The sequence below is a fragment of the Chenopodium album genome, chromosome 15 (genome assembly GCF_948465745.1).
Source record: "Chenopodium album chromosome 15, dcCheAlbu1.1, whole genome shotgun sequence".
In the NCBI taxonomy this organism is placed as follows: Eukaryota; Viridiplantae; Streptophyta; class Magnoliopsida; order Caryophyllales; family Amaranthaceae; genus Chenopodium; species Chenopodium album.
The window spans coordinates 52,383,013-52,453,480 of record NC_137848.1 but is presented as its reverse complement, the minus strand read 5'-3'; the positions used below and the strand labels follow the sequence as shown (position 1 = coordinate 52,453,480).

General features: G+C 36.0%; 7 protein-coding genes across 9 annotated transcripts in view; 3 read left to right on the top strand and 4 right to left on the bottom strand.

Annotated features, from left to right (window-relative positions):
* The window catches only part of LOC145582573 (DNA topoisomerase 3-beta-like), a 14,349-nt gene extending 11,547 nt beyond the window's left edge, over positions 1-2,802 (top strand). For both annotated transcript variants that reach the window (XM_081639555.1, XM_081639556.1), the window contains 4 exons: positions 279-407; positions 503-715; positions 1,271-1,450; positions 1,963-2,802. In XM_081639555.1, the coding sequence (XP_081495681.1) occupies positions 279-407; positions 503-715; positions 1,271-1,450; positions 1,963-2,601 (1,161 nt within the window). In that variant the 3' untranslated portion in view covers positions 2,602-2,802. The remainder of the gene's footprint in view (positions 1-278; positions 408-502; positions 716-1,270; positions 1,451-1,962) is intronic.
* A 1,741-nt stretch (positions 2,803-4,543) lies between these two features.
* Positions 4,544-7,509, bottom strand: LOC145582572 (ras-related protein RABA5d-like). Its single transcript, XM_081639554.1, has 2 exons — positions 6,962-7,509; positions 4,544-5,073 (listed from the first exon to the last, which is right to left on the bottom strand). Exons 1-2 carry the CDS (start codon positions 7,290-7,292, stop codon positions 4,760-4,762), a joined length of 645 nt encoding a protein of 214 aa, XP_081495680.1. The 5' UTR covers positions 7,293-7,509; the 3' UTR covers positions 4,544-4,759.
* A 3,741-nt stretch (positions 7,510-11,250) lies between these two features.
* Positions 11,251-16,122, top strand: LOC145583367 (uncharacterized). The gene is made up of 10 exons (XM_081640605.1): positions 11,251-11,678; positions 12,364-12,523; positions 13,048-13,109; positions 13,407-13,566; positions 13,668-13,788; positions 14,270-14,351; positions 14,455-14,555; positions 15,328-15,406; positions 15,501-15,551; positions 15,787-16,122. Exons 1-10 carry the CDS (start codon positions 11,385-11,387, stop codon positions 15,868-15,870), a joined length of 1,194 nt encoding a protein of 397 aa, XP_081496731.1. The 5' UTR covers positions 11,251-11,384; the 3' UTR covers positions 15,871-16,122.
* A 2,110-nt stretch (positions 16,123-18,232) lies between these two features.
* LOC145582571 (uncharacterized) lies at positions 18,233-20,087 on the bottom strand. Its single transcript, XM_081639553.1, has 2 exons — positions 19,903-20,087; positions 18,233-18,794 (listed from the first exon to the last, which is right to left on the bottom strand). Exons 1-2 carry the CDS (start codon positions 20,023-20,025, stop codon positions 18,489-18,491), a joined length of 429 nt encoding a protein of 142 aa, XP_081495679.1. The 5' UTR covers positions 20,026-20,087; the 3' UTR covers positions 18,233-18,488.
* A 6,394-nt stretch (positions 20,088-26,481) lies between these two features.
* Positions 26,482-28,461, bottom strand: LOC145582570 (oil body-associated protein 1A-like). Its single transcript, XM_081639552.1, has 3 exons — positions 28,281-28,461; positions 27,300-27,703; positions 26,482-26,681 (listed from the first exon to the last, which is right to left on the bottom strand). The coding sequence occupies exons 1-3, from the start codon at positions 28,400-28,402 to the stop codon at positions 26,497-26,499; spliced, it is 711 nt and encodes a 236-aa protein (XP_081495678.1). The 5' UTR covers positions 28,403-28,461; the 3' UTR covers positions 26,482-26,496.
* A 2,202-nt stretch (positions 28,462-30,663) lies between these two features.
* On the top strand, positions 30,664-49,437 carry LOC145583366 (protein PHOTOPERIOD-INDEPENDENT EARLY FLOWERING 1-like). Of its 2 annotated transcripts, XM_081640603.1 has the most exons (22): positions 30,664-30,831; positions 31,433-31,520; positions 32,549-32,629; positions 32,750-32,857; positions 33,104-33,184; positions 33,287-33,375; positions 33,501-33,649; positions 33,734-33,813; positions 34,577-34,712; positions 34,856-34,885; positions 35,042-35,107; positions 35,240-35,313; positions 35,393-35,506; positions 36,476-36,514; positions 40,021-40,089; positions 40,195-40,257; positions 40,348-43,426; positions 44,244-44,308; positions 44,416-44,483; positions 44,616-45,408; positions 47,548-48,083; positions 48,446-49,437. In XM_081640603.1, exons 2-22 carry the CDS (start codon positions 31,461-31,463, stop codon positions 48,879-48,881), a joined length of 6,216 nt encoding a protein of 2,071 aa, XP_081496729.1. In that variant the 5' UTR covers positions 30,664-30,831; positions 31,433-31,460; the 3' UTR covers positions 48,882-49,437. The 2 variants fall into 2 exon arrangements, with proteins under 2 accessions (XP_081496729.1, XP_081496730.1); XM_081640604.1 differs by lacking the exons at positions 30,664-30,831; positions 31,433-31,520; positions 32,549-32,629; positions 32,750-32,857 and having other exon boundaries at positions 33,139-33,184; positions 33,453-33,649.
* A 777-nt stretch (positions 49,438-50,214) lies between these two features.
* LOC145583365 (omega-6 fatty acid desaturase, chloroplastic) lies at positions 50,215-55,275 on the bottom strand. The gene is made up of 9 exons (XM_081640602.1): positions 55,057-55,275; positions 53,151-53,413; positions 52,926-53,069; positions 52,657-52,808; positions 52,211-52,333; positions 51,937-52,114; positions 51,648-51,766; positions 51,435-51,549; positions 50,215-50,695 (listed from the first exon to the last, which is right to left on the bottom strand). The coding sequence occupies exons 1-9, from the start codon at positions 55,142-55,144 to the stop codon at positions 50,534-50,536; spliced, it is 1,344 nt and encodes a 447-aa protein (XP_081496728.1). The 5' UTR covers positions 55,145-55,275; the 3' UTR covers positions 50,215-50,533.
* Positions 55,276-70,468: the final 15,193 nt, after the last annotated feature.

Sequence of the window (70,468 nt, the reverse complement as noted above, 5' to 3'; positions counted from 1 at the left end):
AGTGCTTCTCGGTGCTATAGTTAATAAGTGATATTAAAAGGTGAATAAGACTTGTAAGAGACAAGGTAATTGGAAAAGCAGCTTTGGAAGCTCAACTGGGGACTTAGCCCCATGATGTAAAGGTTGCACAAAGAATCTCCTCTTCTGTATTGCTTTATGATAAGGTCTTTGGGACTGTTTGCTTCTATAATTAGGTTGATCTGGACTTTGTGCTAGGAAAAGCTTCAAAGCTTGGATAAAAGTTTAGTACATTGATTTGTAGGCTTTTGTAAATGTAGGGGAACACTACGCCTCCTGATTACCTTACTGAAAGTGAGGTCATTTCCCTCATGGAAAAGCATGGGATTGGTACAGATGCATCTATTCCTGTACACATCAATAACATATGTGAGCGAAATTATGTACAGGTCAATATCACTCCCTGTGAATCTCTTTGATAATTATTATGCACTGTAATTGATACATTAATCATTTCTATTCCGTTACATGTTTCAAAATCTAGGTGCAAAGTGGACGGAGGTTGGTGCCTACTGCGTTAGGTGTCACTCTTATTAGAGGTTACCAGTGCACTGATCCAGATCTTTGTCTGCCAGACATTCGGAGCTTTATCGAACATCAGATTACTCTAATAGCGAAGGGGCAAGCAGATCATTCACTTGTTGTGAAGCATGTTATTGAACAATTTACGCAGAAGTTTGTCTATTTTGTCAAGCAGGTGAGTGTTCTTTTCTTTCCATCCTATTACCTTTGATTTTGGAGAGATGGAACCAAGAATAGAGAATCTTCATCTAGACTGGGAAAATTTGCTTAAGATTTAGGCACATATTAAATTGTATGTAATAAAGCTGGATGGGTAATAACTCATATAAACAGAATAGCCACATACACACTAGCTAGTGGTCATGGTGCCTATCTTTGTTCCCCTGCCAAGCTTTAGAAAAAGGGAGAAAGGCAACCGCCATTCTACTTTTTTCTATGAAGGTGGTGAACCTGATCTCTATAAAATAAGATTCCTATAGAGCACTTGAGTGGGTACTCTTAAAGCAATTTCTGCATCCTTGCTGCTTCATGTAGGGACCATGTGCAAAAGTGTAATCAGGTAGTTCTAATCTGGTTTGTGTTTGGTCATATTTGGGCGATGAATCATTTGGTTTGAACTTCTGTTCAAGCCAGTTCTGTTTTTACTCTTTTGTTTCTTTTTTTTTTTTTTTTTTGAAATCAGCTTAGTGACTTTGTGATAAATATCTTAGCTTTTTGTAACCTGATGCAGATTGAACATATGGATGCACTATTTGAAGCCCAATTCTCTCCGCTTTCAGAATCAGGGCGTGCGTTGAGTAAATGTGGGAAATGTGCAAGGTATATGAAGTACATTTCTCCACAACCACAACGTCTATATTGCAATACTTGTGAGGACGTGTACTATCTTCCTCAAAAAGGCGCAATTAAGGTTTTATTTCTAATTCCCTTCTGCAGTGTACTAAGTTTGTTGTAAATTCTCTTATCTTTCTCTGCTCTCTTTTTCTTAGGGTAGTTAGTGAGATCCCTAACCCTTTCAAATTAGATTTGTGCAAGGTTTGGTGTCAACAGAGGTTTAAAAAGAAAGGGAGAAGGGAGGGGGGGGGGGGGGGGGGGGGGAGTTCAACCTACACAAAATATGGTATTCCCAAGGGTGTGTTAGGGGTAGTCAAAGTGTCCAACCAATTTTACAAACGATCGATATGAAGTGTCAAAGGTCACAAACTCCACACTTCCCTCTAGAAAGCTAGGGTGGACGAGTTAGTCTATAAAGCTTTCCTCTTTTCTGCTATTGTTTTGTTTGTGCATCATGGATGGATTTATTGTTAAGTAATCATATCTTAAGTCAAATTCTTTTTTCTCATTACTTGTTTGAGCTTGTAAATATTCATTTCCTTTGTTACTTCGTATCTTATTTCTATTTCTGTGCTGTTTGCTTTGTAGCTGTACAAGGAAATTGTTTGCCCTTTGGACAATTTTGAGCTCTTGCTCTTTTCCATGCCTGGTCCAGAAGGCAAATCATTTCCCCTATGCCCTTACTGCTACAACAACCCTCCATTCGAAGGTGTAGACAAACTCTTTGGTGCACCCAAGACTGGTCCTGGCAAGTTGGGAAAAGGTTCTGGGATGCCTTGCTTCCTCTGTCCCCATCCTACATGTCCGCATTCTTTGATAGCTCAAGGTGTTTGTGCATGCCCAGAGTGCAGTGGTACGCTTGTCCTAGATCCTGTCAGTGCTCCTAAGTGGCGACTTTACTGTAATATGTGCAACTGTCTTGTCTTTCTACCCCAAGGTGCTCACCGTATCTCAACAACCAAAGAGCGGTGCCATGACTGCGAGTCTACTATCATAGAAGTTGACTTTAATAAGAATAACACACCTTTGGCAGATGGAGCTACCTTGCATGCAGGATGCATTCTTTGTGATGAGCTCCTTCATTCACTGATCGAAATGAAGCATGGGAAATCTTCTTTCAGGCGTTTTGGAGGAAGAGGAAGGGGAAGGGGAAGGGGTAGGGGAAGAGGAAGAGGAAGAGGTGGAAGGAAGGATATTGATCCCAAAATGAGTTTCCGGGATTTCTGAGACAATCTCTTGTGATTTACATTAAAACTTCTTTTCCCTATCGCTAGTCTGTTTTAACTTGCAGAATATAATTTCCTTAATCAGGAAGAAGGTTATTTGTAATTTGTAATGCATGTACTCTTTTTGATCAAATTTTGTTAATCTTTTTCGGACTGTTCATGAATCGGAATTGAAACGAATCTGTCCTTTCAGGAGGCTAATACCAAGAAATGTGCATTCTAATGTCAAACTACAAATTGAAGCGTAGCTTACTGTTTAATTGTGTATTTAATGCTTGTGTGTTGAGCTATTGCTGACTTAGTGACTTAGAATGTGGAGCATGAAGAACAGAAAATATCAAGGCCGACACTTCTCTTGTAAACTCTAAGGGAGAGTGTAAATGTAGGCTACACCGCCCACGCTAGTACAGAGTGAAATAGAAATAAACTTGGAAAACTTCTGTGACACTAAAAGGTGAAAGATCATAAAGGAAACTATGCATTATAAAGTGAAAATTAAAGAACGAAAATGCTACCATAATTGATTAATATTATTTAATTCAGATGTTTAAATGGCTTGATTTGGTGTTTGATTAGGATAGCAAGTGAAGTGATGTTTAGACAATGTTGATTACACACGTTCACAAGGCATGCGGCCTGTGTCTGGAGCAATTAATCTTTGATATGTACCATCACTAATATAACTGATGCCGATTAGATGACCAACGGCGCATATACCGTGCACCTAAGAATATAGGGAATGCTGGTGAAAGTGGATGCGCGTGTTCCCTACAGCTACATGTGCTACATGTGCTTGGAGTCTCCTAATAAAGCACCATTCTTAGTGCTCCCGGATGCATATAATTAATTGTGGATATCTTATGAAAATTGGAAGTGTTCTTGTGTCGGTGATGCGAGTGCTCCTCTAGTTCATGCACTACACGTACCTAGAATGCGCTAGCGATGCAAATGTTCCTCCACCTTTGTGTACTACGCATGCTTGGAATGCTTTGGCAGAGTACCATTATCAGTATTCAGTACTCCCGAGTGCATAAAATAATTTGTGAATTACCCTATAAAAACGTTGACATAATATATATACATTTTGATGTAACAATGTTCTTCTAGCCCCGCAATGGACCTACGAGCATGAATTAGTACTTTCTAAACATGCTTAGACGAAATGATTTCAAGTTATGAGGACCAAACTATTCTAGAGGGAGTCAGAAACTTATTTTGATTTTCCATTAAAAGTTAATAATTGTTAACAAGTTGATAATGTTATTAAAAAAAAAAAAAATGCAAAGCACACCTTTGAGAATTAGCAAATTAGTGTACAACGCATGCGGTTAACAAAGATTCTAATTAGCTTTGCAAAAGCAGTTCATGATGTAGTGTTGCGGTTAACAAAGACATATTTGCACGCCTGATATTTGGGGTGATTAAGTATATATCAGGTAAACTATGTCTTAATAAAGTGATTTTCGAGATTTGAAAAAATAATAGGGATACTATATACATCTCAAAAACGAGCCAAACAGTCCAATCTCAGCAGCCTATTTTTGTGTTCTCGGTGTATATAAGGGTGCTTAAGAATTTTAATGCTTGAAAACGATGTATTTTAGAACGCAAATCCAAGTAGCCAATATGTATCGTGACATTGCCTTGATCATGCTCTTGATTTCAATAATGCACGAAGGCACATAAATGACAGCTTTAATACAAACTATATACTACTAAAAAACTAACATTTAGCCATTAAAAAAGAAAAAGAAGAGGCTAACAGGCTGCACAAACATTCAACATGCAAGTCAGGACAATGAATGAGATCAACCTGACAATAATTTCCAACAAAGACGTGGTTACCTCGCATTTCTTAGCTGTTTGTAATATGAAAAAATAGATAAGAATTAAAAATTGATCATATACAATAATATGATCCCTCAAATGGGGCAAGAACAAAGTTAAGAATCAGCACCTTAATTTTGGGCTGACGGATGTCATGCATCTTTTACTATACCACTCAAATATGATTTGGAAATTATAATGTTTCAAGTACAAAACTTTGATATTGATATAGATTTTTAAAAAAATAATAATTAAGGATAAAAAAGCACTGACTGTAGGAAAAAACAATTCAGTGTATTTCCGAGTGCAGACAATTTTGTGCCCGCGAAAATTCACCTAGAACAACAGGAATTAAAGCCTTGGTTCTGCGTCTTTTCATCATTAACAATGCTTACCCTATTAAGAGATAACTGAGCTTTATAAGAGTCTGAATTGAGAACTCTCCTGCTCACACTGTTGTATATCTCCTTGATCACCATCTCAAAAGCCATCCTCACATTAGTAGAGTCTTTTGCAGATGTCTCCATAAAGAAAAGTCCGTGCTCTTCCGCAAGGTTCTTGCCTTCTTCGATGCTTACTGACCTTATGTTGTCCAAATCGCTTTTATTTCCCACAAGCATTCGTGCTACTGTTGTATCAGAATGAGCTGCACAGGAATCCACAATGGTCAAGTCTTGAGACAAAAATTAGAATGGTTCTGTAGATAGGAACGACAGTCAAGCTAAGCTAAAACACACATCTAGGAAGAAATTGTATCGGTGGCATAAACTTCTAAACTAATGTCAGTATAATTGAAAGTAGTCGTTTGGTTAGATGTAGGATGTACTCTGTATCACTATTCAGGTTCTAATTCCCATGAATTTACATTGCCAGAAGTTGTTTGATTGAATGAACACAGGAAATCTTCTACTACTACTAAACTTACATAGGAGACTAAGTATGCAACAACCACCGATGGGAAGAAGAATTACCCATGTGTTTGTCAACCAACATCAGACAATTTTATTTTTATCTAGAAGATCAAGTACGCAACACCCTCCCATGTCAGCTAGCATCAACTATAGAGTGAGATCAGAAGACTAGAGTTCAAGATACTAGTGTTAACGGAATCTTTATCTAAGAGTTGAGTGAGCCCCGTCCATGAGATAGTTCAAAGTCTTAAGTGAAATATGCTCTATCAGCTGTTTATTGTTTCCCTTTTTGGATGGTGAGTGGCTGGGGTATAGAGGTTGTGCAAGAGAAGGCAGAAAGACCAATGTATGCTCACAAGTCCACAGTGTTTCGCAAAATCCTACGGTCTCTAAAGACAATAGCTAAGCTACTTGAGATCAACCAAGAATGTTGATGAATACCAGATCTATTAAAGTTTTGATCTGGAGTAGACAATCAGTCATAAAATGCCAATAAACTGCACAAACAGCAGAACCTAGGAAATGCAAAATGCTTTAAGAGCGACTACATTGATCCTTACCGCTCTAGCTGTTCCTCGATACTAGGTAAAGGTCACTTGAAGTGGAGGATGATGGAACACATAACGGCGGTAACCCCAATCTAAGGAGAAAGTAGAACTAAATTGATGTCAAGTTTGGTGGATTTAGATTTAGTTATCACACATTTACCAACAATCAAGCTCCTCATCTTGAAGAATTAGAGAACTCTAAAGCAAAATCTGTTACTACTCATCTGTAAGTCCCAAATTGCCACAGACGATTTCTCTAAGCAGTTCATAAAAATTTCCTAAAATTATGTCCAAGGACATTTACAAATTAAGTGATTGCTTATCATAATCCATAAAGGTAGTGTCGGTACAAAAAATGATGGCTTTTCAATATTCATGTTGTTCAATTAGTTTCTCCCATTGAAACACAATGAGATCATCAATCCTAATCATCACACATAAAGTAAAAGCCGAATCTTCAAATGATATTCCAATATAAACTCAGCAAATTCATATTCTAACAACCATTACAAGAAAACAAAAGCAATACATCAATTAAAAGCAGCAAAAGCCAGCTACCCCAACTACTTACATTTTGCTAATTAATATCCTTTACAAAAATCCCAAATTTAATATTCAGGTACTTTTTTTTTATTTCTCCAATCCCTAATTAATGCTTAACAATGTCTTCAACAAAATATAAAAAATAGAACTTTCTTAAAATCCCAGATCAATTAGCCAAACAAATGAGCAAACCCAGGAAATATTCAAGCAAATCTCCAAAATAACACAACTTTTTTAAAAACAACAACGAAATTCAGATCATTTAACAAAAAGATGTCAACTTTGAACTAAATTCAGCAACATAAAATCCAATGCTGACCCAAAAATCTAAAAAACACTACAATCACCGAAATTTCACCAAATCTGATGCAACAACAACATAAAAACCCACAAAAAATCAACCCAAAACACACAAAAATTATCAACAAACCAGATCAATAAACACATCAAAAAAGCAACCCATCAACCAAAAAAACCCAAAAAAAATATTCAGAAAAATTGAAAAAAAAAATATTAAAATTCAACAACTTACTGGTAAGTTCATCAAGCCAGCGACCAATACTATCAAAAGTAGTTCTGCGAGAAATATCATAAACAAGAAGAGCACCAACAGCACCTCTATAATAAGCAGAAGTAACAGCTCTAAATCTTTCTTGACCAGCAGTATCCCAAATCTGAGCTTTTACTTCTTTTCCTTCAATTTCCATACTTTGTGTTTGAAATTCCACACCAATTGTTGCTTTTGAATGCATATTAAACTCATTTCTTGCATATCTAGATAACAAATTAGATTTACCAACAGCTGAATCACCAATTATTACAATCTTGAAGAGGTATTCTTCTGCTTCATCATCTGAAGACATTGTGGCTTAAAAACAGGGGAAATTAGGGATTTAGTGGGGTTAGATTTGATTTATGGAGGAAATGTGGAGATTTTGGGGAATTGGGTATTGGAAAAGGAGAGATTTTGGGAAGTGGGTTTGTGTTAGATTTTGGAAAGAAGGAGAAATGAAGGAGGAAAGAGGAGAGAAAACAGGGGAGTGGACCTTTTTTAAGAGGGTTGTCTATGTAAGAAAGAGGTGCTTTTGAGGGGGAGTTTAACTGTTGAAATTGATTGTGTTTATATTACATGCGCAAAATTTTGGTTGTGTGGAGGGGTGGATTAAAGATACGGCGCATTATGGAAAATTTTATGTGGTGAACTTAAATTTAGGTTCCATTCATTTCAGCTTAATTTTAGTTCAGTTCAATTCATCTCCGATCAGTTCACTTTAATTCACTTCAGCTCTTAATTTCCTTCTCTCATAAAATATTTATTTTAGTTCACTTTAGTTCAACTCAGCTCAGTTCGGTAAATGTGAACAGATTGTTAATCAGCTTAATGTGTTTATGCGAAATAACTATAAATTATGGGAAAATTTTTAAATAATGTTAAACTACTAAATTCTTTTTTGATAGTCTTAACTTATACCTTTGTTAGTGTCCTTAGTATTAGCATATTAATTTTAGGAAAAACTGTAAGAAACCACCTTTTATAACACTCTTTTAATAAAAAAAACACCCTATAAAAAATTTCTTGTAAAAACACACCTAAAACCTAATTCTTTTTGCAAGATAACACCTTAGGCCGGTTTCAGGGCATTGACCCTGTTTTCCGACATTGACCCTCACGTGAGGGTCACGTGCTCCAACCCTCCACCCACAAAACCACCAAAATTAGAGCATAGCCAACCCTAACCACCGATACCACCACCTAGCCACCACTAGAACACCTCTCTGCCGCCAACGTCACCACCCATCAACCTAGCTGCCATCCCACCCACCCAAATCACTATAAACCCAGCCGCAAAAATCCTTACCCACCTCCACAACCACCTACGTCCCACCCAAAACCACCCAAATTCACTCGGAATAGTGTACCGTCTTTCCCCAAAAACCAATAGAGAAAAGGGTAGATAGTAGTTTCCCCCCCCCCCAATTGGAAACGCTAGATCTAAGGGATTTTTTTTTTCCGGTGGCTTTAGAGTGATTTGGGAGGCGGTGATGGCAGCTATGATGATGGGTGGTGGTGTTGGCGGCTGAGTGGTGGTTCTAGTGGTGGCTAGGTGGTGGTGTTGACTGTTGGGGTTGGTTAGGGCGGTGGTTTTGAGGAGGGAGGGGTGGAGCACGTGACCCTCACGTGAGGGTCAACGCCGGAAAACAGGATCAATGCCCTGAAACCGGCCCAAGGTGTTATTTTGCAAAAAAAATCTGGTTTTAGGTGTGTTTTAACAAGAAATTTTCTATAAGGTGTTTTTTTTACAAAAAAAGGTGTTATAAAAAGGTGGTTTATCACAATTTTTCCTTAATTTTATGATGATATCGCATAGAAATATTTTGGTGTAAAGAGAGCCACAAAAGATAGTAATGTAAATTCTTGATTTTGGATACCATCACAAGATGTTAACCAAGTTATAGTTAACATCTACTAATAAAAAAGGTGTGTCGAAAAAAACCTAAGAATCATGTACAAAACTCGACAATTAAGTAAAATGTTGGCTAAGCATATCAACCTAAATGATGCAATGGATGTGTGGTTTCGGGCCATGCTTGGACCATCCTTTTGAAAATCGAGGCATAATACTTAGCTCTAAGTCTCTAACGCCTTGATTGTGGCTCAAGCCTATCCCATACCAAATTACCAATACTTCGTAAAATTCTCATATGTTTATCTGAAATATATTCCTAATATTGTTTAGAAAAACATTGTGAATTATATATTGTTTTAATTGTTTATAATCTTATAGATTAACCTATATGAATATTGGGAAGAAAAAAAAAAAAAAAAAAAAAAAAAAAAAAAAAAAAAAAAACCAAATTATTTGATCTGACTAACCGAAATACATTATTAACACTGGTCGAAAAATAAGAATAATGTTATAATCTGAAAAATGGAGTAAATGATAAGGCGCGTGAGACATTAGCAAGTGATTAGAGTACATGTACTATGTTATTAATGGAGTCACACTTGAGTTTCTTCTATTCTTTTAAGAGATTAGAGTATATGTAACTGTTATAAATGGTGTCACACTTGACTGTCTTTAATTCTTCTTCTACTGCAATATATGTATTTAAATTGAATGGGGTTGCAAAATAAAATATGAAAAGAGGGGATTTTAATGTTTGAGTTTGACCCATGTCTAGTCTGGTTGTTGATGAGTGATGACCTGTACGACCATCCTCGTCAACATACTACTTTAGTAGTTATTTGTAAAAAAAACTCATACTCTCGTATAAGGTGTATGATGTGCCGATTAACTAGTTTAGTTGATTAAAGTTTTAACAAGTGGTATTCAAGAATCGAAATCAAATCTCATCTAAATTATTTGTTTTCATGACTCACTCTATGCCAAAAAAAATATATAAGATGTGTGATGTGAACGTGATTAATGTATGTTAAATTATACTTAAGAGTAGTCATCAACCTTTTGAGATTTATTGAGCAACTACATTCAATCAATGTCTTTTGGCATTGTACAATAATCAAAATTCTTAAAGGGTCTTCTATCTAATTCAATATAATATATATTCATTAAGTTTTGATTTTCTATTTTAAACGTTCTATAACTTTGAGTTGATGGATTAAGTTTTTTTAAAAAAGGAAAAAATGAACTAAATGTCCAATCTTATCAGTAGTGCTATTAGAAACTAACACCTCATTTCATTCGCGATCTCTACTTAAGGCTTGTTCTCTTCAGCTTATTTTCAGTTCAGTTCAGTTTCAATAAATTCAGTTCAGTTCAGTTCTTAATTTTCTTCTCTCATAAAATATTCAGTTCACTTGAGTTCAGTTCAACTCTAATAAGTTCGGTTAATCAGAACAGACCCTTATAGGCTTCTAAATGAGTCACTTGACAATTAGGGGTGAGCATGGGACGGGTACCCGTACCGTTAGTACTAACGATTCGAGTACCCGATAACCAAAATCCCTAAAAGTGATATCCATAACCCGAACCAAAAAGTTCGGGTACCCGTATTTTTCGGATCGGTTATCGGGTACCCAATAAGATATCCAATAATGATAATTAAACTTAATTATGTAGTTATTATGATATAATTTACCACTAATTAACAACAATATCATATGATTTTGACCAAATTATTAATAATATTACTAATCATTGATATTATAAAGTAATTATAATGTAAAGTAAGAGTTTAGATTTAAAAAAAAATAGATTTAAGTAGGGAAAAAAACCAAAAAAATACTTATCGGATCGGATCGGATCGGGTAACCGTTAATTTTAAAATGATACTCCATAACCATACTAGATAACAAATTAACGGAACGGGTACCTGAACCGTTATAATTATCGGATCGGGTATCCTACTTCTTGAAATGGTTATGGATCGATTTTTCGGGTTTTCGGTTTTCCGGGTAGTTTTGCTCACCCCTATTGACAATAGACGCTCAAAGTGTTTATCATTTCAATTAAGTAAACATTTTCAATTCAAATACTCCATCAAAAAGTTGTCCGATTGACCAAACATGTACCCACTCGGCCAGTCTAGGAATCTAGGATATGTTCATATGTATAACCATATGTCTATATTGAAGTACTTTGAATATAGATCATGAAGTAGAGAAGTCTTGTATTGGCTTTACATCCAAGAAATTTGGGTAACCCAATATTAATCTTAATATCCACTTAAAACATAAAAGGAATGACACAGAAATAATGGGTCCATATCTCAAATACCACCATTTTTTGTGGGCACAAAAAAGACACATAGCTTTATAACATTAAGCTTTTTATTCATCACCACCCAAAAAAAAAAAAAAAAAAAGAAAAGAAAAGAAAAGGCAAAATAGACCCTATTCAAGCTCACTCTAATGGCACAAACCCAATAAACCCAGAAAATCTATAATTTTCACAACCCAAAAAAAAAAAAAAGAAAACACTGTAATTCAAGAAATGCCAATTTTAAATGTATCATCTTTAGGAGTAGGCTCATTAACAAACCTTTGCTTTCATTCACAAAATATAGCCAATGATTCAATTACAAGTTCTTGTTCCTTATCTTATGTTTCAAATAATTTCACACCATATATTAATAACAATAATATTAATCTCTTGAATTTGTACCGTAAATCTGGAATTAATAGATACCCAATTCAAGCTGCTCCAACTAATGCTTCTTCTGAAGCTCAAATTGATGAAAATTTGGATGATTCTACTTTGTCTCTTGAACCCCCTCGTCCAATTCGGGTGAGTTTTATTTCAGCTTTTCTCATTTTATGTTCTACTTTTTGCTTTTGTTGTGGATATTTGATAGAAAAGATTGCAACTTTTTATATTTGAATTTGTGGGGTTGTTGAATTTTACAATGAATTTGCAAATTAAGGTTACAATTTTTGTACCCACTTTCAGTTTTGTTTAACTCAGCTAATTGGCATTCGCTTATTGAATAATTATTAGTCTGATTGGATGCCCAAGATATATTATAGATGATATGTAGAATCATGGTATGTTGAAGTTGGTGCAATGGTTTGATTATTGAGAGCTAAACAAAATTAATTGAAAGAGTTTTACAATATAGATTGCTGTACTTGAGTTGTGTGAATTGATGAACTTTACATGGCATTTTGAAGTTAACCATGTTAGTTGATTTCTTGTTTTGACTGTTCATGCCCAATGAAGTTCAAATATTCAATATTCTTTGGCTTTTGGATTGTGATGGACTGATGGTATGTATTTAGAAGAGTTATGGAGTAATAAAAACTTTGCGCTTTTCGGTTAAGGGTAAAGTAGCAACATCACTACCCTTGGAGTCTATTTTGAGGAATGTTAATGTTAAAGCTTCTTCTAACCCCTCTTGAGTGACTAATTAATCTGGAGTTGGATGCTTGTTTTGTTTCTATATGCTAATGCATCTATTGCTATGAAGAAATAGAGGCCTGCTGACTGGGAAGCAGCTAAGAAGTATAAAGAAACTGGATCTATCTACGAGGGAAGAGTTGAAGGCTTCAATAATGGTGGCTTGCTAGTTCGTTTCTATTCACTTGTCGGATTTCTTCCTTTTCCACAGTTGAGTCCATCATATTCTAGTGAAGGTGCTTCACTTTCTTTGAATCTTTGTTCTGTATGACTTTGTCCTTTGTTCTGTACATGGGGTGTTGAAAGTTGACACATTCATTAATCAATTTCGCTTTGAATCATGAAGTGATTGATTTTTCTTTGATTTATCATAGTTTAAATAACTTCCAGTCTGGTATCTCTCTTTTGTTGGCTACTCATAGTGTACAATTTTATCAGCCTTTCACTGTTATATTGTGCTTGTTATCAATTTTAATATGTATCTGGTTAAATTTTCTCCCTAGTTCATAACAACAATATCTGTTACATCAGAATTAATAAAATGGTCTATAGTTAATCCGTGCTACCAATGTTGCAAGGAAGCCATGAATGAAGTAATAAAATGGTCTACAGTAACTTATTGTTGTCAGTTTGTCACTCTGTTGTTTACTCAAACACTTTCACATTGTTGAAAAGCATGAATATTTGGTTGCCATGATGGATTTGTGACATGTATGGTTACTTCAGTAATTACATTGCTGACAGCTGACATTTGATGCAGAGCCAAATAAGACAATACAACAGATTGCAAGAGGACTTATTGGGTCTGTCATCTACATGAAGGTAACTAATATAAGCATTTCATACGGGAAACCCTTGTATTTTCTGATCTTGTCCTTTTAAGCCGTGAGTAAAGTTTGGGTGCATCTCTGGTCACATAATATACTGGAGTAAAGATTGATTCTCAAAACTTGAATCTTGTAGAGGCTCAAGTTGAGCCTTCTCAATGTCTGCCTACCAAACTTATGGATTGTTTCTATCATAATGTTTTGAACTGGCTTATTTTGCCATATAAGAATAGTTTTTGTTTTCAAACCCTCTTAGGATATGTTATCAAACTTTTATCTGCCGTTGGAATAGGTGATCGAGGTAGATGAAGATAGCAAGAAATTGATATTCTCTGAGAAAGAGGCCACTTGGTCAAAGTACTCTGAGAAAATTAAAGAAGGGGATATCTTCGAGGCAAGAGTCGGTGTGGTTGAGGACTATGGGGCCTTTCTCAATCTGCGCTTCCCTGATGGTATATATATGCTTGAACCTTTTGTTACTGTGATATTTTTATTTTTATTTTTTTTAATGGTATTTTTTGGCATCCTGATGTAAACAACTTATATTATGCAGGCAAATACCATCTTACTGGCTTAGTACATGTTTCGGAAGTTTCATGGGATTATGTTCAAGATGTCAGGGATGTATTAAGAGTGGGTGATGTTGTAAGAGTAAAAATTGTTAACATTGACAGGTAAAAATTACTATAAGTATAAAACAATCTTCTAATAGTGTCATCTAGGAGGCTTGGACAGTGGCTTGCTAGAATTTGATATTCTTGGTAGTAAATAATATTTGGCATCTCCATGTTTTGTGGCTATTTATCTAATTATTCAACTTCTTTGCTGGTTGAATATCTGGAGAAGACTTGTGTTCGACATTGGTTAGGTTGCTTTGACAAAACTTGTCTGTGAACCTCATTCCCATTTTTTTCCCCTTTTGTACCATATTTCATAAAAATTTCTTTGGTCTTCCAAAAAACTTTACCTACTAGTCTTGACTTTTTATTAGTGTTGTTGCCTAATTCTGGACCTCCCTAGACTCCGACAATTAGTTAAATCTGCCTTGCGTGATAGTGATTTTTCATATTGAATGAATGTTATTTTTTCTTTTGTTTGCATGATATTTCGGGTAATTCCACTATATAGCTCCGTTCTCATAGAAGGTTAATGCAGGGAGAAATCAAGGATTACATTGTCAATCAGACAGCTGGAGGAAGATCCATTGTTCGAGACCTTGGACAAAGTAATTCCTCAGGTACGAGTTATGATCACTTCAAATCATTATTTCATTCATTAAAGGATCAAGTTTTCCCCCTTCTGATTTTTAAGTAAAAAGTTCAATCTGTATTTTGAAACAGGATGGTACAAGTCCTGGCTCTACAGGCACAAGTGAAAGCTTTGATATTCAGCCACTTCCAGGGCTTGAAGAAATATTTAAGGAGTTGCTTGAGGAAGAGGGGTATTGTTTTCCAATCCTAGTTCTTTTTTTTTTCTCAATAAGTGTCGATCCTTATTATTTACTAATTTGATAATGCCTGAGCCAACATCAACCCCCCCCCCCCCCCAGCCACCCTGTCCATTTTCTATAATGCGCAAACATTTCACTTATCGCTGCTATGTTAAGACTTTTCATTTCATCTCAAATAGCCGTGTTGAATCCTAAACCCTATGAGTATGGACACTTGGCAGTCGGCACTTCATTTTGGACCGAAATAAAGGAAACTTTGCTTGAGTTGCCAGGTTTGGTAAAGGAATATGTACATGTGTCTTGACACTCTGACGAGTAGACACTAGCCACCATCCTCCCTTCTTTTAATGCCTCTTGGTTGGAGGGAAGGGAAATGGAAGGATTCATTTTCCTTCCCTCTTTAATAAACCAAATCCTTCCTGTTAGATTTGGAGGGAAAATGTAACCTTACCTTCTCCCTCCCCTTCCATTCCTCCCCCTTTCTTCTTTTTCCCTCCCTTCCCTTTCTCTTCCACTTTTTTATCCAAACAAACCGTAAGTACCATAATTACTTAGTATGTTGTCCATTTTTTCCCCTTAATTTAGATAGTGAAAGTCTCTTACTCGCTTTATACTGGTACTTAATAATCACGGACTAATTGGTCCTCCAATCATGAATTAAAGGTTACATCAGCTGGCTTTCTTTGATGTACATCAAGGTTTTATTCTTCTGAATTTGTGACTATTATGTTACTATCCTTCAAGGATTACTTTTTTTGTGCAGTATAAGTGAGGTCAGAATCAGACGGCAAGGCTTTGAGAAACGGGTTGTTTCACAAGATCTCCAGCTCTGGCTTTCTAATGTAAGTGTCTCTCTGTCAATTATCTAATGTACTTAGTTGCCCTCTTTCATGCCATTGGCTGATGAGCCTTAGACTTCTCAATGTCATTTGACAGGCACCAGCAATTGACAACCAGTACATCTTACTTGCTCGTGCTGGAAGACAGGTATGTGGTATCACATCTTCATCTCCTTCCAGTCCAGACAATATACTCCCGTACCCCTAAATTTACCATAGAACTTTAAAACCTTGCATCGTGCATGAACTCAAGCATACGTGCACCGCCCATGGCCTATCAGACTATCGGTGTCACTTCTTCCCACCCGGCCACTCCACTAGTGCAATACTTCTCATCTGATCATTGCTCAATTGTATGATATAGCTTTTTTCTTTTTGTGCAGGTTCAGGAAATACAGATGACTACATCTCTTGATCAGGAGGGTATCAAAAAAGCATTACAGCGGGTTCTTGAACGTGTTCCATGATTTCAAACGTTGACAATTTCCTCGCTATGTCTTTACCAGTGTACAGTACAGATATGAGCAACAAATTTAATAGTTTTTGCACCTATAAATCCTTCCCAAATATGTTACTCAATGTATTCATTGATCCTATATGGTTAATTGGTATAGATGGTGTGCTTATGTCATGCCAGAAAATGAAGGGAAGCCAAAAGGGAGAAAGAGAGATTGTAATTCATATACTATAACATCAACAAAATGTTTTTTTTTTCTTTACCATATGATGCTTGGGTAGAGTTGAGGGGGGAGGTAAGGAAATCCCCCGACTCCTGAGCAAATGTAGTTGGTAGGACTTGAACTCATGACCTCAAAGTCACAAGGTGAATTCTCCACCAACTCCACCAACCCTTGCTTGGTTATGGATGGTTATTGGATAGAATTGTCAATTTAGATCAATGGATTGGATTGACCCAACTAACTTGTTTATTGCTTACTACTCCGTAAAAGAAAGAGCTTTAGAATTTGTATCTGTTTAGGATTTAACTAGATTAGCTTCAGGGAATTAGGACTCCTCGTCTCTTCTAAATAAAGCTTGTATATAGTATGTATAAAATATAGTATATCAGAAATTTAACATAAAATAAATTGAAGGGAAATTTAATTATAATTAGGGCAATATGTATGAATGCAGTATCAATAGCAACGTACTTAAATGGTAACATACACAATGTTGGTAATAAGAAGCCAACATTTTTGATACAAGCACGAAGATAATGATGATTCCTCGTGGCTAAGCCGACTCCCAACAGAGTTGACAGATTTGATTATTAGCAAACGTACTCGACATTGTAACCCTTTGTTGGCTTGTTGCTGCTTGGCTGCCTCCTAACAGCTTGACCGCACTATCCTTCACAATGCCATTGTCGCTACTTCTTCCTCCCGTTGGTGTGCTTAGCCCATATGATCCATTACTCATCTTCGATACGTTCCCTCCAAGACACGAGTCATTAGAAGTTTAGAACGTGCCACTCGATTGATTGAGTGTGAGTATTATAGTGCTATATTACCACCAAAAAGACATAAATTAATCTATCATCTCCCTAGCATTTCTAAGGCTCGACAAAGATCCATAATCACATAAAGGCACTTGAAATTCCATGCTAAATGAGTAAAGACACCGTAGTAATGGGAGGCTTAACTTTATATGTCAATCCCTTGAAAGATCCAGAGCATGATCGTCTGATTGATATAAGTTTATCTATATATATGTCGATCCCTTGAAAGATTTGGTCTCACAATCCCATGTGCTAAAATAAATCTACTAGGGGCTACAAGCCCACAATCTGTCGACTCAACACAACTCTTTGTACTCAGTACTCCCTCCATTTTATTTAGTATTACACTTTGACCTTTTTCCCTCTTCAAGTAATGGTTTTGACTTGACTAATATATACAATATAAAGAAAGAATGAAGTACCTCAGATCAGCGGAAAAAAGTTACAGTACATCAGATTGAGGACACAGTGTTAGAAAAGCCAAAAAAGTAACCAAAACTCTGCTTTGAGATTGTTATTGTGCTTTGATAAAGAGAGAGAGAGAGAGAGAGAGAGAGAGAGAGAGAGAGAGAGAGAGAGAGAGAGAGAGAGAGAGAGAGTGTGTGACTGTGTGTGTGTGAAGGATTTTATCACACACCACCCCAGATTGTGTTCATGCACAGATTAAACACCCATTTGTCAAAATATTATAATTTGGGTCAAGACTCAAGAGTATGTTAATTGCACTGTAAAACTGATTGACATTAACTGTACCAATATATTTTGCCATTAGTACATGTGTTCATTTACTTGAAATACAACCCAGGCCATTTGAGTGTTTGCTAGGGATCATAACGATCCAAGGAATACTCGAGCTTGACTTGGCTGGTTGGATCGACTGGAAAAGCTATGACGCAAGCTCAAGCTTGAAACAACTTGCTCAACTCAGCTTCCAACAAGATTTGAGCTCCAGCCTAACTAAAGTAATTACAAGCAATTTGCAAATTTCTGCCTAAGAAAATAGTATTAGTTTTCATGGCAACTCCTAAAGCTAAATGTATAATAATACAGTACTACTTAATTTTTAATTCCTATATAACCATTTAGGAAATTTTCACTATGGCAATTTGTTTAATGTTGAAATACAATGATAATAGAAGGCAAAATAGACAAAAGTTGGAATACCCTTTTATGAGACAAGCACAATTTTGTTCACTAGACCTGAGATGCCAAGTAAAGTTCAAGGCAAACTCGTTCAAGTCGAACCCTGATAGGGATTAAACTCAAGTAACTGACGAGCAAGTTAGCGCTAAGGCACTAATCACACTACACAAACAAATAGCTCAAAACGGTAAAAAGGATAACCATGAGAATAATTACTCATAAAGCAATCGTTGAATTACAATTAGATCATAGAATTTATACACAAGAGTCATAGTAGGATCTAAAAACCCCAAAAGGCAGGTCCATCCACCCCAAAAAGATCAAAAGGGGAAAACATAATTTTGGGGGGGGGGGGGGGGGTGGTGGGTCTAAAATCTAAAAATTAAAAGGGCATATCACTGAAAATGACAGATTATAAAAGGTGACCTGGTCAAATAAGCTTAATTAAGATTCATTAAGCTTGTGCTTTTTATCAACAGGGTTGTTGTTGTTATTGTTGTTGTAATTAAGCTTCTTCGAAGAGCCCTTAGCGAGGTTAATTGGGTATTTAAGGGCATTAAGCTCAAGCTTTCTAAGGGCAGCTTTACCAAGATCAACCCCACAAATATCAGAGAGTCTTACAAGGTATAGTAGCACATCAGATAGCTCTTCTCCTAAATGTTGCTTCTCTTCTTCCTTCCAACCTGGTAATCCTCTTGGCACCTCCCCTTTCCATTGAAATATCTCAGATAGTTCTCCAACTTCCCCAACCTGTAAGAAAATCAATGTCGACATTGATCAATAAGAGTAAGGCAAAATAGCTAACATGTTAGCTATCAATTTATCGAACAAACAATAAGTCTAATGTTACTTTGCTTGTTTGACGGACAATTTTGTTGATTTATTAGGTGTTAGATTTAGATAGCAAACATGATTAACATCTTTTCTTGAAATAGAAACATTTAAATCTTCCCACACAATATAGCTAATATGTTCCTTCGATTGAATGAGCCCCACATCAATCGATTGTTCCTTGACTTGACTAAGGTATAGTTTTGTCAATTTACTAGATGTTAAATCACATCATCACAAACATGATAAGCATATTCTTTTGAAAAATTGGAGCATTTTAATCCTCCTGGTTAATATGTTTGCTATTGAATTATCGAATGAGCCCCACATCAATTAATCATTCGCTTACTTGATTATTTAAGAACAACTATGTTGATTTACTAGGTGTTAGATTGTAAACATGATAAAAATCTTTTCTTGAACATTATAATCAACTTCAATTTTCCCTCAAAAAAAATAAATTTATAATTATGTGCATTAGACAGAACTAAATATTAGCTAGGAGTACTTTGTCTCTGTTCATCTACTACTACAATGGTACAAGGACCACAACATTTAGCCAATTAGCCATTTTAGGAGTTATTTGTATATTCCTTCGAATTTCCACCTTTCATCTTAGAATCCAAAACCCATAAAACCAATAATTCAAACTCAAATGGGCATTCAAAAAACCTTGAAATGCTAATGAAATTATTATTTCTCAAAAAAAAAAAAAATGGTTCTATTATTAAAAGTGCAAAGAAAAACTCAAAAACCGAATAATTATTGTGACTTAAAAAAGTTTTTGGGTTTCCCAGAAAATTGCAAAAGTAACAAACTTTGCTGAAAGCTCCCTTAAAAGTACAAAAAAAAATTGATGCATATACAACAGAAAAAGAATTTCTACATTGAATAATTTATAAACAAAGCAAGAAACATATATCAAATTACAACAAAAAATATAAATAAGAGAAAACAAATAAAATGGTTTAATTGGTAGAAATTTCTAGGGTTTAACATAAATTAAAATAGGGTTTAAGAAAATTACCAAAGCTAAAAGGAGATTTCTTGGGCTATGAAATTGATCCCAATCTCTTTCCTTGGCAAAATCTGCCATTTTTAACTTCAAATCTTCGAGACTCACACTGTTTTTCTCCTCACTTCCTTCCATCTTTCTCTCTCTACAATTGGACTTTTGAGTTTTTGAGATTTTTGTTTTTGTTGTGCAACATTGTACAAGTATATTGTTTTTGTTTGAACCTTTTCAATTTGTTGGTTTTGGGCTTTTTGGGGACTGAGTAGACTTACTAACTTTCTAGTCAATGGCCAATTTCATATTCCTAGCTTTTAAAAGTGTTTCTCAATTTAAAAAATAGAAGTTGGGCTAAATAAGGGATTTTCAAGAAATATAAACACTTTAACAAGAAGCCCAAAATAATTTATAGGGAGGCTAGAAGAAGAAGCTCCAAATTTTAGCTTCTTCCTTGCTGTTTCTCGGGGAGCTATTTTATCCATTTAATGAAATTTTTTTTGACAAAGGAACCCTCAATATTTTGCAAATTGACCACTAATATCCCATCTAATAGAAATAACCGAGTTAAGCATAAGGTTGGTGATTATGTTTTATATTTTTTCACCGTTTGGTGATTATGTTATTTTTTTTCACCGTTTGGTGATTGGAGGGGTAATTCTGGCAAAAAAATAAAAAGGAAGCAAAAACTTAATCACTTGTCAGATACATTGGGTTAAAAACTTAGTCACTTGTGGTTAACCAACAGGGAAAAAACAGGTATTTAATTTTTTTATTCACACGAGGCACAACAATTGTGAAAATGACGGCTCTTATGAACTTTTCTCAAAATTTCCCCCCTTGGTGCACTTCTTTCCCTTCCCCACGTTTTTCCTTTTTTATTTTTATTTTCTATACTAGTTCTTCAAACTTCACTCTTAATGAGTTAATGGTGATTTGCTCTTTTGGAAAGCTTGATTAAAGGAGATTGGCACTTCGAAAGGTAAATTTGTACTTCATCTCTTTGGTTTAATTGTTCATAATTGCCTTAATCGTTGTATACTCTTTAAGGTCGAAAAAAGTAGGGTTTAAGTTTTGTCAAAAATTATGAAATTCTCCCTGAATTTAGGGTCAAATTTGGTGTTTGATGATAAAATTTCGTATTTTTACCTTTAGATTATTGTTGTAAGACTCTTGATTTGCTAGTGCATGGTTAAATTGGGTGGGTATCTTGACTTTAGTGTAATTGGAAGGAGTAGTGTGAAACAGAGTAATTGTACTTAATTGAAAGAATTTAGTATTTAATGTCGAGTAAAGTGTATTTATGTGTTAATTTTGTTTGTGAATTATATGGAAGTTGTTTTATTTTTCAATATGTGTTGATGTTAAGTTATTGTAGTTTTTAATTGAATGACAATTATATGTTGTAGATGGAGATGATCCCAATGGCACTTGTTGTTCGATTTGGTGGGGTGTGGAAACATACTCCTGATTTAGAGTATGTTGGTGGTGAAATGAAAACGTTTGATGAACTCCCTACTAATTTTAATGTGGATGGTATGAGGAAGATCATAGGTATAAAGATATTATTAAGATACATTATTGTGATCCTACTAAAACAAAAAAAAAAAACAAGTATTAGATTCTTAAGCTATGATGATGCTACCTTTGCAAAATTCCTTAGTTTACTTGTTAAATATAGGCTTATGGAAGTTTACACCGAACATGAAGAGGATGATAGTGATGGGTATGAGGGTGTAGTTGGGCCAGGTAAAGGGGTGAACTGGTTTTGTGGGAACAAAGGTCATGTTGTCTAGAGGGGGGGAAGAGTGACTGCCACTATAACTAGGTTGTTTGGGAATGACAGTGAGGGTACAAATGAGACTTTTGGGGGGGATATGTCCAATGAGGTTAGTGAAACAGAGGGAGGCTTTCATGTGAACCTGTCAGATGACATTGACTTTGATGATCAAGGGAGTGATGAAGAGGATGAGGAGGTTGTACAGGCTAGAGCACAAGTGAGAGACCACAAAAAGAAAGAGTCTGAGTTACACTTTGAAGAGGAGGACATAACTAGGACTAAGTTTGGAGGGGGACTTCTTTACAGGAGGTGTTTTTGGAAAGTGGCCAAGAGTTCAACCGAGAATGACTTCAATGCAAACATGAATGAATTTTCTAAGATTAACACAAAGGCCGCTGAGGATGTGAGGAACGGGAATTATGTGAAGTGGGTATGGGCTTTTCAAACAGATAAATGTAAGTGTGATAGCATTGACAACAACATGAATAAGGTGTTCAAAGCTTACATTTTAACATCAAGGCACAAACCAATCATAACAATGTTAGAAGATATTAGGGAGGGTTTAATGGAGAGAATGCAAAAAAAAAAAGAGACTTCATACTTCATAAGGACATTTAACTATGTCCAAGAATTCAGCAGAGGTTGGAATGGTCTAAATTGGCAGCAAGGGGTTGGGTGGCTTATTGGGAAGGGAACTTTACTTATGGTGTGAGGGAAGGAGGTACACAAATAAGGTTTGTAGTCAGCTTGTTTAATAGGAAATGTACTTGCAATGTGTGGCAGAACAGGGGTATCCCTTATAAGCATACTGTGGCAGCAATATGGAAGGCCGGGGAACTCCTAGAGTACTATGTGTCTGAGTGGTTTAGTAAAACCACTTACTTAAGAGCATACCAATACCCACTTGAGCCCTTGAATGGTCCAAATGAATGGCCTAAATCAAGTGTCATTCCAATCACTCCTCCCCCTCTCAAGAAGGTTAAGCACAGACCACAGAAAAACAGAAGGCCCTCTATTGGTGAGGTGGTTGATACTACAAGGGTAACAAGAAAAGGTCAATCACATAAGTGCTCCTACTACAAACAACAAGGGCACAACAAGAAGACTTGTCCTACAGCACCCAATGACACACCACCAAGCCCGAAGAGGCAAAGAACCACTGCCAAATCAACCCAACAGTCACAAACACTCTTGCCTATGCACAACAGAGGGGTTGGTTTGTACACATACCCCAACGGATCTCAGAGGTAGGCTGTGGTAAGTACTTGTTCATTTTCATACTAATTATACAGAAAATCAATTAAAGCTATTTAATTGTCTTTCAAACTTTCAACAGTACATCAATCCAAATTGGAGCCAAACAAGCATTGGATGAACATCGGGACAACATACTCAGCCTCACATTACAAGGTACCTTACTTAATCAAAATTACTAAAGTTAAAACAAATATTAAAAACAGAATTACAACACTCTGAATATTTATTTTCCTCCCGTTCTCTTTTATTTCTTCATGCAATTCCACATTTTTTTTTAATGAACATAACCATGTCAGTTTAAATAATTTGTTCTTTTTTTTTGGTTTTTTTTCAGCATGTTTTGATCGCTCAAGCTCTTGTTGCAATGGTGACAACAATGGAGAAATTTTTTGGGTAGCCTTTTGGAATAGATAGCTGTTGGAATTATTTTGTATTTATACTTTTGTAATTTATCCCAACGGCTAGTATTATATATTCAGCTTTTAAACTCATTTCAGGATTTAATATTGATAAGTGATTATGTTTTTGGGAAGGTAATTAAGTTTATGTTGGGTGACTAAGTATTTTTTTTGCTGAGTTCAAAACAGGTTAAAAGTTGTTCCGGTGAGTTAAGTGTTCGGTTTTTCTAACTCAATCACCAAAGGGTGAAAAAAAAACTTGATCACCAAAGGGTGAAAAAAACAAAAACTTGATCACCATTTGTATACTTAACTCGAAATAACCATTTCCCTTTCCTCTTTCTCTCTCCTCCGCCTCTCTTTCTCTCTCCTCCCAAATCCTCCCAACAACTTCATATCCATCAAGCTGATCTTTTGGATGAAACACAAATGGGTTTTCTGATTCTACTATTTCTTTTCATCATCCATGGGCTGAGTTTTTGGGTTTTGTTAATTTGATTGTAATCAAGATATTATAATGCGCAATTTGATGTTTATCAGTTCGTGGGGAATGGGGATTATACAATGTGATGAGGTTTGCTAGTTCTTGTTTGGCTTTTGCCAGAGATAATACTACTACTTTGTGGTTAGTAATTTTTTTGTTTCTTTTGTTGCTGTTGTTTTTGTTTGATTTTCTGGTTAATTTCTTGCTCATTTCTTTTGTTTGTTGGCGAAGGTGACTTTTGAGGGAGGATGTAGAGGTGGTTGTAGAGACAATAATGGTTTGTCGTTTCTGTTTGTTAATGCTTCGGTGGCGGCGAGTGCGACGATGTGACAATGGGATGAAACGATTGATCAGTGAATCCTCCGAAAAACTCCATTATTCATATTAAATTGAACTTGATTTAAAAAAAAAATTGAACCTTAATGATAAATTATTATAAACAATAATATGTAAGAAACAGTACAATTATTAATTTGTTGGGCCAAACAAGGTAAAATAGTTTTTATTTCTCAGAATCACTTCTTATTTTGTTGAAACCAAACACTTTTGCTTCTTCAAAGTGTGTATCTAAAAACAGTTTCTGGAAAACTAATTCTAGGAAACAGAAGTTGTTTTTCAAAAGCTTGGCCAAACAGACCCTTACTAACTTTCTATTCAATGGCCAATTTCATATCTTTGGCTACGTGTAAAGCATATTTTGTTTAACATTTTTTCTACTGGTAAATATTTTCTCGGAAAAAATAAATAAATAAATTATTGAACGTATTAACGTATGGACTACTTTCGAATAAGTACTCCCTCTATTTCAAAATAATTGAGATACATGACTTTTTTTTTTATCAACTTTGACTATAGTTTATTGTTATTATATTTACATCAAAATCTTAGTGATCACCAATCTATAATATTATTAAATCTCATGGGAACAATGTGTTGACAACATGTGTTGACAACATGTGTCACTCCATGTCATAATGAGTTCTATTACATGGCACCACATGAATGATTACATGACACAACATATACACATTTAGACCATATTTAATCCCCTCACAACCCTTAAAATGTCCAACTTTTATGACCATTATTGAATTTAGATCACATTGATTTCCCGTAAATAAATTCATTTTTACTCTATTGTATTTGTTTTTTAATTCCACAATTAATGTCATTCAATCACTTAATTAACATTTACGAGCTGTAACTTTTCATTAAGTTGGATTCTAAAAGTTTTTTTAAAAATTTATTATTCAATTGTTTAAAAAAAAAAAATATTATGCAATTCCCTACTTAATTATAAAACATATACTACTCTCTTTTTATATCCCATTTTTTTTTTCTACTTTTTATTTTATTATTTAAACTTAAAATAAAGTTTTCAAGATATTAATAAAACATAAGGTATTTCATTTTTTTCAAACAAAACCCGAGGCATCGCCCGGGCTTTAAACTAGTTTATAGTTAAATGGCAATTCTTTTTATTTATTTAAACAATAAGTTAGTCATATTGTGAGAAATACGTAATGGGTTTAATAGTTTAAATTAGCTTAAGTCCAAACAATGGTAAATAAGTTTTAATTAAAATAGTTTGGACAAACTCATATGATAAAGTTTATTAAGAGTTGGGTTCAATTAATAGCTTAAAAAAGTTTCATTAATAGGAATCAAGAAGTTCAGTGAATCCAAATACGTAAAAAATCGAAAAGTAGCACGCAGGCATTGTGAGATTTGTCAAGGTATAGGAGGAGGAAGAACAAAGGTGTGGATGCTCTCCTACACGATAAGATAGTATCCTATAAATTCCTATTCGGCATATTTCTAATTCACAATCTAATTTGGCAAATTGGAAAGAAAGACATAGATATGACAATGCGTACTACTTATCGATTGGAGGAGGACTTGTCTACACGGGTAACACGGCAACACATACATATAGTGCACAACCATTATAATGGATGTACATACACAAACACACCTACACATTACATATAGTTCCCATCCACCAATTATATACATTTGCTTGGGAGCAGGGATCCCCTTACCTCCCTCTCTACTCTCAAGCGATAATCTGTGGAACTGAGCTGACTTAACCTGTAAAAGATATCAGTTTTGTAGGACCTTTCATTTTACCTTAAAAAACATATATATATATATATATATATTGTTGGTGTATATAATCGAACTTTTTTTTTTTGGGTTAAAATTAGCTCATTTTTACTTGACTTAACTAATTTTTATCAAACTTAAATTATATTTACTAAATATTATTTGAATAAGTTTTTGTTTTTTTTTTTTTTTTTTGACAAAGATTATTTAAATAAGTTGAATATATAGAACATATATACAAGGCAAAGCAATACATTAGGCCTATCTCCAAATTTAAGAGTACACCACTTTCAAGAGGTCATATGGATTTTTTTGACAGTAGGAACCCTTATCATGATCTTATCCATATACATTAATTACATTATCAAACACAAAATTGAAGCACTAGATTGATACCGTAATTTACTTGCAAACATTTATAAGATAAAAACACAAAATTACAAAACACACTGAAAAAAAAAAAAAAAAAAGAAAAAAAGAAAGAGATATCCGAACATACCGTACCAAGTTCACTAGCATACACATGCATAAAAAAGTTGGTACATACTATCTATGATAGTATGATAATCATCACTACCGTTTTATGCTTAAACAAACACTCTAGGAGTAGAATGAGCTCCAGCACCACCATTGCAATCCACCTCTCGTAGCTCCGTCCTTAGGCCTTTCCCTTCTGCATTTGCTAAGGGATGGATTCCGTGCTCCAACCCCTTCATGTATGCTCGATTTTCTCTCTCTTTTTCAAAGTTCACATTGTACTTCTTCTCCACATCTATAATATCGAAATGCAAAATTAATTAAGCACAAAAATTCAAGAAGTGTATTGCATTTAGTTAGTTAATTAATTAGTTGGAAATCCTTATTTACGAATTTTATTTACCTCGATATATATATGGAAAAAAGTTTTAGTATTAAAAAAAAGGTACAATATCAAGGTCTTAATCCCGAAGCTAAGTAACGACATTAAAAAAACTATTTTAATATTACCCCCTCTGCTTCGTAATAATCGCAACACTTTAACTTTTATATTACACTATTCATATACTTACTTTGACTATATTATTTAGCAATATATAAAAAACATATGTTGTGATGTAAATTATTTTTGAATTAGTCTTTAAGTGCATTTCCATCATATTAACCTTTAATACTTCTTAATAATACTAATGGTCAAAGTTATATATTGATATGTGTGCCGATTAAAGTGCTGCAATTATTATATAAAACGACAGAAGTATATATATCTAGGCCAACGTCCTTTTCAATAATAGTTAAAGTATGTGTCATCCATCAAATACTATTTACATCATAACCTAGTACATCTAAAATAAATTATGGTTTAATTATGAAACATATATGCAATAAAAAAAACTTCGATCCATAATTTTACCTGAAGCAAGATGACTATAGAGTTGTCCATCACGAGTTAAAGCCATCATAATTTGGGGTAGTCCTAAGGGGAGATTATCCCCGCGATCAACCTGCCAAAAATGGATAGTCTTCCCATACGTTTGAGCCACCTTAGCGAGGTCCGGGCGCTGCATAGCACCCGGAACCCCGGGTAGGAAGAGCACCCCGCTCTTAACCTCGTACTCATGAGAATGCCAGAGCCGCTTCTCGGCATCAGGCAGCGTCATGAAGAGGTTCTCCGATATGATGTACTCGATACCGATCAAGCGAGCATCGGCCTCGGGGCTGTCATAGATCAAGCACTGACGCATTTCTTCGTTTTGGTGTCCGCAAAAGTGGTGCGCTTCTACTTGACGAGTCATGTCATTTCCGTAGAAGTGGAACCTATGGAGAGGGCAAAGTTTTGAGATCGAAATTAAAGTAATTATGGATTTTCATGCAAAAAAATTGCAAATTAATTAAATCTTTAAGCTTTACAAATAGATTTACAGATGTTTTGATTAATCAAATAAAATCTTTAAGCTTTAAATTAATTTTTATTAATATTTAATTATATAAAATAAACTCAAAGTAGTACATCGGCATGTATGCAAAGCTGACTACCGACTACGTCAGTTATTTTAATAAAGTTCAAACGAATTAATCATTAAGCTAAGATTATACAATGAAAAAAATTCATCATCAATTATATTCATGTTGATCTCAAATAAAAAATTATACAATAATAACGTGTGATTTTGTTAGACTCATTTCAATATCCATCTATATATAAGTTCATAACATCAACTTTAATTTTAAATTTTTTTTAATTGAAGATAACTGAAAAAACTCACAATCAAATCAAAATTATACATTAGCAAACATATATAAGCAAAATTATGTATTAGTATGCATAAAACTTTTCAAATTGTGCATGTAAAAAAAAAATAACATCGCAAAAATAAATTAGAGAAAAAATTACGCGCAGAGATGTTGGTGGATGGCGTTTATAGGGCCAAACTTCTGAACCGCAGCGGTGGCGGTCTCGAGCATGGTGGTGCTGGTCTTAGTCGGCTCGCCGGGAACTAGAGGATGAGTTGCCATCTTGTATGGTTGTATCTTTTTTTCCTCACGCTTGTATATTTTTGATCAACTTATTATTGTACGTGTTCTTGTTCAAAGGCAAAACTATAGTAGTGTTTATATTTTTGGGAAATAGGATGTATTCAACACTTGGGTTTTCATGCAACATTACACGTACATGCTTAAGAGGAGATCTAGATATAACGTGGCTTCTTTGCCTTATTTTAATTTCTTTGGGAATTTGCCATTTCTTTAGTATCTGCCACCCATATGCTCGTATGATTTAGCCAAAGCTTACCCGTTTCGGATTATATTAGTATCGCAAATACTCCTTTTGTCTCTTAATATTTACTCTATTTAATTTTTGATATTTGACCACATATTTTGATTATCTATAAGAAAAATTATTTCAATTGATCTTGTTAGTTTTATTGTTCGTAATTCCATAATATCTTAATTTTGTATAAGATCATGTAATTTACAATAGTAATGATTAAATGCGTTTTTAGAGATTGTAAAAAATCAAATGGAACCAACATTAAGGATAGACGAAATTTTTTCACAAACTCCACCGTTAAAAAAAAAGGGTACTCTGTAGCGATGTACTTCCTGTTATGTTACCTTTGGTTGGGCCTTGAATTGGATTATTGAAGTCCAATATATTGGGCCGATTTTGGACTTTGTTGAAGCAACACCTACTAGCCTAGCCCAACCCACTTATCATTTCATCAAGCACAGTAAAACTTAATAGGTTCGGAGTAGTTGACTAGATGGTAGTTGGTACCGTAATATACTGGGTAACTGGAGTAATATGACGTAGGACGTACAATAGGGGAGTAGGGGACAACTCAAAACCTTGAAGAAGAATTCTGAAGAAAGAGCGAGATCTTTCTCTACTCTGATCTTTCAATGCACTTCCAAGCTTTTTCTTCAAACTGAATTGTACTTCGTATATTAGTTATTTATTTTATATTTAAATTTATATTCTCCACCTTTTATTTATTTATGTTTTTTCTATTTTTAAGAGAAATAATAATTCTAAACCTTACTTATTTATGTTTTTACTATTTTCAAGAAAAATAATTCTCCGTAATTCCAAACCTTACATGATAGATTAAGTTATTAAGATAAGCATGCATATAACTCAAGTGGCATTGTAGCAACGACTTTAGGTGCATAAGATTTAATGGACATTGGTGTAGTAATTTTTTTTCTTGACTTTTGAGTTAGAGGAAATTATAAACTACAGTAAATAGTATAAATTGAACATTAGATACGAGGAATACTACTACGGATTACTAATATCATATCCACAAAGTTGTATGTAAATGAAAGTACTCTACTTTAGGATACAACATTTTTTTTTTTTTTTATTTTTATTTACGACAACAGCAACTAAACAAAACAACTAGTTCGAAAAGCTATGTAAATTAACCCTACATATATTAGCGATCTGATGGGCTTGTGTGATCTGGTCCCTTCCTACTTTGCAAATGATCGATACAGCTCTGCAACAGGTTCCCTGTTTGTATCAAATCTTAAATTGTCCAAAGAAGCAATACTTAAAACTACTTTTTTTTTCTTTTTTTCTTTTTTTTTGGTCAGAAAGAAAAATGATTTCATTAGTAAAAACTAGTTAAAGCACACAGTTATAAAATCACACAAACAAAAGGATCATATGAATTGTAAAATCACACAAACAAAGGATCATATGAAATATGTCTTGGAAAAATCTACGGGACTTGACCCCTCAAAATATTATCTAAGCCCAAAAATTAGCTACGAATATAATTTCACCAAATTTTAAAAATGATGTTCATACACGACCCATGACTCACCAGCATGTCTCTCATGGTGTGATATGCTTGTGACAAGTTAAATTAAGGGCCTGTTTTCATTGACTGAACTGAGCTGAACTGAATTGAACTTATTAGAGCTGAACTGAACTTATTAGAGCTGAACTGAATATTTTATAAGAGAAGGAAATTAGGAGCTGAACTGAACTAAACTTATTAAAATTGAACTAAACTGAACTGATTAAAGCTGAACTGAAAATAATAGTATAAGAACAAATCCTAATATTATGCTATTTGCATAACCATTACTCATGCTTGACCTGACCCACCCAACCATGTCTAACAAGTAACGAGTATGAAACTATAAATCACCGAGATATGGAAAAAGATCGAAAGTACCAATATAAAAAGAAATTAAAAATGCCTTATTTAGACGAGAACAAAATTTAATTGCGAATGAGTTCTAACCGTTGATATAATCTAGATCTGACGTGTCAACGATCTTCCTCCTATGTTTTCATTTCTTCACCCTCTCTCTCTGGAGCTTTTCACTTTAACGCTGCACCTCTCTCGCTCCTCCATTGAAGCGTACTCCGAGTTCTCCATTGAAGCGGTTTTCTGAGCTTTCTCTCCTCCATTGATGCAGTTTCTGAGGTCAGATGTTTTTTCCATTTTAATTTTATCATCGAATATCAGTTTCACAATCTAGGGTTTAGTTTCGCACTGTCGTTAACATTTTTTGTCAGTAAAATCAATTAGGGTTCTGTAAAGGTGGATTATTAGACTTCTGATTATAAATACTGTAGTTTTGAAGATTATAACGAGCGATTTTGTTGCTTGAATTTTGCTTTGTGCAAATTTACGTTGAATTCGTGAACGAGAAGATTTTTATGTGATTTCAAGCTTAATGTGAAAATTGAGTCAAATTTGGTTGCTAATGTGTCGCATTTTTCGAGCCGAATCGAGGCTACGAGCCGAGCCTTCATGAGTCTATTAGAGACCCTGCCAAGCTTGGGCTTTGAGGGTTGTTAGAGCTCTGAGCTCAAGGCTAAATCTGATTAAGCTCGAGCCGAGCCTACTGTCCGGGCCTTTTTTTCGGAAGGCCGGTGGGTTGGCTTGGATTACTTAGTGTTGCGTGCCCTCCTTTCCTGGTCTGGTTCAGGGACGGGCATGCATGAAATGAATGGGCTAGATGGTTGGATGTTTGTTTTTTATAATGAGGGTGTTTTTTTTCTTGTTGTTATTGTTGATTCAGTTAGAGATTCGCGGTAGTTTTGGCAACTATGGCTTCCAAAGGTCCAAGGTCTAAACTTGATCACGAGTCAAGAGCTCGACGTCAAAAGGTTAGATGATTTTTATTTGTTGTTCTCTTTGTTCAGTTTCAAGAGTTTCTGTTAATTAAAGTCCTATGTTGCAATACTTGCACATGCAGATAATCTATTTTTGGTGTTGTAAACAAAACCTTGGAGTAGTTGTCGTATGTTGGAACTATAACGGAAAACATGATCGAATTATGCTCTGTTTACTTGATTTTTAAAATCTATAATTTGATGAACTTTACACTTACATGTGCAAAATAACCTATATTTGTAGAGGGCAAGTTCAAATTCCACTTGTTGATACTGATCTGTTGGTTGTTGTATGCGTGAAAGTATTACAAAACGTGCTAATAAGATAGGATAGTCTGAGCTAGATACATACTGATCATAATCCAACTGCTTTCATGCTAACATAGAGGGAGCAATACAAGGGAGGTATCTGGGGATTACTTAAAAGTTAGTTCCATTACTGGAAATCATCCTGGCTAGCCAAGACGCCTGAAGTTTTTGACTGAATAAAGCTCTTTTATTATTTAGCAAGAGGATACTTAACGTTTACAATATGTTCCATAGAGGTGCCATGAGCCCATGACATATTGCTTGATAATTTTGTATTTACAACATTCTTCAATAATTCCATGGAGGCGCATATGATTTTGAAAATTGTTTGACTTAGCATGTGATAGTTGTTTTAGTTTTAATGAATTAGTCTATTGTAGACATGGCTTTAATTTTAGCTATATAATCATTAATTATTTTCTTATAATGTTACTGCATTGATACCATATTACCATGCCAAAAGGATTTATCAGTTGTGCCTTCTTTAACTAATCAAATCAAGAGTACCATAACTTTAGACTTCATTATTCTTGTCTCCCGAAACCATGCTAAATGTCAACTTAACCATGGGTTATGTGTGATTTTGTTGCTTAACTGTGCCTTGCCATCGGATATGACTAGTTCAAGACTCATCAGTATATGGTATTACCTTTTATCTTCTGTTATAATATGCTTTGTAACGTTACTTGCTATGCTGCTACTATTTCTTGCAGGCACTTGAAGCACCTAGAGAACCTCGCCGCCCCAAAACACATTGGGATCATGTTTTGGAGGAGATGATCTGGTTATCAAAGGTCAGGAGCTGTGTTTGTGTGTTGTAATTGCTTTTGTTTTGAAGTGTTCTTCTTTGCAAATTTAGAGATAGTGTGTCAAGCCAACCCAAATTTTTATTTTTTTAAAAACCGTTATGGCAGGACTTTGAAGCAGAGAGGAAATGGAAGTTAGCGCAGGCAAAAAAAGTAGCTTTACGAGCAAGCAGGGGCATGCTGGATCCGGTTACAAGAGAAGAAAAGAGAATGAAGGTATAGCTCATCAACTTTCTATTTAGTTGACAAAAGATTTTAGTACATATGCACAAGCACGAATGTAAAATTGTTTGATTATATTTGTTGTTGCATGTTATTAAGTGAAACAATTCACTCTACTACCTTATGCCAATTAAGACGATCCTTGCTGTTGGCGCATTCTGTTGTACATACCTGTTAACAGTCTTAAATTATCGTCTTTCTTGATTTTCTCTCTTATGCTGGTCATTGTTAATGAAACAGGATGAAGAGCAGCGAATGAGAAAAGTTGCACTCAATATATCGAAGGATGTCAAAAAATTCTGGACTAAAATTGAGAAGCTGGTAAGTTAAAAAATATGTTGAATTGGTATTTTCTCTTAAGACAGCTGCCTTGATGTATGAAGCTCTCTAACTTTACACCTGCTCTGAAAATCACTTGTACAGGTGCACTATAAGCATCAGTTAGAGATTGATTGTAAAAAGAAGGCGGCGCTTGATAAGCAGTTGGAGTATCTCTTAGATCAAACTGAAAGGTGGTCTCGAAATGACCTTTGCATGACCTTTATTGTCTTTTTTGGTCTCCACATGTAAAGATTATATGGTGTTACAGTTGAGCATTTGGAATGATGAGGAATGAACAACTTGGTGGAATTCACAGGTATTCAACTATGCTGGCAGAGAATCTCTTGGGCACGTCAAACACCTGTCCTTCAGGACAGACATCAATTCAGGAGAATACTAGTTACTCTCAGCAGAAAGAGAATGATGAAAAACCAGTGGATGAAGGATCTATGGAATTGCTTGCTGGTAAGTGGCAATGTGGCATATTTTGCTTGTTTTACTTGCAAAGAAGAGTGCCTTAATATATTGGTGATGATGCATTTTCTTCAGAGGCTAAATCAGATACAGAGATTAAAGCGGATGCTATGGATGCTGATGATGATTATGATGTGTCCTCTGAGGATGAAGCGGTGAGTTTACAACTCTTCTACTCTTGCCTTATATATGGAAATTTGGTATAGTTTTCCTAAGGTTTTCATTCTTTTGGAGATCCTATCATTAAAATTGAATTGATGAGAATCAATGTGCTGTTATCAATCTTAGTTGGAAATTTAATGTTCCTCAAGAGGATATCTTTATTAGTAAGAGCCCTAAGAGGTCTTACTCCTTGTGCGACATAATAAGTCGAGTTTGTACACTTGGTAGTGACTTAACCTGGATTAGACACTTTTTATTGCTATTGAATGTTAGACGTGTACCAAGATGAAATAGTGTATGTAGTTTAGAATTGAGTGGTAAAACTTAATCTCATAATTGAGCAGGCTTAGCTGACCAGAAGGAAAAATAAGTTCGTGTGTTTCAGTTAGGAAAGTGAATGTAGCTCCAAAACTTTGTGAGTTGTTAAGCTGAATCTTGTTCTTCTTAGATTTAAACCTGTGCAACACTTGCTCTTATCTTCATTAATGTGATTAACTATTTGTGTGACTAGATCCTTCAGTTTTGTGCTAGCCTTCATCTTGCTTCAGATATTCCTCCTTCCTTTCTGTCTTTTGGGCCTAGGGCTTAATCTAATTCCATAGTCACAGAGGTGGTCTGATCCAACTTGGCTATTTACTTTAATTATGAATTATTCCCATGTTGAGGGCTTGTCCATTGTACACATATCTTCAATTTTTCAAGCAATGCCTCTCTCTTGTTTATGGCCTTGTACTTATCTTCCATGATGTGATCTAGGAAGATGACGAGCAGACTATTGAGGAAGATGAAGCTCTGATTACTGAGGAAGAGAGATTAGAAGAGTTGGCTGCCCTACAAAATGAAGTAGACTTGCCACTCGAGGAGCTACTCAAACGCTATTCTGTGAGTGAAGGTAACTACTGTAAAAGTTGTGATGTCTTGTTTGGGCATTCCCAATTTTGTTGTGACTGCATTATTAGAGTGAACTATTGTTGATGCTATCCCTTGTTTTAGCTAATGAAGAAAGTAGTGCTGAGTTCTTTCCTGTTGTAACAGGGAACTGTGATAAGGTTGGCCCTGCTCAGGGTAAGTCAACATCTTGAATTTTCCCTTAAATAATATTTATATTTAGGCTCCCTTCATTTCTATCACATATTTTTTCCCTCAGTTACCAACTTAATTAATTTCTTCTATTTTGTTTGTTTGTGCATCTTCCATGGTGGATTCTTTGGTTAATTTTAGTCAATGGAGAACATTATCCAGAGGGACGTCAAGTTTCTGTTGAAAGCCCTGACGAGGCTGGTCCAGGTAAGAGTGTGATCCGTGAACCGACCAAGTTTCTCTTAGTTTTGGATGTTACTAATTCTCAACACGAGAAAGCTCTTGGAGTGTATGATTAATCTGTAAAGCCTTTCATAATTGGTTTGTGACTTGCTACAGGTGATGAAACTGATATTCTTGCTGTAGCTAAGGTAGATGCTGACTGCTCATCAGTGTTCATTAGTCGTCGTTGTGTAAGTTGTATGTGTTTATATGTTGTTCTTTTGTTATGAAGGTTTAGAGACCTGTTTGATCCAAAATATTTGTTTCCAGGATAAACGCAATGGCCATGTATCTGAAGTTGAGGTCTGTTCGCCCAGAAATTCACCTGATGGCACAACTACTTCTGATTATGTAGATAGGGAATATGATTCTGATGATGAGCTGGTATGTAGATTCTTTGATGTAGTTGACTTGTATATTCTTTTATTCCTTTGGCTGAGTGAAACTGGCAACTTACATTAGCTGATTTTGTTCTTTGTTCCAATCTTGTTGGTTTGAATATTTGCTCAATATATGTTGTTTGTATCAACAAAATGGGAAACATGTATTCATCTAAGGGACACAGTTACATTAGTATTGTGCTAGTTGTCCAGGAAAGTTGTATGTTTTAAGACTCACACGATGGAGCTGAAAGAGAGATGGGAATTTGCAGGCTGGCTGAATTTGCAAGGGATTAGGGGTTATGGTGCCAACCAATAGGCTTGTGGAAATGGATCAGGAATTATAGGACTGATTTCTCTCCCAGAAATAAATTTACATCAAATTGTGTTTGTCCAGGAAAGCTCATGTATGTTTTAATGATTCAGAAGATCGAGCTGAACAATAGACAGAAGTTGCAGGCTGGATATATTAACAAGGGTTTAGGGGTGGGAGTATTGACCTGTAGGCTTATGGAACTGGAGCAGGAAGTATAAGAATCCTCTCCCATAAAAAAACAAGAAAAGGGAAAGATTGAAAAAGAGATTGAATGACTATCTTGTCTAAATTCTGGTTTTGTTTTGCTTAGAATATCGTGAAAAATATACTATGCGATGCAAAAGAATATCAACCACCCAGTGTCCAGCAGTCCAGGAGAAGTAGAGTATAAGGAACTCTGGATGTACACAGCCTTGTCCAGTTGCCCCTATGATGTAAGAAGTCATGTAAAATGGGGCTTTTGGAGTCTGAAGATAGCTGCATCTTTTGCGCGTCTTCTGATTGACTTTGAGTGTTCGGGTAGTTTTTGTCAGATAAAATACTCATATTGGTGGTTTAGAGCAGATGCTTAATGTTTGTTTGCATATTTTCTGCTGCTTTCTTTTACCTTATTTGCTTGTTTCATGAAGCTTTGCTGATGTGTTCTGCACTGTCCAGGCAGATGACGAGTTTATCATTGCCACTGGAGAAGAGAAGGTATTGCTCTATGTAATTTTGCTGATGTGTGACAGTAAGATGTTGTAAGCTGGTCCATGTCTACTTCACATTTTGCTTTGTCAATTCGAAATATGCTATTTAGTTTTATGTTGGAATCTTCGCGATTGAACATGATTTATCTTGCACCATCTTCATATCAACAAAAGTTGTTTACAAGTAATATGGAGAACTTTGTTCCAATGCTCTTTCACTGCTCTCATAATGTACTTCATTTCTAAATACCTATTCAGCCTTTTTTTTCCCTCATAAATTCATTTTTGGCTCTAATTCAGTCTTTTGATTTGCATACATGAGAAACAATCTGGACTGGTTCTGGCATGATTGGTTCCAGTCTATCAACGAATGAATGAGTAAATCTTTGGTTGTTATTTTCCTGGTAGAATCTTTTAGACAAGTTTTGATTTTTCTTGAAGTTGATGCTTCAACCATAGAACGTGGTTGCAGTTTCCATGAGTTGTGGTGAAAGGTCAGTGATGCAGCATCTTATGAATAAACTAGATTACTGGATTTGTACAGTTTCTCTTTGTTCCTCTAATTTTAAACTTTTTTGATTGTTGAAGAGTGAATGGAATGGAAAGACTGAAAGAGTCTATGTTATGAAAGAAAAGGGAGTGTTTTTCGAATTAGGGTAGTGAAACATTTAATTAGTACTTAGTAGCTGAAGTTACCAAATTACCAATTTTTGGGGAAATAAACTGAAAGAAATGAGTTAAGAGCTACTATAATCATCGTTTTGCAACCATTATAATTGCCAAGGATCTGACAACTCCTTCTTACAAAGTTAGAAGTATAGGGAGGCTAGGATGTGCATAACCATAAGAGGATGATTAGGGAGGATTTTGTGATACATATGAAAAGGAAGAACTTAAAAGTTCTCTAGGTCGTAATCCTCCTTGCCCATGTTCTTTATTTGAGCCTTTTGTATAGCCAAAGTCAAGGTATTAGGTTCTGGGCGATATTGATGTTTCTTGATTTGTACCTAATTACTTCTTGATAGACAGATAGTTCAAGGGCGTGAGTTTTCTAAGTTGTTAACCTTTTGTAAATGAGTGACACTCTGCTGGTATCTTTTGGATATATCTCCTTTACATGATTAGTGAGGTTATAATGGAATGAACACATATCTGCTGCTGTGTGCTTTTTGTTAAAATGTTTGATTGGGGATGGAGGAGATGATAATTTGTTGGAGAAATTCACTTCAACCTTTTCCTTTGGAGACTAGAAAAGAAAAAAAGGGGGGTGGGGTGGGGTACAGCCGGCAGAAGGAGGTGTGTGTGTGTTTTTTTTATTGGAGAAGGGGGGGGGGGGGGGGGGTTACAGCCGGCAGAGGGTGAAGGAGGTGTGTGTGTATTTTTATTGGAGAGGGAAGGGGGGGGGGAATCGACTTGCTTCAATTTTAATTTGTAAACTGCAGTAATTTTTTTTTTATCTAGATTACTGTACTTAAGTTTGATGGGAGTTATGGAATTCTCTCTTAATTAAGTTGTTATTACTGTTTATATATGGGTGCCCGCAGTATATCGGTTTAGCGTTGTTCCAATAGGCTTGCCCTGTCCTTTTGTGATCTGTGACTATGCTTATTGATCTAATCTTAAGCCTTTTGGATCGTCTTTACTGGCTTCTCATCCAATTTTCTTAGGAGGCTTGTCTACGTATGACAGGAGTAAAGGACTGCTATGTAAGTGGAGTAGTGTGGTGCGAATAGAGAAAAATGGATGTGCTATAATTTATCAAATAACACCTATATTAAAGCCACTGCACACTGCCTTAAATAGCTTCTGGTGATGAACAATATCATTAAATCATCAATATGGTATATTTTTCAGCTATTGTTATGGTTCATCTTATTGGTAGCCTTGAAACAACAAAATGACAAATATTATTGTAATGATATCCAATGCATTTACGTAGGAAATGGTGGACTCATTGAAAAATTTAGGGAGTTACATGTGAAGGGATAAATGTTTCTAGCGTATATATGCAAGGAGTCAATATTTGGAGGAAGGGCATTATAGTCATAGTATTAGTAGTAACTTGAGGAATAAGCTAGAGGTTTGTTAAGAGGCATTTCCTATAAATAGGCCTCATTAGGAGGAATAAGGACATGTTGAATATTGTGAGGTTTATTATTGGGAGAGAGTAAGCCTCTCGAAAGCTCATACTTGGAGAGCATCCACCTCTCGAAGTGGAATTATCATTTGAATTAGTGTAATTCTCATCTTATCAATATAATAACCATTTTATCTTCTGTTTTTCTGCCATTTTTAGTGCTGTAATCATGACAGTTCCTAGCAACGTACTAGGGAATAAGTATTCTTTTTGGTGGATTTGGAATTGATCATATTTATCCATTCTAAGTATTTTCCCATTTATAATGGCCAGTGAAGGTAATCATAGATTCACATGTCCTCTCTGAGATAGGTAGACAGGTCTGACATCCTCTCACCTGTAGGTTCTCCAGCTTCCACCACCCTAAAGTTTGCAGATTGCCTCCATAACGTTCTTTAAGCTGTCATTGCTTATTGTCCATGGTGATTGTCTACATCACTGACCTCTTATTTTATGCCGAAATAGATTTGAGTGACTAGATCTAATAGAAGCCCTGTTTTAGGGTGAGGGAAAGGAAGAGGAAGTGAGGTGGTTACCAGTGTCTTAGAGACAATGAGCCTTATGTTGGTGTTGGAAAATGACTTTGAGGTATTAAGATGATGTAATCTATGGTTGAAATTGTGGCAAGGAGATACTTGGGTTTTGAGAAGGGAGAGGGGGGGGGGGGGGGGGGGGGGGCTAGAATACTTACAAAATATTGATTATCCTTATATTTGGGGAAGTAGATTACTTGTTCATTTGTTCAATTTATTACCCTCAATTGGTTAATCCACCCTTAAATATTTCCAGAATCTTTACTCTGATTATTTTGCTCCTCTATCCCTTGATCAAGGTACCCCTTTAGTCTCTGACATAGCTTGTCTATTTAATACTGCCTCCGTTGCCAACTGATAGTCCCTTATGGGTAAATTGTAGTCCCAAAATGTTCACCCCATTTGCTTTTTTCAACAACCATTAATATTAACTTTTTACCAAAATTCCCTCCAATTTGCAACAATATTTGTGCAAATTTAACTTTCCCATGTAAATTTTGTTTTCCCATGTACTTTTATTACTCTCTCTACTTTTTTGCATACCTAATGTCAATTTACTTTTTCAATGTACTTTTACTATTCTTTTCTGTGTTTATTAATTCCCGTGAAAAATGCCCATAAGGGACTACAATAGGGGACAGAGGGAGAATGAAGTTATTTTTTTTTTCTTGTTTTTTTTTTTCTTTTCAGTTGTAATGCCTTATGACATGTTCACATATCCCTCAAAAGATATCACTTCCATATCTATGCTCTTGTCCTGGTTGCTGCGGGTTGAAAATAACCCTAGATATTATGCAATTCTTACTGCTTCTATGTGGCTATAATACTGATTTGTATTGCCAGGATGATGAGACAACCTTGGTCGAGGAGGAGGAGTTGGCAAAAGCAGAGCTTAAAACGCCTGAAGATGAGGTATGCACCATTGATTGCAAGCTTAGATTTTTTTTGTAATTGTTGTTTATTTAGGAAGCTTTTGTATATTAATGTTTTCTTGGTGTGTGTGTTGGTGTTGGGCAGATTGCATTATTGCAGAAAGAAAGCGAGATTTCCTTGGAAGAATTGCTTGCAAGATATAAAATGGTTGGTTACATATCCTATATGCTTTTCGCACTCCAGTTGCATGGTACACATGTTGTATTTATCTTTCAATCATTGTGCTTCGTCTATCAGGATTCGTCTGAGGCTGGCTCTGCGGACGGTGAATCAGATTATTGTTCTGCTCACTCTGACATGGATAGTCATCCAGCTGAGGAAGTGTCTGACAAGGAAGGCCAAGATATTTCTGTAGCTGAAGATGACTCTGGGGAGATTAAAACAATTTCACCTGTCCCTGATGAAGGTGTTGCTGGTCATGTGATGAATTCTGAAGAGGAGAATCAAAGAGAAGCTAGGATTGCTGATGCAGCCGCTGCTGCCAGGTCTGCACAACCAACAGGAAATACTTTCTCCACGACTAGTGTACGGACAAAGTTCCCCTTTCTTATTAAATACCCTCTTCGTGAGTATCAGCATATTGGGCTTGACTGGCTTGTTACCATGTATGAGAAAAGACTTAATGGTATTCTTGCTGATGAGATGGGTCTAGGAAAGACAATTATGACTATTGCATTGCTTGCTCACCTGGCTTGTGAGAAGGGAATATGGGGACCTCATCTCATTGTGGTACCAACCAGTGTCATGCTTAACTGGGAAACTGAGTTTATGAAGTGGTGCCCTGCATTTAAAATCATAACTTACTTTGGGAGTGCAAAAGAGCGCAAATATAAGAGGCAAGGTTGGATGAAACCCAACTCTTTCCATGTGTGCATCACTACTTACAGACTTGTTATCCAAGATTCAAAAATTTTCAAACGAAAGAAGTGGAAGTATTTGATTTTAGACGAGGCTCATTTGATAAAGAATTGGAAATCTCAGCGTTGGCAAACTCTCTTAAACTTCAATTCAAAGCGACGCATCTTGTTGACGGGTACACCATTGCAGAATGATCTAATGGAGTTGTGGTCTTTAATGCATTTTTTGATGCCCCATATCTTTCAATCTCACCAGGAATTTAAGGACTGGTTTTGTAATCCTATATCAGGCATGGTGGAAGGGCAAGAAAAGGTAAACAAAGAAGTGATCGATCGCCTTCATAATGTCTTGCGGCCATTTATTCTGCGTCGTTTGAAAAGAGATGTTGAAAAACAGCTCCCTATGAAACACGAGCATGTCATATACTGCAGACTCTCGAAGAGGCAGAGGAATTTGTATGAGGATTTCATTGCTAGTTCAGAAACCCAAAGCACTCTGGCTAGTGCCAACTTCATTGGTATGCTAAATGTTATAATGCAGCTACGTAAAGTTTGCAATCATCCTGACTTATTTGAGGGCCGCTCTATTACAAGTTCTTTTGACATGGAGGGGATTGAGATGCAATTGAGCTCAAGTGTTCGCTCAATGCTTTCACCTGGTCTATTTTCTTCCACAAATCTTTCTGGCTTGGGGCTCTTATTTACACATCTAGATTTCAGAATGACATCTTGGGAGTTTGATGAAGTTCAATCTATTGCTACTCCTCCTAGTTTTATTGAGCATCGTGTTTGTCATAGTAATCTAGAAATTGTTAGGCCTAGATTTAAATATGGGAAGAAAGGTTGTGGGACTAACATTTTTGAAAAGATTCAAAAGGAAATTCTTAATGTGAGATTAAAAGAAGCGGAACAGCGGGCTGCTGCCATTGCATGGTGGAATTCATTAAGGTGTCAGAAGAAGCCTGTATACTCAACAACACTACGCGAGCTTTTGACAATAAAGCATGCTGTTTACGACATACAGTGCCGCAAAGCAAACCCTGTGTCTCATGACTATTCGTCAAAGCTTGCAGACATTGTTTTGTCACCTGTGGAGCGATTCCAGAAAATGATAGATCAGGTTGAATCTTTCATGTTTGTTATTCCAGCTGCACGAGCTCCACCGCCTGTTTGTTGGTGCAATAAATCTGAGACATCTGTTTTTATTGATCCAAGCTACAAGGAAAAATGCTCTAAAAAATTGCTACCTCTTTTGACTCCAATACGTCCAGCTCTTGTTCGAAGGCAGTTGTATTTCCCCGACAGGCGTTTGATACAATTTGATTGTGGAAAGCTCCAGCAGCTTGCTACTTTGCTGAGGAGATTGAAAACAGAGGGTCATAGAGCATTAATCTTCACTCAAATGACAAAAATGCTTGATATTTTGGAAGCTTTTATAAATTTGTATGGATATACTTACATGCGTTTGGATGGATCAACTCAACCAGAGGAGAGGCAAACTTTGATGCAGCGATTTAATACAAATCCTAAAATATTTTTGTTTATTTTGTCAACACGCAGTGGAGGTGTCGGAATAAATCTTGTTGGAGCAGATACGGTGATATTTTACGACAGTGACTGGAACCCTGCTATGGATCAACAAGCTCAAGATCGTTGTCATCGCATTGGACAGACCCGCGAAGTCAACATCTACCGTTTAATAAGCGAGAGCACCATTGAGGAAAACATCTTAAAGAAAGCAAATCAGAAGCGAGCTCTTGATAACCTAGTAATACAAAGCGGTGGCTACAATACTGAGTTTTTCAAGAAGCTTGACCCAATGGAGTTGTTCTCAGGTCACAGAATAGCTCCCATTAAAGAAATAGGAAAAGAGAATAATTCAGATAATGGGGTTGAGGTTCCTGTTTCTAGTGCTGATATAGAGGCTGCTTTGAAAAATGCTGAAGATGAGGCAGATTACATGGCACTGAAGAAGGTTGAAGAGGAAGAGGCTGTAGATAATCAGGAATTTACCGAGGAAGCAATTGGGAAGTTGGAAGATGAGGACCTGGGAAATGAGGATGTTATTAAAGCTGATGAAGCTGCAGACCAGAATGCATTGGTTACTGTCTCGAATGTAGAGGACATTGCTGTTGCAAATGGGAATGATTTGGGTGGAGAGAAGGCTCTCACGTTAGCCTGCAATGAAGATGACGTTGACATGATTGCTGATGTCAAACAGATGGCAGCTGCAGCTGCAGCTGCTGGACAAGAAGTTTTATCGTTTGAAAATCAATTACGTCCTATTGATAGGTATGCAATGCGTTTCCTGGAGGTTTGGGATCCCATAATAAACAAGGATGCAATAAATTATCAAGTTCAGTTAGAGGAAAAGGAGTGGGAGCTGGAGCGTATTGAGAAGTTAAAGGAGGATATGGAAGCAGAGCTTGATGACGACGATGAGCCTCTTGTGTATGAGAGTAAGTTTTTCCGAATCATAATGAATTCTAAGCAGTTTTCTGCTCTTTGCCATCATATTTTTTTCCTATGATTCCTGCATTTTTCTTTAGGAGTAATAGAATTTGCTGAGCTTGGTTACCCTTAAGGATCTCAAGAGTGCACTTATTCTGTCAGATTTTAGTCCTTTGTTTAGTTATGCACTACATTAAATATTGTTATACTAGTCGCGAAATAAAGTAAAATTCTATTATTTGATCCCAATGTGAGGGATGGACAAGAGAGGAGAGGATTCATGAGGAGAGAGATAGTGAGAATCATTGTCCAAATAAAGTTGCAGTAATTTTACAAATTACAAAAAAGATTTACGTTGCAATTAAAAAGGAACTGAGGAAAATCTTTGATAAGAAAAATAAAGTAGGGACATTATTTGAATGTTTCCATGGCGCCCATCTCCCCAAAAAGGATCAAGATGGCATTTAATTATTTAGTATTCATGTTTCGTCTTTGTTTCCCATGGTTTAGAAAGAATCTGCATGGTTTTGAAAAGGAACTAGGACATAGACCAATATATTAAGGCAAGGATTTTCTTTCTTACCTCATACACTAAAAGCTGAAAATACAATATGTTTGCTGGCCTTTGCATTTTAATTTTTGTCAAATCAAATTTTTTGTGGATCTGTATACTTCTGTGATTTATTGTGTGATAGGCCCTATAGTGGCTTGAAGTGCATGTGTTACATTTGGTAGTTTACATAGTCTATAAACAGTTAATACCAACTTTGATTTGGGCTCCAGCTTTCATTTAAATCTTTTTTTATTTGAACTCCTTTTTATCAGAATGGGACGCTGAATTTGCTACCCAAGCTTATCACCAGCAAGTTGAGGCTTTAGCTCAACATCAGGTCGGTACTCAGCTTTATATTAGAAACAAAGCTGCTGAAAGGTCTAAAAGTTATTTGCTTGTAATATTTTGTTGTGTTGCTGATTTAACATTATATCTTTACTGTAGTTGATGGAAGAACTAGAAAGCGCCAAGGAGAAGGAAAATGGCGAGGAAGTGAATGGTGATTTCATCAAGTAAGAGAGCACTCTGATGTTTACCTGTCTTTCCTTATATGCAAAACTTCCAGTCATGCAATGAAAATCATGAATTACTTCATCTATTTACTTTGGTTATAATCCTGTTTTGTCAAAATATTTTCAATGCAGGAACGAAGCATCTGGTGGTGGTAAATCTAAGCCAAAGAAAAAGAAACCAAAGAAAGCAAAGTTCAAATCTCTGAAGAAGCACTCTTTGTCCTCCGCATCCAAAGCTCTTAAAGAGGATGACGTAGTAGAACATCTGTCATCGGATTATGATGATAATTCTCATGAAGCAGTTGATTGTGCAGATGTAAGCCCAACCTTTATCATGTTAAAAAGGAAACGAAAAAAGAACGAAACTGCTGCTGCTGAAGAAGAGACATCCACAAAGATCAAGCCCAAAAAGGCCAAGAAGACTGCTCTTGTACCCACATTGCCATCGATGGAACCAAACTTGTTAAGCATGTTCAATGAAGAATCAAGAGATTCAAAATCATGTGAAGATTCTACTCTTGATTTAGAGCTGAAGCCTGCTAGCAGGGGTAAAATGGGAGGGAGAATTTCAATTACAACTATGCCAATGAAGAGGATATATACTATAAAGCCCGAAAAGTTGAAGAAAAAGGGGAACTTGTGGTCAAGTGACTGTTTCCCTTCACCTGATTCCTGGTTGCCACAAGAGGATGCAGTGTTATGTGCTCTTGTACATGAGTATGGCCCAAATTGGAGCTTGGTTAGTGATACTCTCTATGGAATGACAGCTGGTGGTTTTTACAGGGGAAGATTTCGACATCCGACTTTGTGTTGTGAAAGATTTAGGGAACTTGTCCAAAAATATGTTTATGGTGTCGCAGATTCTCTCAATAATGAAAAATCAAGCACTGCTGGACCTTCAAAGGGGTTACTGAGAGTTACTGAGGTAAGAGTTTCTTTCAAGAATTTGTATCAAATCCCCCCTTCCTTCCCCAGAAAACACACACACCCACTCACCAGTTTGCTCAATCATAATTCTACAATCATAATTCTCTAGAACTAGTGCAAAAATCTATTCATATATTAAATATCCTTTTTTCAGTTTTTTGATTTATGATCCATAGACTACAATATTATGTAGAATATCTGACTTGTGGAAGTTGGGGATGCATCTATTTCAGCTTTCCATTTAGATACTTGTGGAAAAATAATGTTCAATTTTGGTGTTTTAAGATTTCTATATGTTTGGTGTGTATGTTAAGATGTGATTTTGGGTGACTTCCATGCTATTTGTGACTTTATACCTTAAGCCTGGGTCAGTTATTTTCAAACTTCAATCTATCTTATCCTCATCTTATCCTGGTCTTCTGGAATTTGTGGTGTTTTCCTTCAAATATTCACTTTTTTCTTTCTTATTTCTTATGACATGATTGTTTGATGTTATCATATTTACCTATCCGGTTCTTGCCCTTTGACCTGCAACCTGGGGAGGGAGAGGGTGGAGGGAGGGGGGTTTTCTTTTTAATTGTGACCTTGGACAGGGCTAGAAAACCTAAGCAATGAAAATGAAAATTCTCAAAGGGATGGTGAGTAGTTAGTGGAGTGGACATTGGACTCGTTCACATTTAACATTGTAAATAGCAATTAAATTTGAATTTGGATGACAAAGCTTATATGTAATGAGTAATAATTGATCCACGATTAGTCCAAGCAAGGTTCCTATCCTGCACAGCCAATGTAGCAGTCCAGTGGTGGCTGCCTCAATGATACTATTATGAGTATTTATTCCTTGATAACCTTTCTAAAGCCTTCTTTAGATAGAAAAATTGGAAAAACTATTTATGTTCCCTCCATCCCATTTTAAGTGCCACATCCCTCATCGATATATGTACCAGTTTAAGTTCCACAATTACATATTTGGAAATTGGATATGTTGACACATCGGCTGAATATGTTGTCTAAATTCAACAGTTAGCTTAATTACTTTGTGTTATGGGCATATGGGCTGTGTGGTTCTTATCTGCTTAAATCTTTAGTGAATATAGAGTAATACCTTGTGGGGAGGTATTCTAATCTTCATTGGAGTAGGAAGCACCCTGAGTTGAGTCAATATATAATTATGTAGAGATTCATGTCCTAAATAGCGGGTTGGACATTATTGATTATACTTGTGTGTTTAGCTTTAAGCTTTAGCTTTGAGATCCTGATGCAGGAGTGAATTCAGCTTTAGAGTTTAGTCTCTCCATTAGCTATTCAGAATCAGTTATGAGTTTTGTGTCTGATAAATCACTTAAATCTCATTCACCATGTATCAGAATCTAAGTTTTTAAATTCAATTCTGAGAACACACCCAATGTAGTGTAGGCGTGTAGCTCAAGCTTAGAGATCCTGACTCCGGAGTGAATTCAGCTATGGAGGTAAGTCTCTATTATAGATTCAGAATTCTTTATGAATTTGTGTCCCTAATAAATCACTTAGCCGCCTTACACCATTATAACAAATTCTAGCCTAACTTTGAATTTAGAACACATCCAGAGTTTAAGCAAGCTGTCAAATATTTTTCAACATACCATCTTTTTCTAAAGAAACTGTTTTTCTGCAAAGCTACACTATTGTAATTCCTCTCGTTGAGTATTGGATATACCAACTACAGGGCCCTTTTTTAAGTCCATTTTGAAATTTGTGACTAAATGGACTAATAGTGAGAGCAGTCCATCAATTGAGTGTTTCTTATTACTTCCCTTGGCAGTTTGTCAAGATCTATATTAGCAAAGTAAAATAGGATTGCTAGAAGGCAGAAGAAGAGATCTCCAGCTACTGACTCTAATAAGAAAAAAAGATTCACCATAAAAGTAGGGACAACCTCGGCTCCTTTAGTCACAACTTTCTTTCCTAAAGATCGAAAGAGTAAGAGCTAATCTTAGCTAACCTTACATGGGGCTACCTGTGAACAAGCAAGAAGATTTTACAGCCAACTAAGGCATTCAGAGTTTACTGGGGATTGAATTTCACTTCCTAAAATATGTTATGATTCTTATCAACCTTTGCATCTTGTTGCAACTGCTCAGATTATATTTTGTGGCAGGATCACATTCGGGTCCTGCTAGATGCTGCTATGGAACAACCAGATTCCGAGTTACTTCTTCAAAGGCATTTCACTGCTCTGCTCACTTCGGTATGGAGGATGACATCGTCACGTGATCAACAAAGAAGCCGTTCAAATACCCATAACAGCCTGTATCCAAGTCCAAGCATAAGGTTGTTTGGTACATCTGTCAATCCAAATGCTCAAAATTCAACCAAAGGGATATCTAAGAAAAAGTTTGATTTGGGTCAGTGTGGAAAACTTATACATGCAGCACTGCTTGATGTGGAGAGTGTGGGCTGGAATGACAAAACCTCCCAGTCCAGCCAGATGGAAGAGGACCCGCCCACTATAGAGAAATTGGATGTCACAGTGGAGTTCAGAAGAGAGGGAGCTGAGATAGGTGACTCCACTTTTGGTTTTCCATCTGTGGTACCATTGTCAATACCTGCCTTGGATCCATTACCACCTGTTAAATCACCTTCAAAGGAAAATCAACTTAGGTCAACTCAACAACTGGCTGAGAGTCGTTTCAGGTATGTATTCTATTCCCATGGAATTGGTTGCTGAAAGCAGTGGGTTTGTGGCCTCCTTGGCAACCTCCTAGTTGAGTTAAGAAACATATTAAACATTATAAATTTGTACTACGACTCGTTTCTGTAGCATCTTCTTCATACTGAATGGATTTTCTTAAAACTTGAATAGATGAGGAAACCGAGCATTAGAATGTTTTAACTATAGTTCTTGGTGCTTTATTATTACTAATTTCTGGATCCCAAGTGGTTGTCCATTGAGCGGGAACTCATGGACTCATTTTGGTAATGTCAGAAAAGATATATTTTTCAGGCCACAACACTTGTATTCTAATACATATGTCATTATATATTTGTTTTTGCAGGGCCTCTTCAAGTGCATGTCTTCATGGTTTATTTGGTTGGGCATCCTCTGCTTTTCCAATAATTGAATCTCGCAACCGCTCTTCACTAAAATCATCTTCATCGGGGAAGCACAAGCTGGCTTCTGCTGAAACCAGTAGACCTTCCAAATCAAAGGTCAGAAAAGTTGCAGAAGCTGCTGAGGCTCATATCCCATTCGCAGAACCATTGCTCCAGTTATTGCCCACCATACCTAACCCTCCAAGTACCATTTCTGGTTCACATCCTTTCGGAATCTCAGATAGTTCTTTAGAGGATCATTTAATTGACCTTCCTTACATTGCAGAAGAAATTCCTTCATGTACAGAGAATGTTGAGATAATACCCCATTGCTATAATCCCAGCTTCATTTCAGGTCTTGAGGATTGTTCGTTGACCGATTGTGCGGATATTGGGTAAATTAGGAACCAACTTTGGTATATGTTGAATTTGGGTTAGTTTTTAGCTAAGGTTGGCAATTGAGCCCCAGCATGAAGAATTACCATGCTGGCACTCTGGCAGTTTTGTGACTAACTGATTGTGCGTTCGGGTGCACTATTGAATTGCACAGTTCTTGCCCTTTCATGCTTGTGGTAGCTGCCTTTTCCCTCAGTTACACAGGATAACACAAGGGCCTTCAGGCTAGCTTCCGGAGAATCGTGGTGCACACAGACAAATTTTAAAAGGCCACTGAATATGCAAAGTACAAGAGCTTTGTGTCGGTGACTCATTTTTCCTGATGAGGCTTAGGTATGCAAACTAGCTCAGCGGCGGCATTCTTTGGAGACTACAACTTCCAGAGTACACCATTTTGTAAAGTAGTTAGGCATCAGTAGTCTTGATGAATAGATGTAGCTCTTCTTGTATATATATTATACTAATTCGATTATAGTGTGTAATCAATGGTCACTTAGACTCAAATGCGTACTACCTCTCTTTTTCCTAATTTAATTTAATTATTATTCATTGCTTTTTTAACACTATAGTAACTGTAAGCATATATTTCGTCCGCAAAGCTAAATGAGCAACTCAGCACATATACTCTGTATTTCGCATGCAGGGTCTCTGTCTCCAGGAGGATTTAGATACTTCAGTTGTTTATTTTACATTGCAGCAATTTGACTTTGACGTGTATGAATTGTGCAAAATTTAAAGTGTTGTGTCAAATGAGAAACTTTGGACTTTGGACTCTCATCCACCAAATAAACGCATACTGTTTTATCATTTGACTTTTGTACTTGGTAACTTAGCTTTGGACATGTTATCGGGTACTCAATATATCCTTAAGGGCTATGATAGTCTTGGAAGTTGGAAGAGCTTACTCCAGCCTCTAATTATTTCTAATAATAATACCCATGATCGGTCTCAACTCCAAGTGTATCGACTTGCCTGTGTGGGTGCATTCGTATGGACATTTATGTGCTCACAAGTGCTTATGTTTGTTTTTGTGTGCGTTCGGGAGCAAATAGTTACATTGTATCTCTATATTATTATCTGAAAGTGCATCTTCATTCAAAGGCCAAATAATTGTACATATGCCATTTTCAAATACTCTGTATAAAGGTATAATTAGACGAACAGAACCCAACTGTATTCAATGTTAGTATGTTTCACTTCCAGCTTCTATTCTCTTTTCCGAGTTCAGCAGACAAAAAATAAGAAAGTTGCTCAGTTACATCTGTTGAATGAGGCGAACCATCTATCTTTTTTTTTTACCAACCTTACGAGATCACCACAGATAAAGAAGACACGATTTAAGAAAAAGCTAAATGCCGGGCCTGTGATAGCAACCCAGAAGAAGATATATATATTCTGAAAGGAGAAAAAAATCGTAAGAAACTTTCAGGATTCATACAAATATCTAATCTGTATAACTAATGCTACGTTCTGCAGAGCACAGCCAGGCTCCTTCCATGGACATGATACTTTTGTCGTGCTAGCTTACACTTGCTAGTACAGTATGATGAAGGCCCTGGCATCAACCCCATCAATTTACAATGGGCAAGTAAAAACTTCATTGCATAATGCATACTTTTACCCAGAATGCTGCGGATCAATATTTGTGCAATGTATCAAGCATAATCAGGCATCACTCTTTTAAGGAATGAAATCGGCTGTGATTCTTCAGGAACAGCTTTCTCAAATGAGACATAATTTTCTTCTTTATCATAGATATGACATGTTGTCATAATCGTTCTCATCAAACGCCAATTCCATACAGCCTTGTTTAGGTACTGCCATAAGCAAAGGAAAGTGTCATAACTCATAACAGCTACCACAACCATAACAACCAAAAGGACCAACTCCAGACAAAAAATAATACTACCTCCAATTTTTTTAGTTGCAACTTTGGAATATTTTATATATCTCAAATAGTTACCCAAAGTTGCAACTAAAAAAAATCGGAGGTAGTTTAATTACTCTACCCTTTGAAATTATATATTGTACGCAATTTTACTCCTAGCAGAGCACAGAGGCAGCTAAAGAGTAAAGACCCTCTAAGTCCTTTTTCGTAAGTACTAAATGAAGAAGGAACCCAGCATAAACAAGCCTGATAAAACTCAGACAATGCATGGGATTATTTTGAATTATGAACATGATTAGCAAAAGTGAGACATATTTACTTACGGCATTAATCAACTGTCTTCGACAGATACCAACAAAGCTATTAAAGCTCAAAATAACTTTTAACTAAGATTCAACTATTAATTCTATCCAAAAATATAATGTATAAACTGCAGATATTACGAGTTGGAAGCTTTATGCAACTCGATCAGCAAATTTAAAATGAAAAACTGACCAACACATTAGAATTATGAGACTAACTGGCCATTCCCCAAAATCAATAAATAAAATTAATAAATAAATAAACTCTTTACATTGCAAAAGCTCCAGGACAAATAAACTAATTTAACATTATCAGTTTATCACCAAGGACCCCCATGCATTCATATTATACACAAGAAAACATACCTTTCCCCAGTTCTCATTTAGGGATTGATTAGCAGCTCGCAAATTGTAGCTTGGTATCTTAGGAGAGATATGATGAGGAATATGCACATTGATATCATGGCACAAGACCTCTATCCTGGATGTAAAAATGGAAGATGTTAGTGATTAGAAGTTTAGAACTATTACAAATCAAGATATAGTTTTCAATGCAAAGATGGGTACAAAATACAATACCAACGGGGATAGTCACAGTGTACTGTTCCATTCAGCTGGGCCTGTGCTGCATTCCACTCCTTTGAATCCTTAAAAGGTATGTGAGGCGCTGTATGATGGACTATTGTGAAAGTACTCATCTATAAATCAAAGAACAAGGAAATAATAATGAGCCCACATAGAAGTGAAGGCAAAGAACTTCAAGAAGATCCAGCAACTATAAGACAGTTTAATGATGCAAAAGACATGATATCACTCAAAAATTAAGTGTTGGTAAAAAAATAAAAAAAGAAAGAAAGAGCTCTGTTACCCAAAAATGGTAACCCAACCATGGCATTAGCCAGAATTTGATCCATCCCACTATTCCGGTCTTATATATAATCAGGGGCCAAGCTATAACCATAAATGCAGAAACAGCAGCTATGCTTATCGTGGCACGCTGTACTTCACTCTTTCTGAACTTCTTCAAATCAAAGTGAAACCTTAACCTGCTCACATGAAGTGACGTACATATAGAATAAACATCAAGTGATTTGAGCAAGATCTTTGGAAATCAGATGATGGTTAAATGTTAAAGGTCATACCAGTGAGCTACTGACATCCAAGTTCGAAGGGGGCCATAACCTAAAATTAGAGCTTTACGCAAGGCAGGGGATTCCTCTATATCTTCTTTCATGATAGGAAGCCAGGCTGTATCTTCACGCAACCTGGTTAAAAGAGCCGAATGGACTGTCAATCCCTTTGTGAAACATGAGAAGCTAATGTCTCAAGTGGCATCATGCTTGTCTCAGCTCTATGCTAAAGCATTAAGCTGGCCGACATTATCAGATTGTAAGGCTTTCTTAAAGCATACATGTAATAATTTAATAAGTATCGAATCAGCAACGGAAATCTTAAGAGGAAGCGGAAAATAATGCAAGTATTAGGAAAGGAACAAGTGCAGTAAACTATACTGTTGGGGGGGGGGGGGGGTTCTAGACTCTGGAGGAACACTCAATACAAAGCTAAGTGATTACTGTTGACTGCTTACATATTAGTTTTGGCATGATGCTGATCATGCTTGAAGCGCCATGGTTCATAAGGATATATAAGTGGCATAAATGCAAGAGTCCCAACAATATCTTCAAGTAGCTTATTTTTTGAAAAGGATTTGTGAGCACAATCATGTCCAATCACAAAGAACTGAAATCAAAAAGGAAAAAGGGATTCAAAGTCAAAAAAGCAAACAATTGGCAAGGTAATGTAGGAGTTTATAGATAGAAAGATAATTTATACTGATCTTGAATTAAAGGAACATACCCCTGTAATAGCAGTGCCTGTCCACGCCCAGGCAAGAGGAAGCAAGTACCAAGGGGCTTTAACAATCATATATATACCCAAAGCATACGAAGTCACACTTATTAGAACTGTTCCCCATGCTTTCATGTCATTAATCTCAAACACCTAAGCATAAATTGGATTCCCTGGAATGAGTCTACATGTTGAAACTTTAATTTAAACTGCAGAAGCAAATAATAGCTTTACCTTCTTAGGAAGGGAGGTAATTATGTCCCTCATTGTCACATCATCAGGAAGTGGTTCGCCAATTTGCTGGAAACCATAACTCTCTGCTAGCTGTTTGAGGTGTTCCGTGTTATCGGTAGGGGGAAGTTCTGAGGGTGGTGCAACTGGGACAGCAACAGCCTGCACCAAGGCTGACTTTCTTCTCGTACCCTTCCATTGTTGGTTGAGTCTCACATGGCTTAACTTTCTTAGGCATGGTTTTTGCCATTTTATGCAAGATATGCCTGCCAATAAAGTGAGCAACATGGATTAACCAAATTTTATTCTACAGGCATGTGACACAACCAATGTATAAAAAAGCTCAAGATGCATCAAGGCAGCTCGGAGTCTCCTGTGCTAGTGGCCCAGTGTGCCTCGTTGAAGTAAGGTACATATAATATATAATAAGCAATAAAAATATTTGTTGGTATGCCTCAATATGCTTTAAGGTGAATCTCAGCTGCGCTTCAATGAAATCTCCAAGCCTAGACCACAAATGGCGAATGACCCCTAACTTCCTGCATCTCAGCGCTTTTTTACAAACCCTGGACACAACTTACATGTGTATTCTAAAATGATTCAATCTAGGGCATCCAAGATCTTCACTTTGAGGTTAGGACATATGTTTTTTCGAATAATTTATAGAACATTACATTCAACAATTAACAAGTTTCTATTCATAACCAATTACTGAATATGTCATCACTATTGCCCACAGCATTCTGAAATTCATATTTGTTGAGTTCATATCCACAATATTCCTTGCCTAGGATTATAAAATTGGTTGTACTAATCATAACATAAACACATAAAATTCAATTTATGATACCAATGAACGTTGATAATTTCATATATAAGAATCCCAAGAACAATAAGGCAGAAGACTATCCCTTTATCTAACAAAAAAAAAAAATCAAAAATTAAAATTAAAATGGTTTAACTTTTGTTCTCAAAGTAAGAGTGAAGAATAAGAGACTAGGGCGTTATTCTCATGAAAACATGTTCCAAATCATATACTCTCTTAGTACAAAACATACATGAAGTATATAACTTTCCAGCAGGTGTCTTCTAATGTGATAATGTCAATGGTCTTTGCATTTAACACCTAATTGTCTAATAGCCTCCATATTACCCATTACTCAAGAACTACACTTCAACTCCATCACGACCAAGCCATTAAAGCACTGTACAAACAGTTAACGCCTTAACAGGGCAATGTATTTCTAGATAGAGATATAACTGGTGGATAATCATTAGAAGTCTAATAACAGCACAAACTAAGCTTAGTGTAGTGATGAGGGTTACAAGCAATGGAAATGAACAAAGAACCTAGTATCCAAGAAATTGTTCCTTTCATGTGCTATCCTTACAAAGTTAAACAAATTGTTCTCATTTCAAGAAAGATGCCTAACCATCCATCATACGATATGGGCCAATACGGCGAATTTGGTGGCATGCTTTTGGTTTTATTAGATTTCTTAAAGGGAAATTTTGTTAAGGCATTTTACTTGCATTCTCTTCATAGAAGTTGACCCATTGACTTAGGGTCTCTCAAAGAAGCTAAATGACATTTCTTCTTGAAATATAATTCTACCCATCAATGGATTACCAGAAAATGTTGTTTTCAATCAATTCTACAACCACACAATAATAAATATCACCCATTCTAAAATCAAAAGTAATCACTTAAATCAACTCCAAAACAGCACCAATCACAATTCTACCATCAAAGTTCATAACTTTAATTAATCACAAATTCATATATTTATACACCATACAAATACAACCCAATTCATATATACAACTTCCTTACAATGCAGCAAATTATAAGCAAGAACAAACAAAAAAACAAAAATACCCAAAAAGAGAATGATAAGAAATGAGTTACCAGCAGCATTTTTAGTCGATAAACTGGGGTTTCTGGAGATAGATAATGCAAGAGAAATGTGATTGCTGGTAATAATTGCAGACTCCATTCTAGTTATTCTTCCTCTGTTATTCTCTCTACTCTCACCTTAAAATGTTAAGGAGCGAGAAGAGAGATGAAGGGGAGAACAACGAAAGGAGGAAAATGTGAATACTTTGTTTTATTTGGTTGGTGGCGGCCCTCACTCAATCCAAATCAAGTTGTAGCAATTCATCAATTCAAGTGGTTCTCAAATTCTGAATTATAGCCACAAGAATGTCAATTTGGTTGTCCTTGTAAAAGGAAGATTTGGACTTTGGAGTTGTAAGTATATAGTGGTGTGACGCGTCTCATACAAGGACACAATACGCGGGATTAAATTTAGAGGTGTTACTACTTACTAGGTTAGGTCAATTATTTTTTAATTGACATTATATTTAATTATAAAAAATTAAATGACTAAGTTATTATTAATTTGTAAAATGAATTCATTATGAAAGTCAATATTAACAAAAATAGTTTATAGTTTGATGTTTTACGTGATATCATCGCTCTTTGTTATTATAAAAAAAAGTGTATTTGAATCTATTTAATAATTGCCGTTTGATCATGGTTTGTTTATTGATTTAAAAGTTTAGGTAGATAATAACTACATACTTATCCAAAAAAAAGATAACTAGAAGATGTCGCTTATCACTACATGTCTTTTACTATGAACGTCGAATGTAATATATTTATGGGAAATTCTCTTTGGTAAACCTTTAATTTTTACTTTTCTCAATGGTAAATTGCAAAAATTCTTATTATCTTTGGTAAACTCGAATTTTGACTACCAAAGAGAGTAGCTATTTTAATATAAACTCACTAACCATGGTTACTTTCTTTTATATTTTAATAACTAAATTATTTTTTTAAAAAAAAACCCAAATTTCTCCCCCACCCAGACCACCACCAACGCGGAACCCCAAATGTTCAAACCACCGCCCATTACCTTTCCTCTCTCTCCTTTAACCGAGCACTCTCCTCCCACCGGCCACCGCGCGCAACCACAAATCTCCTCTCTTTTTCCTCCTTCCACGCAACCGCAACCTCTCTATCCTCCGCTAGATCGAACCCAGACCCACGACCCAAAACAACTGGCGAAAATCAGCAAAATCAATCGATTTCAGCGGCGGTGCTTCGGTTTTTTATGGGTTTCAGCGGCAAAAATCAGGCCATGGTTCTAAAAACCAATGGGTTTCGAAGGTGGGGAAGGGTCGATTAGGTTTTTGATGGTGGAGTATTGGGTGCTGGGGGATTTTGGGGTGGGGGGGGGGAAGGTGGGTTTCGGGCAAGGAAAGTGGGTTTTAGGGATTGGGGGTAGGCGCGCCGGGTTGGGGAGGTCGGCGCGCCGGCGAGGGAGGTGGCTGGGCACCGGCGAGGGTAGGGGCAGGGGAGTGGGCACCGGTGCCAACGCCGGCATGGTGGGATGCTGGTTGGGGAAGAAGATGAGTTAAGTTTGGATATTTTAGGAATTTTATTTATTTTTTTATTTTAAAAAAATGTTAACCATGATTAAATATTAACTAAATTGCTTCATTAAGTTCACCATTGAAAAAATATAACAAATTAAAGTTTACCAAGGATAATAAGAATTTTTGCAATTTACCACTGAGGAAAGTAAAAATTAGAGGTTTACCAAAGAGAATTTCCCTATTTATTATCTCAATCAAATGTTTCGCATAATAATTTTTATTGTATTTACTAAGATACTATTTTCTTTTATTAAATAATAGCAAAAATTGATTGATATTTTAGACATATGATATAGTTGTCAAACACAAATTTTTATTTTAGAGTCATATATATCTAATACTCCATTAGAAAACAAAATATTAGAGATATTTTTTTAGGAAAAATCAAAATGATGTTTTAAAGTAAATATCAATTATATGAATCAATTTTGTTATTACTTTTTGGAAAAAAAAATCAATAATACCCCGTTTAAAAAATAATAAAACGATATTATTATAATTGTATTATAATAATATTCCAAAATTAAAAGATTTTTTGCTAAAAGGGGAGGGAAAGTTTTGGAGAGAAAAACAACACCAAGAAATGACACGTGTCATTTTTGGCGTCTATTTTAGTATTATGTTGTTATAATTTTACAGAATTTGTTAATTTATAAATAATTTGTATATAATTTGTTTCACGTTGTTTGAACCTAGAAAAGAAGTGAGCATTTTGTATGGTAAATATAGTATTAAATGTAAACAAAGAACCTCCAATTCTCACAATAATCTGTGGTGTTTAAACCTTTTTGTTGGTATATCCTCGGGTCTTATTAATTGTTTTGGAGGAATCTTCCCTCTCCTTTGGTGAATCATTTCAAATAATTTTGTTTGTGATTTCCATCGGTTTGAAATAACATACTTGATTTTAATGTGTAGAGTAATGAATCAAGGATGGTTGACTATGATTTGACATTGAAGGACTTGCCGAATTCAAGCATCTCCCAAAAAAGTTCACCAACAATGGTGCTTCTTTGAAGAAGGATGATTTTGTGCCAATGAGCAAGGAAACTTCCAAGGGGCAGGAGGACATGCATGCTCTGATGGTTCGAATGACACAAATTGAAGAGGAGTTGAAGTATTTGAAAGTAAAGATAGAGGCATCTCCTGCTAGTTGATGTCACTAAGTTGTTATGATGAAACTATTTATTTTGCATTAGCCTTTTGCCTTTTTTGAACAGAATGTTGTCCATGTATATTGTTCCACGGTGTTGTGTATGTATATTGTTCATTATACCAATTTTTCTAGCCAAAGCAGTAATGATGTCTGAAAATAGCAATCAAAACAAAGAAGAACAGTCTTACCTCGTAGTTCTGCCACTGACACTTTCTCAACATTACCACTATTGATATTCCTACGAAGTACATAATCCTGTGGCCCGTAAACCAGGAAAGACTCTAAGGTGAATGCACTTAGCTCTTCCAATAATCTCCGAACAACAGCCTTCCGACTGAAGGGGTATCCAAGCATACCATACAGCTCAATAACACGTTTTCCAGAGAGTTCAGGAAAATTCTGACGGGGATCCAGGATGATTAGCTGATCCTCGTCGAAATCACCAAGCATGGTGCTTACAAAATCATCGAATGGTGAGACCCACCAAGAAGTAGATACATTCAGCTCGTGTAACACATAATTGATTGCCTCCTGGAACAACTGTGGATTCACACTCGAATCCTTACGGATGGGTATATAGACCAGGACAATCTCAAACTCCAGATTTCGAGCTTTACATTCTTGATGAATCAGACTGAGTGTCTGAATAAAGCCTCCATCATAGCAAAGGTATAAGCCCACAAGCTTCTCTTTCAGCTCCGAAATGGACACCTTCTCTACGTCTCGAACCCCAACCCCGAACCCTTTAGGACTAATCTTGTAAACAAAATCAGAAGGCTTGCAATCCAAAAGTGCATCAAGCTGGAAATGAGTTTCGTGCCAAGGAACCCAGAAATGATAATTATTAAGACCCAAAAACCCCCGATAATTTTAAAATATTGATTGGTCCAGCACATACATGCTTCGATGATTCGAATGACACTACTTGAGGAGGGGTAGGTGATTGGTGTTTTTGAAAGCTAAGATGGAGGCATTTCCTATGGTTATTATCACTAAGAAAATATGATGAAACTATTTATCTGCTTTAGTGTTTTGCGTTTTGTGAACAAAATGTAGTATATGTTTATATCTAACCCCTCCGTATTTTATTACTTGCTCTACTTTCTTTTTGCGGTCGTATGTATCTAAATAATTGCTCCATTTCTTTTATTGGAAACTTGTTACATACTACTTTACCATTAATAAAATTAGGATTTTTTATAAAAGATTTTTTTAAATCGTGTATGGAAAGCTTGCCAAGAAAGATATGAAAAAATATTTTTTAAGTGACTTAGGTATTACTTTTGATTAGGGGATACGACTTTACCCTGTCAGTATGTTGCATAATTTTTACCATACAAAATGCTCACTTCTTTTCTAGGTTCAAACAACGTGAAACAAATTATATACAAATTATTTATAAATTAACAAATTCTGTAAAATTATAACAGCATAATACTAAAATAGACACCAAAAATTTTCAAGTATGGGGCACAGGGAAGCATGATTCATAATTCATTAGAACGTATTTTTGTTTTTTTTTATTTTTTTGAAAGCAATAAATCTAGCCTAGGAAAACAATAAAAACTATACTATGAAAGCAATAAACTAAAATAAGCACACCAAAAATAAAAAAGAAAAAAAAAAGAAGAAGAGAGGGTGAAAGATGTACCATACGAACACGAGACCTCCCCCCAAGCTAAATCAGACAATGTCCTCATTGTCTTAAAGAGAAGCTAGTAGTCAAGGTGACTACTCATCATCTTCCCCACATCAATGTTACCAAAGCCTCGAGGATTGCAATGCATCTCTTTGGAACAAAATTGGGCAAGAAAGAAACAAAGTGTTAGTGGGAAAAAGATAAAAACTAAGTCATGTGCACTATTCTGATCATAACTTTTGATGTATAAATCATAATTCAGTTATTCCAATTGAATTGGAAAGTACACTTGAAGAGCTTTCCAATGATAGGTCACATTCCAAAATCCGATTAGAAACGCAAAAGTAATGGCTTGTCGAAGTTGACAAAGTATGTTGACGCGTACGCGCGCCCGATCGGGCGAGCTCTGCCCGATCGAATACGAGTGCAGTCCAGCGTGTTATTACTTCCACAAACATATGATACACTCTCCTTACCTCTCTAAAACAAAACAAAAAGAAAACACACAAAAATAGGAAAAGACTACACTAAAAAGCAATAAAATACGGGTTGCCTCCCGCAAAGCGCTAGTTTATCAAGGTCCCGCTCGACCATATTCCTTTTCTCAATCGGAAGAATTCAATGCCTTGAGTAATTATCAAACGCTCCTGCAAACATTTCATTAAGGACTATATAGGGCTTAATAATAAGCACATTAATCCCTTCAAAGAAAAGGTTAGGAGCACATAAAGAGAACTCAAGGGAGAAGGAAAAATCAAAAGAAAGAGATGAAAATACACCACAACCTTCTACTTCCTCCGCTAAAAATTTAGAATTAATAGAACGAACATGGAGGTAGTCATTGTCTTTATCATCCAATAATGACTTGGAAATTTTACCCTCACAGATAACCTCATCAACAACAAAGGAATTTTCAACCACCGTTTCTACAACTAATGATTTTTCAATCACTGATTCGTCAACCAATGATTTTTCAACCACAAATTTTATAACCGATGGTTCTTCCTCCTCAATAACATTCGTATTATTATAGTGTCCATAGACTTTTTCATCAAGAGTCTTCCAATAACTTTCATTAGCAACTAATCATTTCCGAATATGATCATAGGTATATGGAAAGACTCTAAAATCATCAGGGGCACGCACAAAAAACTCACTATAAGGGCATTCAAGATTTTCATGACAAAGAGGATATTGACAACAACAGTAGTCAGGTGCCGCATAAAAATTATATAATTCTTGCAGTGGCGTAAGCATGGATATTTTAAACTCATAAAAAGAATAAAAAAATAAAAAAAAATAATCTAGACTCTAATAATAATTAGAAATAAAAATAAAACCGTTTCCCCGGCAACGGCGCCAAATTTTGACAGGCTTAAGTCGTATCCCCTAATCAAAAGTAATACCTAAGTCCTCTAACTAAAGTAGATAGGGAAGTAGGGTCGAATCCACAGGGAAACTGGTCTTCCTATTCCTAGTTAATTAATACAATCCAAATTATCAAGTAACTAAATTATTGATGTAAAAAGGGAACTATACATCGGAGGTTAAGGATAGGGAAGAAATCAATGATAAGAAAACCTAGGGTCGCAGGTTCACCAATAATTAATATTCCAGGATAAGACATAACAATCAATAATTAATATTGCACATATAACATGATTAACAGGTTCTCGCAATATACTAGATCTAAGTTCCTATTGAAAATAGCCTTTAATATCAAATTAACATCTGCTCGATTCATCAATTCAATATTGCTATACTTTTACAAGTGATCACATCTGCTCGATTCATGATTCAGTTGTAAAGCGTTAAAACAATTCAATGAGAAATTATCATGCAATATCAATAATCAACAATAACAAATTATCCCTTCATATTAATTATGGATCCCCATAAACCCTAGAAAGAAACTACTCAGACATAATTAAAACTAAACTAAACAAATCAATTGAATAAAGCATAATAGAAGAAAGAGATTAAAGTAAGAGAGAGAAATAGTTACCAAAGTAAAGGGGATAGAGTATGGAATTAAACCAAGAGTTGTAGAGAGAGAGAAAAGTAGAGAGGGAAAAGTAGAGAGAGAAAGAGATGGTCTAAGGACAATCGTCTCACGCAATGATCCAAGACAACCCAAAACTAGCTTGACAAAGGTCTATTTATACTAATCTACGAATCCTAAGCTAAAGCAAATTAAATCTGACGCTTAATAAACTTCAAATTAAATCTGACGCTTAATAAACTTCCTGACAGGGTAAAGTCGTATCCCCTAATCAAAAGTAATACCTAAATCCTCTAACTAAAGTAGATAGGGAAGTAGGGTCGAATCCACAGGGAAACTGGTCTTCCTATTCCTAATTAATTAATACAGTCCAAATTATTAAAGTAGCTAAATTATTGATGTAAGAAGGGAACTATACTACGGAGGTTAAGGATAGGGAAGAAATCAATAATAAGAAAGCCTAGGGTCACAGGTTCACCAATAATTAATATTCCGGGATAAATCATAACAATCAATAATTAATATTGCACAAATAACATGATTAACAGGCTCTCGCAATTTATTAATCAACATAGATCTAACAGGCTCTCGCAATTTACTAGATCTAAGTTCTTATTGAAAATAGCCTTTAATATCAAATTAACATCTGCTCGATTCATCAATTCAATATTGCTAAACTTCTACAAGTAAATCACATCTGCTCGATTCATAATCTAGTTGTAGAGCATTAAAACAATTCAACAAGAAATTATCATGCAATATCAATAATAAAAAATTACAAATTATCCCTTCATATTAATTACGGATCCCCATAAACCCTAGAAAGAAATTACTCACACATAATAAAAACTAAACTAAACAAGGCAATTAAATAAAGCATAATAGAAGAAAGAGATTAAAGTAAGAGAGAGAAATAGTTACCAAAGTAGAGGAGATAAAGTATGGAATTAAACCAAAAGTTGTAGAGAAAGAGAGAGAAAAGCAGAGAGAGAGGGAAAAGTTAGAGAGAGAGAGTAAGGGAGAAAAGAGATGGTCTAAAGACAATTGTCTCACGCAATGATCCAAGACTACCAAAACTAACTAAACAAAAGTCTATTTAGGGTCTGTTTGGCCAAGTTTCTGGAAAACAACTTCTGTTTCGTAGAAGTAGTTTTACGGAAACTGTTTCTAGAGAAATACTTATCAGAAATAGAATTGTTTGGCCACAAAAAGTAAGAAGTAATTCTGAAAAAATGAAATAATTTCACACTGTTTGGCCTATTGTTCCCATTTTACAAATCAACAAACGATCTGACTCATATGAGAGTAGCCCAATAAGATCTAACAACCACTAAACAATGCCAATTAGTTAATAAATGTCATCGGAAAACAGGCAGTGACCACGAGCCACGTGGTTATCCGGCAAGCGGCCGGCAAGAGTATCCCACCGAAATTTACTTGAGTTCGTTGCTTTTCTCTCTCTTTCTTTTTTTTTTTTGGTCTTAATGTTGGCTGATTTTTTTTTTTTAAACTGAATGTTTGCCCAGATTATCGTCCACCTTACCTCACCTTGTTATGGTAGCTGAGAATGGGGAAGGGGGCGTCATACGGTGTAGGTGGGGAAACTGTGAAGAATGAGGCCATTAAAGAAGAAACCTTTTTCATGGGATAACAAAGGATTTTATGTATTATGTGAGGGTATTTTAGACAAACTAAAATATTCATTAAATGGGTAAAACTCCTCCCCGAGAAACAAATTTGAGAAGCTTCAATTTGTAGCTTCTGTTTCCAAGTCCCGTAGAAGCTATTTCGGTCCTTTTTGGGCTTCTCAAGAAGTAGAATTTACTTTCAAAAAATATGGTGTTTGGCCCAGTTTTAGCTTTTGGGTACTAGAAGCTCTTTTAGAAACTTGGCCAAACACATACTTATACTAATCTACGAATCCTAATAAAAAGCAAATTAATCTGACGATTAAAACAACTCTTCAGAAACACGCGCCCGATCGGGCCCGCCTTTCTCTTCGACTTCATAATCTGGGCATAACTTCGACAAGCCATAACTTTTGCGTTTCTTATCGGATTTTGGCATGTGACCTATCATTGGAAAGCTCTTCAAGTCTACTTTCCAACCCAATTAGAATCACTGCATTATGATTTATACATCAAAAGTTATGATCAGAATAGTGAACCTGACTCAAATTTGGACTTTTTCCCACTAACACTTTGTTTCATTCTTGCCCAAATTTGTTCCAAAGAGATGCATTGCACTCCTCGAGGCTTGGACTTTGATTGGGCTTCGATTCTTCGGCCCAATCCGGATTTCCTCTTAGGGTGTTGAATACTTGGCCCAAACGCCTCGGTATTCCAAATACCGAGCCCTTAATTACCGGCTTGATAACTCTAACCGGCCTTGGGCTTCAAAGACGGTCGTGCTCCTCCAATGTCCGTAGTCGCTCAATGAAAACCCGGGAAAATGCTCCAAAAGTGCAATTTCCTACAAAACTCAACCAAAACCACGAAAACACTAGAAAAACACCAATTAGTAGTAAAAGTGGCTCTAAAGAGCCAACAACACTACTAATTATGACCAAGGGACGGGGGTAAAATACTATATAAAATGGACATATCACTTCCTTCCAAAAACACGCGCCCGATCGGGCGAGGCACCGCCTGATCGGGCGCGCCTTTTTGCTTCATGAGACTTCTCTTGCGACTGGTCGGGCGCACGGTCGGGCGCGCCTCCGGGCGAGGGCTACCCGATCGGGCGAGGCTCTTGGGCACTTCTTTGGACTAATGATTGGGCTTCAATTCTTTAGCCCAATTTGGATTTCCTCTTTGGGGCTTTAAAACTTGGTCCAATGCCTCGACTTCTCCTACATCGAGCCCTTAATCATCGGCTTGATAACTCTAACCAGCCTTGGGCTTCAAAGACGGTCGTGCTCCTCTAATGCTCGTAGTCGCTCCATGAAAACCCGAGAAAATGCTCCAAAAGTGCAATTTCCTGCAAAACTCAACCAAGACTACGAAAACACTAGGAAAACACCAATTAGTAATAAAAGTGGCTCTAAAGAGCCAAAAACACTACTAATTATGACCAAGGGACGGGGGTAAAACACTATATAAAATGGACATATCATATTCATAAGAGAAAATGATTATAGTGTGCATAAAAGAAATCTATTTACGGACTAAATACATATTGTTAAAATATTCATTTGGTTAACAGGAAGAAAACAATATAAACCCGGTCTACAATAAACTTATTGTGGACCACATTTGCTTGCACGTGTGACGGTGTGAGTGTGTGAAGACTGAAGAAAGTGACCTTTTTCCAAATGCTATTTCACGATACTTTCCCTCTTTCTTCTTTCTATTCTCTCTCCTCCTTCCTCTCTTCTATCTCCTCAAAGTTCTGCAAAGAACTTCTCTCTCTCCTCAAAGCACGGCAAAGCTTGTTATCTCCCTCTGCACTCTCAAAATTACTTGATATCTTCTTCAATGTCATTAATAAGAGATGGTGGGTGAAACAATGTACAATGGATTATTATATTTAAAATAAGAGTCATTATGTGTAAAAATACAATAACTACAAAAAATGACTATATCTAACTATGGATTATTATATTTAAAATAAGAGTCACTATGTGTAAAAATACAATAACTACAAAAAATTGACTATATCATCAAAAAAGGGTAAAATTAAACTTGTTTATGTAATTTTCCACCATGCATTGAAGCTATGAAAAATTAACACAAATGTCATATCATCGTTTCTATCAATAAATATAAACCCATAATAATACACTAATGAAACCGAAATTGATTAAGATATTTCAAATCGATGAAAAATGTTAAAGCAGAATTAAAAGCCCTAATTAGAGGAAAATCTAATGTTCTTATTGAAATCGATGATCCGAAACAATGGTGCTTCAATAAACACTTATCGCTGCAATCCCTTTGACAATAATTATGAGAAACCAAGGAGCAAGAATTTTGCATCATAATTTCGTCCATCATCTTCTTTGCAGAGGAAATAGATCGAGTACAATTGTTTGTTTTTTTTTTATTACCGTTATTTTTGAAAGTACAACCGGGTAGACTATTTTGTGGGTGGACTGTTGTTGGAATGAGTTGCAGCACATGACACCATAAGGTCCACAATAAATTTATTGTGGATCAGGTCCACTCGAGATCTTTTATAAGGTAAAAAAATAATGTGTTTTTAAAAACAGCAACATAATATTTTAATGAAAAATAAATACTTGATGAAAAATTAACGGCATATTGATTTTATTTCAAATATACCGGATTAACAAAAATACTCTCGGTAAAATAAGAATTGATAAACCTTGAAGGAAAGAATTGATAATTTTGCTAAAAAGATATCAAGTTAAAAATAGTCTTTTTCAAAACTGGAATTTTTTTTAAAAACCCTTCAGATGATTCTACCCTCTTTGTCTCGTCTCTAGAAATACATAGTCGCAAAACAGAGCCGATGTGCTCTGTGTTCTCCAACCTAAATTTAGAATCCTAGACTGAGTTTGATAAACACTAGCTGACTCCCTCTGTCATCTCCACAAAACCAAACCCTAGACCTCTCTCCAGAATTTCGTGCGAATCCGATCTCGTCTACATCATTGTTTTTGTGATTCACCAAACTGGTGAAAAGGTTAGACATACACTCTTTTTATAGTGAATATTTATACTTATTATCGTATTTGTTGTGAATTGGAATTATAATGTTTAGGCCAAGTTTTAAAATTGGGAAGAAATTCTGCTTTCCTGGTATTCCGTCGTCTTGGTGTAGATGTACGGCATTAACATTTAAACACGAACAAGATAGGAGGTCGAAAAGATGTATATTGTCTCCTTTTAAGATTCCATTTGAATATAGGGAAGAAATCAAGGCTATTCATAAACAAACTACTGAAGAGGATCTTTACAACGCCTATCTACACTTAAATGCAGATCGTTTAAAAATTAAATCTCCTTTTGCATTAACAAAACGTGATCGTTTTGAGATGGGAGGTTATTTGTGGTGTTATGAAAATCATTATTCTGTCAAAGATTTTCTAAGGAGTCAGATTCCGGAATATCATCCTGATTCCACAAACAAAAAAAGTATTGAGGAAGGCAAGGGTTTTGATGTTATATCGTTGATTTCGGGTTGTGACCTGGTCCGGTCTAATGGCGAAGTGGTTCCAGTTGATAGTCTTAAGGGAAAGAACATCGCAGTTTGTTGTGTTTTCGTGCCGGTTTTCTGGCTTTCAAGTGAGGCAAGCCAGATCCAAGGGATACCGACTTCTTGTTCTAGGCTTTTTGGGAAAAATAATTATGAGATAGTTATGGTGTTAAAAATGAGAAATAATTGGGTTGATGATCAGGATGCATTTAACCACTTCTTATCAGGCTTCCCAGCTTCCTCCTGCCTTGCAATCCCGTTCTCTGACACATTGCGTCGTGACTATGTATGCAAGTCCCTTGGACTTGTTTCTGACGCAATGGCTCTACTTGTTGATACCACTCAAAAGGTTGTGTTGCACCAATCAATATTTCAATATTATCGGGGATTTTTGGGTCTTAATACTCATCATTTGTGGGGGCACGGAATTCATTTCCAGCTTGATGCACTTTTGGATTGCAAGCCCTCTGATTTTGTTTACAAGATTAGTCCTAAAGGGTTCGGGGTTGGGGTTCGAGACGTAGAGAAGGTGTCCATTTCGGAGCTGAAAGAGAAGCTTGTGGGCTTATACCTTTGCTATGATGGAGGCTTTATTCAGACACTCAGTCTGATTCATCAAGAATGTAAAGCTCGAAATCTGGAGTTTGAGATTGTCCTGGTCTATATACCCATCCGTAAGGATTCGAGTGTGAATCCACAGTTGTTCCAGGAGGCAATCAATTATGTGTTACACGAGCTGAATGTATCTACTTCTTGGTGGGTCTCACCATTCGATGATTTTGTAAGCACCATGCTTGGTGATTTCGACGAGGATCAGCTAATCATCCTGGATCCCCGTCAGAATTTTCCTGAACTCTCTGGAAAACGTGTTATTGAGCTGTATGGTATGCTTGGATACCCCTTCAGTCGGAAGGCTGTTGTTCGGAGATTATTGGAAGAGCTAAGTGCATTCACCTTAGAGTCTTTCCTGGTTTACGGGCCACAGGATTATGTACTTCGTAGGAATATCAATAGTGGTAATGTTGAGAAAGTGTCAGTGGCAGAACTACGAGGTAAGACTGTTCTTCTTTGTTTTGAGATCTATCCTCCGATGATCTGTGAGTGGTATAACCGTACTAAAAGAGCAACAGATCCTGATCTAGAAGTGGTATTTGTTAACTTATCTAAATGCCCGGAGCACAAGGATGATTATAAAAAACTTCCAATGCCTTGGCTAACATGCCCTTTTGACCCCGAACACGTAGATTTTTTATTTCACAAGTTGAACAATTGTTGGCCTTTTGCCTTTGCATTTGGTAAGGATGGCAAGATAATTTCATCAAGAGCAGAAGCCATTCTAGATTCATACGGGCCCGATGGTTTTCCATGTGATGATGGCCGCCTGTGTGATGAGGTCGTAAGTGACATCAGATCTAATTTTTATGTGGACGCCTTTGATGCCGATATGTACGTATAGGTGAGCAGTGGCTAATCCATTCAAACCTTAGATTTTTGGATGATGGTTTTAGTTTTTTTTTAAAAATTTATCAGATTTTTAAGCAGATGATGGGTTTCTCTTCACTTCCATTTGCATTGTTTTTAACATGGATTTCCCCTTTTCTCTTCACTTTCATTTGCATTGTTTTTCTCTACTATATTTTCCTCAGCCTTATATATCCACCCTTTCTCTAATGAATCTCATTTAGCTTCATTGTAAACAGGAATTGATATGTGGTTAAAGATCAAAAGTGGATGAACTTGCTGATAATTTAGGCCTCATATAATCTCACTATTCATGATCATCTGACATATAAAACATGTTTTGCTATGACAGGAAGCAGTAGCAAAATTACCGAAAGATAGGCCAGTGACGCGGCAAGATGCAGAAGGTGTGATTGGTGCTGAACTCAGAAACAACCCTATCATAAGCACATACCCTGGTGGAGTTGCGGCTTCTGTGGTGGCAGCTGCCAGGATTAACCAAAGTAATGAGCAGCTTAGCAAATAACTCACCCCCTCTGTATGCATTTAGCAATTTGCATATCTGCTGATTTAGGACACTATTTCCTGTATTATTTACATTATATATGGTTGACATATCTCTTTGCTTGTTTATGCCCTATTCTTTACGACCTTTTATTATTATTACCAATAGTTTTAGATAGACATGTTGAAGTGTTTCTTGAACCTGTGAAGATAATCAAAGGATCTTCAATGAAGAGGCGGTTGTAAATACAGGACTGTTCTAGTGTGTACACTGAACTCACAACTAATGATTTATACTTTGTTTATGAGCTTCTGTATAAGAATATTTATTTTGTTGTATGTAGTTGAGCTAGAGATCTAGCAGTTGGATATCTAACACCATATGAAATATAACAGTGCCGATATTTTTTCATTCCTCATCAACCCCTTCCTGTTATATATCTAATTTGCTTTTCTTTTTCTTATTTTTTTGGGCAACGGGTTTCTAACTTGTTAGCTGTTTATACTTTTTCCTTCATAATGCAACTACCAAAGGAATAGAAGAAAAGTGAATGGTTAACAGTTTAAAAGGGATAAGATTCAGAATGAAACTTGTTAGAATGAAAGCATTCATGACATGGCCATCTTACAGTGTATGCAACTGCAGCTTGGTATACTATAATTACCTTCATCCTCTTAAAAACCTTCTATAAACAACATCTTGGATTTGATCCTTATAAGATTCTTAAGAGAATTGTATTTTCCTAAACTGTACACTACTGTCCCTAATACTCGTAATAGTAACACCTTTAAGAATAATACAGGAGTAGACAGCAAATATAGCAGAAGCTTTTGGTTTAAAAATATGAAACTTGCATTTATTTTTTCTCATCTTGGTTTTGAATGAGGGGAAGTGAGTCTAAGCTAGTGCTAATGTGACGCTTTCCACTAAAATGGCCGATACTTTCAAACAAATTGGTATTGAGGAATGGAGGTTGATTCGGTGTTGGTATCTCGCAATTTCCACTAGTTAGCATGTCAACCACCTGAGCCATGGATGGTCTAAAAGGGACTGAAGCTTGAGTGCAGAGAAGACCTATCTGAAGCACTTTTAATACCTCCTCCTGATACTCGGTGCCCAAGTAAGGGTCAACACATTCATATTGTCCGTCTAATCTGTAGAGATTCCAAACCTGTAAAACAACAAGAAGTCTCAGCAATGTTCAAGATGAAGAAACAGTGATGATTATAATAGTTTCATTACTTTCATACACAATTTATGGTGATTTGAAGCATATACATTGTAGAAGGGATTGTGAATCCTGTATGAAAACGTTCTTCCTACTACTGATTATCTCGAGAACAAGTACCCCAAAACTGTTAACATCTGCTTTCTCAGTAAGTTGTCCTCGAACCAAATACTCTGGAGCCATGTATCCGCTGCAGCATCAACAGTACAAAATCCCTAGCTAGTCATGTCTTAAGATTTATAATTGCAGAATTTAGGCCTCATTCTCTCCAACTTAGAACAAAACTTCAGTAAAAAAAATCAGTTTTACTCAGTAATTGCATATAACAAAAAGCACTAGTGAATCAATAAGAACTAGTTTTTATTGGTAAAAATCAATTATAATTTGTTAAAACAATTTCAGTTCAGTAAAAGGAGAAGGAAACCAAGCCGGATATATCAGCAAGTGAAGTAAATGGCTCCTTTGGAGTTATAGCAGGAAGTAACTTTTCAATCAACAAAATTACACAATAGATTGGCTTTTGATGATTTACAGTGTGCCAGCAATTCCGGTACTCAGATGACTCCTACCTGAAGCAATAGACCTTACCAAACCAAAATCTGCAATCTTTGGAGTAAAATCTTCGCCTAGAAGAATATTACTGCATTTTATGTCCCTATGAATTACTCGCGTTTGAGTACCACCATGCAGATAAGCTAAACCTTGAGCTGTTCCCACAATTATTTGTAC

Bases quoted from the DNA above. Each gene is read 5' to 3' on its own strand.
- LOC145583367 (XM_081640605.1), top strand. From the start codon at position 11,385: ATGCCAATTTTAAATGTATCATCTTTAGGAGTAGGCTCATTAACAAAC. The intron at 13,789-14,269 runs GTAAAAATTACT...AGGTTAATGCAG, and splicing joins AAAATTGTTAACATTGACAG to GGAGAAATCAAGGATTACAT. The intron at 15,552-15,786 runs GTATGTGGTATC...CTTTTTGTGCAG, and splicing joins TTGCTCGTGCTGGAAGACAG to GTTCAGGAAATACAGATGAC.
- LOC145582570 (XM_081639552.1), bottom strand. From the start codon at position 28,402: ATGGCAACTCATCCTCTAGTTCCCGGCGAGCCGACTAAGACCAGCACC. The intron at 27,704-28,280 runs GTAATTTTTTCT...CCCTCTCCATAG, and splicing joins ATCCACCAACATCTCTGCGC to GTTCCACTTCTACGGAAATG. The intron at 26,682-27,299 runs GTAAAATTATGG...TCGATATTATAG, and splicing joins CTATAGTCATCTTGCTTCAG to ATGTGGAGAAGAAGTACAAT.
- LOC145583366 (XM_081640603.1), top strand. From the start codon at position 31,461: ATGGCTTCCAAAGGTCCAAGGTCTAAACTTGATCACGAGTCAAGAGCT. The intron at 35,507-36,475 runs GTATGTAGATTC...TGCACTGTCCAG, and splicing joins ATGATTCTGATGATGAGCTG to GCAGATGACGAGTTTATCAT. The intron at 44,484-44,615 runs GTAAGAGAGCAC...TTTTCAATGCAG, and splicing joins GTGAATGGTGATTTCATCAA to GAACGAAGCATCTGGTGGTG.
- LOC145582571 (XM_081639553.1), bottom strand. From the start codon at position 20,025: ATGGAAGGAAGTGAGGAGAAAAACAGTGTGAGTCTCGAAGATTTGAAG. The intron at 18,795-19,902 runs GTAATTTTCTTA...ATTTTCTTACAG, and splicing joins GAAATCTCCTTTTAGCTTTG to GTTGGGGAAGTTGGAGAACT.
- LOC145582572 (XM_081639554.1), bottom strand. From the start codon at position 7,292: ATGTCTTCAGATGATGAAGCAGAAGAATACCTCTTCAAGATTGTAATA. The intron at 5,074-6,961 runs GTAAGTTGTTGA...ATTCCTGTGCAG, and splicing joins CTGGCTTGATGAACTTACCA to CTCATTCTGATACAACAGTA.
- LOC145583365 (XM_081640602.1), bottom strand. From the start codon at position 55,144: ATGGAGTCTGCAATTATTACCAGCAATCACATTTCTCTTGCATTATCT. The intron at 53,070-53,150 runs GTAAAGCTATTA...ATTTATGCTTAG, and splicing joins TTACCTCCCTTCCTAAGAAG to GTGTTTGAGATTAATGACAT. The intron at 50,696-51,434 runs GTATGTTTTCTT...TGCTTATGGCAG, and splicing joins TAAATGAGAACTGGGGAAAG to TACCTAAACAAGGCTGTATG.